General features: G+C 42.3%; 4 protein-coding genes across 4 annotated transcripts in view; 2 read left to right on the top strand and 2 right to left on the bottom strand.

Annotated features, from left to right (window-relative positions):
• Positions 1–9,544: 9,544 nt before the first annotated feature.
• KREMEN1 (kringle containing transmembrane protein 1) lies at positions 9,545–34,997 on the bottom strand (the record flags this gene model as incomplete). The annotated part of the gene is made up of 9 exons (XM_080628345.1): positions 9,545–9,707; positions 10,681–10,765; positions 11,816–11,974; positions 13,373–13,705; positions 14,162–14,315; positions 14,751–14,875; positions 22,072–22,163; positions 25,854–26,016; positions 34,919–34,997. 9 exons carry the CDS (start codon positions 34,995–34,997, stop codon positions 9,545–9,547), a joined length of 1,353 nt encoding a protein of 450 aa, XP_080484471.1.
• Positions 34,998–47,282: 12,285 nt separating this feature from the next.
• On the bottom strand, positions 47,283–52,661 carry SUSD2 (sushi domain containing 2; the record flags this gene model as incomplete). Its single annotated transcript, XM_080628801.1, is given in 12 exon segments — positions 47,283–47,395; positions 47,872–47,944; positions 47,946–48,026; positions 48,028–48,068; positions 48,072–48,107; positions 48,109–48,140; positions 49,228–49,339; positions 49,613–49,624; positions 49,628–49,761; positions 51,724–51,750; positions 51,753–51,875; positions 52,277–52,661. Coding segments are annotated over 12 exon segments (1,059 nt in total). The 3' UTR covers positions 47,283–47,392.
• Positions 52,662–53,677: 1,016 nt separating this feature from the next.
• On the top strand, positions 53,678–57,964 carry RPS4X (ribosomal protein S4 X-linked). Its single transcript, XM_080628471.1, has 7 exons — positions 53,678–53,709; positions 53,914–53,991; positions 54,501–54,681; positions 55,133–55,230; positions 56,285–56,456; positions 57,076–57,233; positions 57,802–57,964. Exons 1-7 carry the CDS (start codon positions 53,707–53,709, stop codon positions 57,901–57,903), a joined length of 792 nt encoding a protein of 263 aa, XP_080484597.1. The 5' UTR covers positions 53,678–53,706; the 3' UTR covers positions 57,904–57,964.
• Positions 57,965–58,105: 141 nt separating this feature from the next.
• Positions 58,106–64,941, top strand: part of LOC308226605 (uncharacterized protein) — an 8,048-nt gene continuing 1,212 nt past the window's right edge. The window contains exons 1-3 of the mRNA XM_080628473.1: positions 58,106–58,581; positions 59,627–60,171; positions 60,581–64,941. The exon at positions 60,581–64,941 is cut by the window's right edge and continues 1,212 nt beyond it. Coding sequence (XP_080484599.1) covers positions 59,627–59,995 — 369 coding nt within the window. The 5' untranslated portion in view covers positions 58,106–58,581 and the 3' untranslated portion in view covers positions 59,996–60,171; positions 60,581–64,941. The remainder of the gene's footprint in view (positions 58,582–59,626; positions 60,172–60,580) is intronic.

The following is a 64,941-nucleotide window of genomic DNA, read 5'->3' as shown; positions in this document are numbered from 1 at the left end:
ATGAAATCTTTTAAAAGAAGTAAACATCTAAGAAATAACAAATAGATTAATCTGTTTACTTACTTTCTGTACTGAATAAGTTAGGAAAAAATTATTCTATTTAAAGGCATTCACATTAAGTCTTTTTAAATGAACAAACACCAAAATCTAGCTGTTCAGAAAACTAATAGAAGGCAATAGCTGGGTATAAGGTCAAGAGAAAAATTCCAGTAAACACAGTTTCTGTGTATAAAGCTTATAGAAAAAATTACTCGTTCTCTGAATGACTGAAGTGGTATGTGTTGGGAGAATAAACTCGAAAGGTTTGGAGGCTTTGGTTGTTTTTCAAGTCTTACTTTTCTCCTTCCTCCACTCAAAAGAAATGCATTGTAGAAGCTACGGTGTATTACCTTGGTTATTCTGCTTCCCGTTTTGTGAGGCACTGCCAAAGGCCACCTAAGATGCACTGTACTGTATAACTACGGAGCGTGTTGTGGTAAAATGTGATTATAAAAAGAAATTTGAATATTCAGGCTCATGGTGGTTTTGGATGTACTGGTCTCATTCACTTGCTGTAGAAATCTGCCAGTACAACGGTCTCGGCAGGCCTTAGCACAGAGGTATCCTATGCCTAGATCCTGTGGTTGGTTTTATAGTCAACATTTAGTTAATTCCCTGCTACCTGTATGTCTGTACAAATGGTTTTGTAACAAAATGCCTTTCTACTACTTACATGAACAGTTTTCATTGTGTTTGGCTCATGAGGCACTATTTAAAATGTTTTTAATTAAAGTTATAGCACTTAAAATTTTTGTATAAAATTTGCTGTAAAGATTTGTAATATGGTCAAAGGGCTCTTTCTCCTTCCATTACCATTTTAAAAATGTTTTAAAAGCTAGGAAACATCTTGTATATATTCTATGTATGTATAGCAGCACATTTCATTTATGGAAATATGTTCTCAGAATATTTATTTACTAATATATTTATCTTAAGCCATGTCTTATGTTGAGAGTGTGTGACAATATTGTAATAATCATTGAAAAATCACTAACATGAGGCCCTGTAAATACATGATAATTGCACACAAAGATTTTACAGTACTTGCCGACCAAAAATGATATAAGAAACTCTGTAGTTACCTGAGTTTTGTAAGAAAGTGTCCAAATGTCTGTATAAAAAAAAAAAAAAAGGCAAAACTACACAAAAATACAGTTTTATTGCATATACATATGGAAGTTGTCCTTATTGTTTTGAGGGAAAGGACATGGATAGCTGTGCTCCCCAAAGTGTAGTCCTATGTATACTGATATGAACTCTTAATATAAACAGCTTTTTATTTTTAAGTAACAGGTAAGTGAATCTGTATTTACATGCACACAGATCCTAACAGATAATCACAATAAAAGATTCAGAAGTGGCTTTTTTTCTGGAGGCAACCCATAATGATCTGTCTCAGCACCATTCAGTTTTGGCAAATGCCACAGTTGAGTATCAACCAGAAATGAGCTTTTTTGTTGCCAGGTATTGGTGCAGTGTCAGTCTAGTCCTTGACAGTTTCATCTGCCTTTCTGACACTGTCCCCAGGTAGTCTCACAAACCCATGTGTTACATGAGGGCTGGCTGTTGCTTCACTCCAGGGGGCTGATGTTGCTATTGAGGAGGGGGGAAGTTAGAGATATTCATTGCAGGGAAACATAGATTATAGAAAGGAAGGCAAAGACAATGTAGGGCACAGAAGGACAAGTTAGGAAAGCCGTGCACCAGAGTATGCTGTGGAAGAGATGGGTGAAGAAGCTCTGCCAGGGGAGACAGGGAAGGAAATGCAGTGGAGACCGCTTGTGTTCTTCACTAACAGAACAGCCCTTGGGCCCTTATACAGCGAGCCCGTTGAGGGCAAGCCGCTGAAGCCTCCAGGCACATGAGTGACATCTGCTGGAAAGCATCCTCCTTTGTGTTTGGAACTTGCCTGTTGCTTGTAGCAGGGGTACTTAGTTCTGGTTTCAAGTAAAAATAATCTAACAGAATACTACTGTTTCGAGACCTGAGCCAGCATTGTGCAGGTGGGCACAACTGGATGAATCATAGCTTGAATAATCAAACTAAATCCAAGTCCTTACCCTGGTCCCGCCGAAATGATAGTCAGTGCTGTGCTACTCTTGTTTTGCCGACAGAGGGCATAATTTGACCAAGATGTTCGTGCAGACGGCAAAAAAGAGGGGCTTAGATGTGTGTGGCTACCAACCTGCATGTGTGTATAAAATACATGGATGTATTTGTGTAATGTGTGTATTTTTTGTAATGTGTGTATTTATGTAATAGGTGTTTATATGTTATTGTATAAACAGTTTTCTCCATACAATTATTTCCCATGAAGTGATACACACAGAAGAGAAAATCTTCTGTTTTCCAGTTTCTCGCTTTAAGATTTTTACCTGGTAATTCGACTTTCCCCTTATTTCATCCATGTTCAAGTGCACTGCAATTCAGTCATCTCAGAATTCAGCCAAGAAATGAGCCTTACTTCTCTCCAATCCTCTCCTTCATATGTGAGAACTCCATGTTTGGGGATGACAGCCTGTTGAACTGAAGAGTATCATGTTGCATGGGACACTTTCTAGCATGATAATCAATTCTTCTCATCTTGGATAATATGGGAATGGGAAGGCCTGGTCTGTATGAGAAGACAGGCACAATAATGGAAGAGCAACAGGCAGGAGGGAGTTAAGCAGCACCAGCAAGTGCTTCCTAATCAAATTACATGCCCTTTTTTTGCTTAATGAACAGAATCTTGGCAATTGCCAATAATTACAGATATGCATTTTGTTTGAAAATTAGTTCATTAAACAATTGTTCTTAAAAATCACATAAAACCTGCTATATGTGTTTGGCTGATAGGCTTGTGTTGACAGGTCACATCTGAGCTTCGTTCCTCTTCCTTCCCTGCACCTTTCCCAGTTTGACATTGCTGACTAGTGTTTTGTTTTGTCATTTCTTGTTCTGAAGAAAATCTTGAGGCGATAGTGCTTTTAACAACAGGATGTACCCCCTATTGTGCTGTCCCACACAATCATCAGTAAGCCCATGCTTGGTCTCTTTGAGAAAGACAGCTGTGGGCTGTTGGCTGAACTTGAATGTGGTGCTTAGTTTTGTGCGTGTGTGTTTGTGGTATCCTGTCTCTTATTTGTTGTGGGGTTTTTTTAATGACTAAATGTAGACATGCTTCTATCGAAAAATTAGTATTTTTGTATTTGGCAAGGGGGTTCTTTGAGTTCAGTATTTAAGGAACAAATGCATGTACCATCTCCATATGGTAAAAAAAGAAGCAGCAGGAGCAAGCTATTCTTAATGAGATTGTACATTATAGTAACACTTGGTGTTTTGGTAACACTATCTCATTTTTGCTGTAGCAGTATTGGGTGCATCTGTTGAATGCTGTGACAGCTGCTGGGTAACACTGACTGTTACTTGGGTTGTATAAGAAAAGTGTCCTTAAAAGGATGACAGCTGTGTTCATACTGTGTGGAGTCTATCCTAAGTGTTTGGCCAAGGACAAAACAGCAAACCTGAAACCAGGTATTTCACCTTACAGCAGAAGTGCCATGCTCCTGTGACTTGGAACAGTTCACAGAAAAGTGTCTCTTTCAAAACAAAGAATACATCTCCCTCATGGGGAATGAAACTGTTGCTTAGGAAACAACAGAGAGGGCAGCAGTCCCCAGAATAAGAAGCAGTGTGAGAGGAGTCTCATAATCTGAATAGCAAGAAAGGAGAGCAGAATAACCTCCCCTGTAACAGTGGTGTTTCTACAAGAAAATGAGAGCTTGAGCCCTGACATGAGAAGCTGGAGAGTTTTGATATCTGACACTGGTGTTCAGATGTTTACATAAAATATAGCTGAAGATTTCTTCAAGAAAGTGTAGCATTATTTTGGTCAGAAGGAGGAATTCATGAAAGAAAAATGTATCTTGCAAGAAAGCGGAAAGACCATTATATGCTGCTGCAATCTGTAGAGAAAACACTGGAAGAATTAATATTCTAATAGTTTGAAAACATGTAAATCGAAAACTTCAATTTGACGCTACCTCAGAAATTGCTTCTCAGAGTGGTACTGTATTTTCTGTATGGAACCATTTTCAGCTCAGTTACTCCCTGCTGCTGTGATGTGCTGGGGAACTGCAGCGGTTTCTGCCTCTATTCACTGCTGGCTGTGCTTCAGCAGCACAAGCTGAACCCTCCTGCAGAAATTCACTGGGTTTTGTGGGAGTTTTTTTAATTATATCATGACTGCTTACAGCCGTTTGCTGGACACAGGACGAGCATGTGTAAATACGCAGAGTTCAGTGGTAAGTTGCTGCAAGTTGTATTCATTCTGTTTTCCTGTCAGTCTCATTTGGTTCATGTGACAGACAACCTTTGGACTTAGAGTAAATTGTCTTGAGACTGAAATTCAGAATGCCACACTGTATCCCAAAGCACAGGTCCTCAGTGAAGTCGATGAAGTACCAGTTGTGTGAAATGCGTGTGTGCTGGGGGGATGTTACAAATAAAATGGTATGGTCAGAAGACAGTTATATTTTTCACTATCACAATCTCACACTAGCAGATTGATAAGGTTATTCATAAACATCTAGAATACTATTCAGTTGAAACTATCACTGGAGTATATTTCATTGCAAGATTGTGAAATATCATTGGTATCAAGAACTAGTTGGACAAGTTTTTGTCAGGAGTTGTTTTTGTAGTTCACCCTTCCTTTAGGCAAAGTGGTGCACTAGAAAATTCTGCCAGCAGTCTTCCCGCTGCCTGAGAAGGCTTATTAAGCAGAAGATGAAACTGGAAAAGCTAGTCACACTCATGCTGTGGCAGCCAAGTGTTTGGCCTGTAGTGATACAGGCTGCAGATTCAGGACTGTTTCCAGAGCTATCAGTAAAAATATCCCATTTATACTATTGCCAAGGGAGCTTAGAATACAGCGACTATTAATTCTGTGGTATCACTGGGTTGTCTGCGTGAGCAATCTGATAAACCTCTTCAACATTGCACTGGCTGTAGAAAGTCTGGCAGAAACAGGCCCTAAAAAAAGACTGTTATTGCTCGATTGAAAAAGCAGATGACATGTTTGACATTCAGATGGTCCTGAGAGTATACGCATGTGAATTTGCAGAACAATTACAAGCTAGAAATGAGATTCGAAGAAGGAAAGTGTGTTTTAAAGCACTTGTTTCATCAGCATCTATTCTGCCACAAAACTGTCTGGGTTACCTTCTTCTCAGTGTTCTTGTATCATATACACCAATGAATTATCTTTGATTTTTTTTCTATGGTTACAGTGTATAGAAAATTTACTTTCCCACAGTGTAAGCTAGCATTTTCTCTTCCTATGTTAGCAAGATACAAGCATAATATGCTGTATTAAATAATGCATTTCCTATACATATATAAATATATATTACTATGATAACATATCACATGTTTTTAAATAACATAGTCTCTATTTCCCCCCAACATAACAGTATTAAGACAAAAGTACACACAGAAATCAGCTAGTCAACAAAGTAAACTAGTTTCAAATGTAGATTTTGAGTGGGGGACACCACTTGTCTAGCTCTCCCCTTCCACCTGAGGGCCACAGACACTGCAGACTATTGTAACTGAGATGCGGTGTGAAGCAAGAAGACAGGCTCACAAACTGCTGCGATGGCAGTGCCATCAAGAGTACTTACTGCTCTGCTTCTGGGGTAGACAACTGCCTTTTTCCTATGGCTTACTGTCCACTTAGCTGTGCTAGTTCACCTCTGTGCACCCACTCAGTAAAGCAGCTCAGAGAACTCATCTCTGTTAAAAGGAACTTGCAGAAGAAAAAGCAATAGTAATTTTTAACCTGATTGGTTTACTGCACCACCACGCAGCCAGCTGAGTGAAGAGGGAATGCCTGTGTATGAAGAGGCAGCCCCTCCTGATGGTTTTGTTGTCAAACCAGTTGCTTTTGAAATTATGGCCAATGTCACGTTTGCAGCCTGTCTGGCCTGTGGAGGGAATTGCTAGGAAGGAGGTCAGAAGGCCATTCAGATACAATTCCAAACAAATTTTTCCACAGTCATTTCAGTTTGTGGAAGGTAACACTATGAACACGAACCACCCGAGGTGTCCCTGCCCTCCAGCTGTCAGCACTCAGCTGCTAGTGCCACAGGACCATTCCTGTGTGCTGAATCCTGTGGGATTATAACAGCTGTGCATATCAGACTTTTCTTCTTTCCCTCCCCAAAGCCTTCTAGCAAACATCAAAAGGTGCTGTTAATGGCTGCCACAAAGGGAGTGGAGCATCTCCCTTATGAAGAAAAGCTGAGGGAGCTGGGTCTCTTTAGTTTGGAAAAGAGGAGACTGAGGGGTGACCTCATTAACGTTTATAAATATATAAAGGGTGAGTGTCACGAGGATGGAGCCAGGCTCTTCTAGGTGACAACCAATGGTAAGACAAGGGGTAGTGGGCTCAAACTGGAACACAAGAGGTTCCACTTAAATTTGAGAAGAAACTTCTTCTCAGTGAGGGTGACGGAACACTGGAACAGGCTGCCCAGGGGGGTTGTGGAGTCTCCTTCTCTGGAGACATTCAAAACCCGCCTGGACGCCTTCCTGTGTGACCTAATCTAGGTGTTCCTGCTCCGGCAGGAGGATTGGACTAGATCTTTTGAAGTCCCTTCCAATTCCTAATATTTTGTGAAACATTGGCCATTTACCACCATCTACTGAAGTGTTTGCACAAGGAGCACAAGCCACCATACAACATCTTCTAAAAATCCACAGCAGAGACCCTACCTGCTCCTCGTGATCTCATGCCTGCAGAGGAAGAAGTGCTATTTAAGGGACCCCTGTATTAAAAGTATCTAGACTCAGACAATCTGAAAGACTGAGGGGATCGGGGAGACACAATTTCTTCTACGCTGTTATTAGTGTGTTTACCTGCACACTGTCCAATACCTTAAGCTTAGTCACATTCGTTGTTGCCATGGCTAGTTAATCTGCTGTAACTGCTGGTTTTATGCGTCTTTTGTACAGAAATTGGGTAAACATTCCCTAAGACAGGCCCATGAAATACAATTTTATTATTTAAAAAATAGTTGAGGACTAAGGGACCAAAGCAAAATCTTGGTTTCTAAATTCTCTGATTTTGCATTAGAAGCATTTGTCTTTTTTGTTGTTGTTTGTAATGGGCTTTCTCTAATTTTATAGGGAAATTACATTATTTACTGAAGACCAGTCTAAACAGTTCTGTATTTTTTCATTCTGCAGTAGGCAGAAATCAGACATGGGGCACTGATTTATTTTTTTTTCCCCAGTTTATTAGCATTAGCTGCTTTATGAATATCCCTTTGACTGTTTGACTATTTAACTGCTCAAGAACATTTAATAAGGCAAGCAAACAGCTTGATCACAGTGTACTCATAACTTCTCTCTTAAGGATCTAGCTTTACAGCGTGACTCTCTCCTCCTGGTTTTCCATTACTGAACCATATTAAGCATGCTTAGGAAGCAAACTAATTTGTTTTGCTAGGAATCTGTGAGGTGAACACCTTCCCTACACAGTATGATGCAAAACTTGACAGTTAAAAGGGCAATTTAGAATTTTTTGTTTGGTCTGAAAGAGGTAATGTTTTTTGGCCCAATCTGATGACACGAAAGAGGTAACAAGTGTATTTTACAACTTGTCCTGTCTTGATTTTAGGCAATATGGTAATTGTATTTTCCTACATTCTTTCCAGCAGCTCATGCAATAAAGTACTAGATGTTCCCATGATATTCCATGTTTTTTATATAAACAATTCCATAAATGCTGTCTCAGTAAGGTCTTGTTTTTATTAAGCTTTTGTTGTGGTATTGTTCAGCTGTCTCTGGCACTCATCTGTGGTACATAAATGGAACTGCAATTAATTAAATTCAGGTAAAAGACTAGATCTACAATGGCAAGTAAGGCACAGTATTTCATTGTTTATTCTTACATGCCTGTTTTTTCAAAGAAATCTCTAGACCTCATGAAGAGTAGGCATTTACACGTTAAAAACAGAAGGGCAGATACTACAATGAATTTAAACTTGGTTACAAGTTTATTAGTTCTCTTTTGCAGATGCCTTTAATAGCTGTTCTGTGACTGCAGGTCTGATATACACTGACTGTTGGTGTATATTTAAACTGATATCTATTCCATTTGTCTTAACCAGAATTACTGTATTTTAATGGCTCTCACTGATTTTCCTCTTAGTTCACAGAGCTGCTCATTCAGTTTTCCAGTCAATTTATCTGATTTCTGCATTACCAGCTTTTCCCAAATATCTTGCTGGTCTGACTGGCTGAGGCTGAAAGGTAAGTTTGAGCATTGTGGGCAGACAGATACTCTACCATAGAGGAAAAAGAGTTAATGCCGTCTGTTGCAATCAATGAGAAATTTCACAGATCAGATCCCCATTGATGTATTAGTTCTTTGACAATTAAGAGTATTAATCTTAAAAATGCAGTTCAGTTTTAATTTTGCAGGCATGGAGACACTTTTTCTTCTCACAAGTAAGTATCAAGGCAACTTGTATGTGTTCAGATGCGCAGCCTGGCATAGGTGAGTTGTTGATAGCGGGCTACAACTTTGTAAATAGTTTAGGCTGCCAAGATCAGTATCTTTAACTTCAGAGTAAGAATTTGTCTTAAGTCAGCCTCACTGTTTAAAAATTCAGTGGATTTACAATTTCTTTGGACAATCCTTTAAGAAGTCCCAGGCTTACATCCAGGACTTCAGTCTGGAGTATGATAGTGTTTTAAAAGATCACTGTGAATATGAACAAAATCATCATAATCATCAGTGAATGATGGGTCAAACATAGTCATTTAAAAGTCTCCATTGCTCGTCCAGATCCTGACCTGGTAAGCACTTCTCCATCAAAACTCACATTTGCAGCTGAGATTCCATAGTGTTTATCTCCTGAATTTGATTTTATTTGTACATCTCTGCTTCTAGAAACAGAAACCGTAGAAACAGCAGAGCACTGGGCAACCAGGCTGATCTCAAAGTCTTTGACTCCCATTCTACTGTATAGAACCAGTTAGACACATTTATATTCAAGCTAGTGAATTCTGGTTGCTGTGGCAGCTCAACAGGTTATCAGTACCTATCTCAGTCTTCAACCTTGAGATAAAAGGGACTAAAGTAGCCTGATACAATACAGTTATACAGGAAAGCAGGACACAATAAGTCCTCAACCTGCAGATACTCCTTCAGTTACTTTTCACAGGAGTACAGGGCGGTTTGTGTTTCACAGGTTTTTACACAGATTTTAAGTGCACTGGTCTCAAGGCAGTAATTGACAGCACCACAGATTCAATGAACACCAGATAGTTCAAAACTATTGCTGCAATTAATTGCTCCTGTTGCCCTTAGTGTACCCAAGAGAGCAGAAGACAGGCAAAGTCACTCGAAAGCCTTTGGAAAATGCAAAGTATGAGATTCAGAGGAAAAAAAAAAAATTATTCCCAAGTCACCTGGATTTTAAGAAGGTTGATTCTTCTAAAATAAGACACTTCAGTTTCCCACTAGTGGGTTGCAATCATCTTGTTGACTTCGAAGCTTTTTCTTGAAGATGGATATTGACGTGGATGGCTGGTAAAATATACTCCAGATCTCTCCAGCAGAGGTAACCTCATTGGAATCTTCTGTTCCAGATGCAGATGGTATCCGATGGGATCTAGGAAACAAGTGTTAATTCACTGCGAGTGCTAAGGTGCTTGAGGTGCTGCTGGTTTTAGTCAGTTTCCACTAAATCTGTGACACCTTTTCTTTCTACCTGTGGCACAGTTACATAGGGTTTTGGAGTGTTTGTTTGTTTGTTTATTGGTGAAAAGTTAGGCATTCTGTTGCTAGAATAGCTGCTACCCTAACAAAAGCAACAATATTAAGAAGCCTGTATATATTCTATTACTAACTGCCATTAATATATATATATTTCCGTGTATATTTAAGCCTGTTTGTGGTATGTAAATACAATATTCAACATTTATGATTCATTGATAACTCACCCATCATTTTATTCAATGACTGTCCATCTAGAGGACACAAAAATTACTTGGTATAAGTGTAGAGAAATACAGTAATAATGTGATGTTGGTTTTATTAATAGGCAAAAAAAAAAAACAAACCAAAAACAAACCAACAAACTGGTTGTCACATCATAATACAGATTTTAATTTCTGTGATTCTTTTTTGAACCATTTTCAGTATTTCAGTAAAAGACAATATTAACTAGCCCATATCTTAACTCTTTTCCCCAGTTTCCTGCGCTGTGATGGGGTTTTAATTTTTTCCCCACAAAGTATTATCATAATTTGAACTCTTCCCTGCAATGCCAGGTGACTGATTACATTTTCCTCCTTGCTCTATAACATCCCTCAGTATGAGAAGCCTTTTTATTCCTTAAAATACAAATCTTGTCAAAACAAGACCAAAATAAATATTCCAGCAGCAAATGCTATCCTAACAGATTAGAAAGTTCCAAAAATGTGCTTATTTAGTACCTTTTATGAGGATACAAATATGTAATATATAACTTAGATTTGAATATGGCCAATCTGACAATATCATAAGGCAGAGAAATGAAGTGCGCCAGGTTTGGTACAGAGCTGAGATGTCAGTTCTCAAGGCCAGTTTCGCTCCAGACTCACCTCATGGTAATGTGGAGGAATATCTTTGCTATTACGGCTGTAATACTCAGGATGAGCAGTGCCGTGAGACTATATATTGTCCACTCTGTAAAAGAGGAGAGGGAGAGGAGAAGTTCTCAGTTCATTCATTTATTTAGTTTTTAATGTAAGAATATTGCACAAAAGAAACCCATAGCCTTCTAATGCATTACTCAAAACTGTAATTTAGATGTGTCTTATACCTTTAAGTATTTTCTGTAAAAGCTGGCAGAAACTTTGTAACTCTCAGTCAGAACTGGTTTTTCCCCATGCATGACTGATCCCTAAGGATTGAAAGCTGGGAAAATCAAAGCATATACCAGTAAAATTATTTAACTAGTGTCTAGGAAAGGAATCAAAACTCAGAGAAAAATTTAAAAGCAGACTAAAGAACATACTAGAATATATGCTACCAGTAGTGACTCTGTGTTTGCAAGGAGATGGCCTAGTTTTATAACAGCTATTAGAGTGTCCACAGTGTGATCATGGCCCAGCTTCAACAATAGATAAACATAGATATACCCAGGGTAGTTGAAAGACAGGAGAGGCCAAAAGTGATATTCAGCAAGAATGCATTTCCACTCTTCAATTATTTACAACTCAACAATTTCCTGAATGGTGTCTTGAAAGTGAACTCTAGACACTCAGTGGCATTTTCCCTACACCCATTAACTTGCTTCATCCTTGTAGAGCCCTCTTTGTATTATTGCTGTAGTTTTTGTGAATTGGTGTGACTGGGACACATCCTGCATTGAGACCCTTCCAGACTACAAAAGCTTACTCTTTTTTCAGTGCCTTTTGCCACCTCTATGGTGTGCACTGGTCACTGAAGCTGATTCTAGTAAGGAGACTGCTTTGACTCACATATTATTATGTGCTTTCATTCTCAAGGAGTCAGCATCTTCACAGTATTTCTAACTGATTTAGGACAAGAAGTGAGTTTTGAAAAGTCATGAGAGCAGCACAGTTAGTGGTAATTAGACTAAATGAAAATTTATCTATTGGTAAAAGGCATAGTGGGTCACATAATGTGGTGCAGGAGGCAAAGAAAATAGTGACTCTAGATTATGCCTTGGCAACATGTTTTTCCTGTTTCCACATTTTCTTGTAATATTACCAGGCATGGAGCTACTGGGATGACTTGGGCTGGTTGTGAGGACATAAAGTATCTTTGATGACCGGGCTGCACTGATGCTGAGATTTGCTTGTTCATTTATCTTCTCTGAAAAGGTCTGATTCACTAGAATCTTGTTTTGATGCACATTGTCCTTCACAGCTGAAAACACAAGAGTATGATTACTATAATATCTTAAAAGGTATAACTGGACTTTATTTTGTGCTTGTAAGCAGCTCTGGTTTACTTATAGATCTCCAATAATTGAATTATGCCTGATGCCAGAAAAAGCCTGTACTTTAACAAGTTCGGGTTCTTCAAATTTTTCTGGAAGCTGCTCTTCACCATCACAGTAGGTACAACTGAAGGACTACAATGTTTTCTTCTGAGTGTAACAGACTGTTGGGAAGAGCCAAGATTAACAAAGATGAAGGCAGACTACTGTCTTTTGTTTTGTTTCAGCTTTGTCATTTTCCAATCTGTTTTCATAGAATCATAGAATAGTTAGGGTTGGAAAGGACCTTGAGATCATCTAGTTCCAACCCCCCTGCCATGGGCAGGGACACCCCACACTAAACCATGTCACCCAAGGCCTCATCCAACCTGGCCTTGAACACCGCCAAGGATGGAGCATTCACAACCTCCCTGGGCAACCCATTCCAGTGCCTCACCACCCTCTCAGTAAAGAATTTCTTCCTTATATCCAATCTAAACTTCCCCTATTTAAGTTTTAACTCATTACCCCTTGTCCTGTCACTACAGTCCCTGATGAATAGTCCCTCCCCAGCATCCTTGTAGGCCCCCTTCCAATACTGGAGGGCTGCTATGAGGTCTCCACGCAGCCTTCTCTTCTCCAGGCTGAACAGCCCCAACTTTCTCAGCCTGTCTCCATACGGGAGGTGCTCCAGTCCCCTGATCATCCTCGTGGCCCTCCTCTGGACTTGTTCCAACAGTTCCATGTCCTTTTTATGTTGAGGACACCAGAACTGTACACAATACTCCAAGGGAGGTCTCACGAGAGCAGAGTAGAGGGGCAGGATCACCTCCTTCGACCTGCTGGTCACGCTCCTTCTGATGCAGCCCAGGATACGGTTGCTTTCTGGGCTGCGAGCACACACTGCAGCCGGCTCATGTTCATTTTTTCACTGACCAACACCCCCAAGTCCTTCTCTGCAGGGCTGCTCTGAATCTCTTCTCTGTCCAACCTGTAGCTGTGCCTGGGATTGCTCCGACCCAAGTGTAGGACCTTGCACTTGGCATGGTTAAACTTCACCAGGTTGGCATCAACCTTCATAAGGTTGGTTTTGACAGGTATGTTTAAGACTTAATTTTTAAAAATTATATTTTGCTATTTTATGACATATCTGGCTGGAGTGTTCCAAACAGTGAGATGTTAGTGGAGCTTTTACCCACTGAGCAGTGGCAACAAGACAGAAGAAACACCCATAGATGTGGGAGTTAAAATACTTGTTCTTTTTTTGCCAATTCAGAAATCTTTTATGTGGATTAAATGCTTTAACAGCTCATTGAAAGGTAGAAACAGCAAAGTTGGTCTCTTACCTCTGTATCTGATAGCAAATCCCTGGGCTTGATTAATTTCATCTGAGAAAAAGTACAAAATGACAAAATCCAAAGAGATGTTAAATGTCTGGGGAGGCCGGTTCTTGCCATTAAAACGAGCTAGAACATGATAGGTATAGCCATCCAGCAGTTCCACCATATCTGTAGCATCTTTGATTTCAAAAAGGGCAAAGCTGAAGTGGATTTGAGATGCTCCTGGAACTTGTATGGTCCAGTAACAGACTTTGCCTGTGCCGTATGTGTCAGGAAAATCTGGGGAATAGATGACAGCTGTAGCAGAAGTATAATTCCCTCCACAGGCACCAATAAGGGCTGTGAAAAGAAGAGGAGGAGGAGTTGTGTTAACTGGTTTATAGCAAGTTTTGTCTGGTTTAATAAAAAAGCCCAAGTTAGTATAGATTGAGATTTTATTTGAGGGGCCTCACTTGGTCATGTATCTACCCTCTGGTAAGATCAGTTCTGAAGGAGTCTTTCTGTGACATACTGTTTGTGATAGCTGAGTTAGTACCATTTGTGGGGAAGTAAGAGACAACCTCTACAGCATGAGTCAGTTGCCTGACCAGACATAATTTCTTGGAAGAACGATTTCACATTATTAATGGATGTGAATTTTATGCCAAAATGGAAAGCAGCTTTATTTTATACTGAATTTAGGTGTTTTGCTGTTTTGTGTGCAACTGTTCTCACTGCATTTAAACCCTTTTCCCTAATTTGCTGAACATTTGAGGCCTCTCCTTTGGGAAAAACTGTGCCTGTTTCAATACTTACTGTCAAAAAGAATGACTCTGCCATCCCCACCACAAGGCTGAGTGTGGTCTCCAAAGCAAACACTGTTGCATTCCGTACTGGCTGCCTCCCCGTATCTCCAGTAGTCAGGATTATTTCCACAGAAACAAGCATAACCTGACTCCATGCCTGCAAACTTTGAAAACAAAGAAGCATAAGGAAGGAAAGGATAATATTTAAAGGAGTGACAGCAGGAGGTTGTATGAGCAAGAAAGCTGGCAGCAGAGTATGTATGTTTTGGGGAAGTATGATTAGTCAAAGGGCCCACCACAAACTGGTTTTGTTTGAGCTGTCAGGATGCTACTTGAGAAAGATCAAACGGAGGGCAATTAGGGCATCCTATCACTCATAACTGCAGGAAGCAAGCATATTTTGTCCTGGTATCCTGGCATTATTCACTGGTCATTTGCCCAAACTGCTCTGGATGCAGAGAGAGGGCTAGGCCCCTGGAACAGAGGGAGACCTTAGACCTCCTAAAGGTTAAAAAAAAAAAAATGTGATGAAGAGCTCTAGGCATATTGCTATCTTCTGTCTTCGAAAATATCTTGTAAATGTATTTCAAAGAAATCACCTTGAATTGCTGACTTCGACAGGAACTGATGCATGTTTGGATAGTAAGTTTATTGGAGGTCTCACTGGTGCCAGTCAAAGGTGGTGGCTCTCCATGGTCCTTGTAACACCCTAGATTCCCCGGCACTGGCAAGGATAACAGACAACAGTCATTTTAAAGGTGTGCCTGGCAACACCCAAGACACAGACCACTTTATGCACTACCTGGCTACTAGGCAGCTCTCTATATGTCCTTGTCTTCATTTTGCAGTATGTGAAATGTTACTCTATTCTAGATCCTTGTTATATTTTCCAAACATGTCCAGGGATAAATGACAGGTAGTGAAATAGCATCGTATCTTCTTAGCAATACACCTGCAATACTCTGTAGTTGGTTTCTGTAAGCCACAGTAATACAGACAAGGTAAATACCTGTTTCATTTCTCCTGATAGAGACAATTACAAAAAAACCCCGGCATTATTACATGAGTTCAGAGGTTTGGAGGTTTTAAAGTACTCCCACTCATGTTCTAACAATGTAAAATCAATACTGTGATTTCAGTCTGATTTTCAAAACAATGACATTCTGGAAGTTTTCTAAACAGGATATTTGAGAAAGGAAACCTAAGCTCTTTTAGGATGGAGTTTATCAAGTTTTATGGGAGGGACTATATACTTGCATAGGAGAATTTCTTAATATTTAAAACTCAAATTCTGGTATGAATTTAAAATATATTTTTGGTATGTAAAAAGAGATTGAAAATGAGCAATACTACTTTTTTAAGAAACATCTAGTTATACTGTATGAATCAACATTTCAAGGCTCACTGGTCAGTATGGCAGATCAGAAAGTTTTCCTCCTTCAATGCATAATTTGTCCTCTGGTTTTGTTTTGTTCTTGCACTTTTCTTCAAAGCACTGGAATTTAGACATGACTACTAGAGAGAGAAGATGGGGTACAATATAGTGCTGTGCTAATGGCATAAAATTATCCCTTGCCTACTTGTCGTATCTGCTTACGTACTTGGAATTAATCTGTTAACCAGCTCATTGGTCAGATAGTTTTTATTTCTGTGCCAGATTGACAAGGATTACTTTTTGTTCACTTCCACTACTCTGTATAACATGTGATGCGGTAAGAGACTGTGTAAGAGTTCGACTTTCTCAGTCATTTGTTGTCCCAGTACTCAGTAAATTCTGAACTCTCACTACTGTCCCACAGCACTGGTTCAGGTTTTTGATTTACCAACAGGGTTTTGGGTTGGTTTGGGGATTTTGTTTTGGTTTTGTTTGGTTTTTTTGGGGGTGAGGGGTAGGGGGATGCAGCCTCCGATGCCTGTTAGCATGTGGTTCAGTTGCTTTGAGGCTCCTTTTGAGTTAGTCATCTCTTGTACAGGTGGCCCTTTTCTCTATCAGATAACCCACATGTTAGTAAACTGCTTCTGTATTATTATACTATCACATAAATACCATAGGAATGCAATGATGCTTTTTGTACTGAGAGGTCTTTATAGTAGTCCTGAAAGTATCTCTTCACTGGATTCTGGAAGGCCCATTTCTGGGATTTCTGATTCATGTCCATGTGCAGCAGCTGTTGAAATAATGTTTTGAGTTCAGAATTTCTATTTGTCTGATCTTAACAAAGATGGGTTTGTCCTTATTCTTTTGGAATATGATATGCTAAGCTTGTAAACTGATGTCAGTTTACTCTTAAAATCGGAATCATTCTGACATCTGGAACAGTTAACAGGTCTGTCTGAGTTCCTGCTCCCATACTTAGGCTATGTTGCCTATGGCCGCTTCCTTATTTTGAAGAAGAGGGTTAGCATATCTCTTAGTGACCAGCAAATATACTGGTGTGTATATAATGAAATTGGGTGAAAAAAATCACATTGTATATTTTCATAATGTAAACTGAATTCATAATATATATTTTTTTTAAGAATTAGATGTTGTTGCTTGAAATATTTTTCATAAAATAATTTTCTGAGAATGACACAATTTAAATTATAAATGCTTGCACGGAATTATGGCTTTGATACACCCTGCAGCAACATGCATATGAGTACTGCAACTTCAAGTTACAGCCTGATTTAACATACCTTTGGAAATCCCCATTTACAGCCTCACCCCAGCTGAGTACATCTGGGCAGATAACTCTGAGAGCTCAGTTTTTCTGTACAGTGCATGATTTCACTACCCTGAGAAAGCTTCATTTTCCTTGGAGACTTGGGATTTCCTAAAAATGCTTTTTTTTTTTTTTTTTTAATGTAACTTTATTGGTAGGACCCTTCAACCTTTTCTCCAGAGGATTAGTACTTCAGTATGTTCCATGCTAAGCAACCAGACTGAGCAATTTAAAAGATGCTTATATTGTGTAACTAAATCAAGCCTACTATTTGGGTACAGCTTAATTAGTCTCCCTGGTGTCCCAACAGTATTTTAACTTTCTCTTCTCTAGCAAAAAAATTAGTGTCCTGTGATTTGGAATAAACAGGAGAAGTATCAATCTAACCCAACAGTGAATAGTAATTTTCATGTCAGTGCCCAGCTCTTCGGTAACTTTGACATCAAATCAACAAATGACATGAGCTGAAGGATATATGCTCACCTAAAAGAACTTCATAGTCCCACATCAAATATATAAATAAACACTCCTCTGAACTGGGGCAACACACACAAAAGTTTACTCCTGTACATGCATATATGATTTTGATATGCCATCTCTTCCTATGGCTACTGATGGCTGGTCCTAAACCTGAGACACCACTTAATTGCTACTGAAGGGTAATCAAAGTACACAGTATAAGTGTAATAGCAGAGGGGAGATAATCTGTAATCCGAGTTTGAGAAAATCTAATTGGCAAACTGTTTTTATATCAGATCCACAGTGGTGACAAATTACTGCTTTTCAACAATATTTTTAGTATATTAGAATAATATGCTCTTCTTTCATACCATATTGAACTGGATCAGGATGTATGTATAGGAAGCTGTCCAACATAAATCTAAACAAAGACGGTGTACATTTATGTACATGGAGCAGCTCTGCGGAAAAGGCCCTAGAGGTGCTGACAGACACTGAGCCAGCAGAGGGCCAGGCAGCAAAGGCCAACAAGTTGATATTAAAATGAGCACAGCTAGAGATCAAGGGAAGTGAACTGTTCCTCTACTCAGCACTTGTTAGGGCCACATCAAGATTACTTTGTCCATTTTCAGGCCCAACAGTGCACGAAAAACATGTAATTGTTTGAAGCGAATTCAGCAGAGAGCCAAGATGCTCAGAGGGCCGGAGCACTTGCCCTGTGAGAAGAGGCTGAGGTACTGGGGCTTGTTCGGCCTGCAGAAGAGGAGGCTCCAGGCACTCCCTAGCAGCTCTGCAATGCCTATATGGAGGTTGTCACAACAGTGGAGCCAGAGTCTTCACACTGATGCGTTTTGGACAAGAGGTAATGAGCTTAAGTTGAAACACGAGATGTTCAGACTGGATGCAAGGAAAATCATTTCACCATGCTGGCAGTTAAGCATGGGAACAAGGGCCCAGCAAGGGAGTGTCTTCTGCATCCGTGGAGGTTCTCATGGCCTGACGTGATAAACTTGGTCCAATCTGACAAACTGAATAACTTGGTCTGATCTCAGAGCTGGCCCTACTTTGCACAAGGAGGCTGGAGTAGATGATGGCCTGAGGTCCCTTCCAACCTGGGGTATCCTACAACCCTATGTATATGTGTGTGTGTCTATATATATAAGTATATATATGTAAAGCAATGAAGAATCAAAAGTGCTTCTAGATAGGTAATGACTGTTTAGTTACTCTGAGCTTTAAAAATTTTCAACATAATCTTTTGCCTTAATTTGTTCTAGCTACTAAGGAAACTTTGCGAAACTGAAATAGTCAATATTCTGCAATTACTGTTCATGCTGATCAGTGATGTCTCACCATTACGCTGTCTTCACCCGTTTGTTCTCTTGTGCTTAAAATGTCACCTCTTTTATGCAAGCATGCTATTTTTTTTTTAAGCAGCATATGACATAATGAGGCCTTTGCAAATACCAGAGCTTCTGCATATTACACATTAAGGCAGACGTATTAAATCATGGAATTCATCCTTTTGAGCTCAAACCCATATTCCAGCTATGCTCATCCATGTGTCTTTCAAAAACCTCGTAGCTTTTTGCAATGGTAGGTAGGTCTGGTCTGCACCAGTATACTGTCTCAAATTGTGCAAACTACTCCCTTTATTTTTGTGTTAAAATCTAGACAAGTCAATCTTGGAGTGATCAATACAGCTCTGTATAATTTACCTGGCTCTGCTATTTAATACTTCATCAATATTTCAGTCAACTTTACTAGATGACATATATGCACACAGGAAATCTGTTTATGGTAAGAGACTCATGTGGGCCACAAACATGGAGATACAATTAAGTAAGACTGCAAGCCTTTTACATTTTGGGAGCGTAAGTTACTTCCTTTGAATTTCAACCTAACCTCATTAACAAAGAAAGAGATAAAAAAAAAACCAAACAGGAATAGCTGCAACATTGCAAACAAACCATCTAAAGCATTTGGTTCTGAATTCTTCATGTGAGATGCACATGTTCTCTCAGGACTCAGTGCTGCCTTTTTGCCTTTTGTTTATGTCCATTCCAGGCTGCTTAGCAGACAAGCCATTAAGAGAAAGAGAGGAAGAAAAGGGAAGACTAAGCTCCTACTGAGGTAACTACCACTGTCTTCTGTAATTATGCCCATCCATCCTCATCTAACATTGCTAAATTCTGTATAGCATGTTTACACATGCAGAATGCCAGAACACATTTCTGAATTAAGTGTTACGTATTAGTGAATGAGACACAGGATATAATCATGTGAAATCATCATCATAATGAAAAATTCTTAACTGTAGATCCTTAATTATTGTAACAGTGAATCATTGCATGCAAATCTCTCTAGGCAATCAAGATGTTTCATATTGTTGGCATTGTAGTGGTGTATGTGGTTATAGTTTATAAGTAAATTATGCTCCAGATACTTTTCTTTTCTGGTAGTAAATATAATTATGGAAAATCAGCTTATGTAAGACAATTTTTACTTCTAAAAAATAGCATTTCTTTACACAATTACTTTCTGCTCACAGAACTCAGTTTTGTATCATGCACTTCACAAGTTGTTTTTGATGGTCCTATGATTTAGCATCATGCTTACTGAAAACAGAAAATCTGGTAAAGCATAAAAGGTTTGTGTTTTGTTTTGTTTTGTTTTTTTTACTTAGCTTCATAAACCATGAGGTTTGTATTAAGACTTGGATGGGCTTGCAATGTACAGTTTGTTCTAAATTGCTGCAATTCCTTTTTCTAGTATCCAGTTTCAGTGCAATGCTTGAAGCAGCTGCTACTGGCCAAAGGGACATTTTTTAAATGTAAGTCTGGATTATCTGTGCAAGTAACTGTCCAACTTTAAATCCTCTGCTCCCCACCACAGAGAAAATGAGTGAAGCTGCTTTTAAAAGGATCCTTTGTGTAGAACAAATGGAGGGGAGAGAATTTGCCTTTCAGCTTTTTTACTGGTGCCATATCCAGAGAATTTGTTAACATCTGTGGTCTTTAAAGAAAATGCAAATTCTTCCATTTTAGACCAAGATAAATTTCTTAATTAGGAGGGTCATGTTTCCTAAATAGGACCTGGTATATCAGAAAAATAAGAGTAAGATGTCCTCTGGACAACGAGAATTAGAGTGTTAAATGATTTTGTGTTATTTAAATTAGACTCCTTAATCTGTATTTAAGTCTAGGTAAGTCACCTGACTTAAGGTCACACATATGTTTGCCTCACTTGGGGAAGTGAATCACTCACATTCATAAAAAAAGAAAACTGTGGACAAAGTAAGAAAAATCTTTTTAGATCCATTTTTCTTTGTTTGGTTTTGTTTACTTCAACTAAGAAATATACTTCTTCCAATTGAAAGTATCCCTACATAAGGACAACTGCTGATGCTTAACAGCATACACGTTATCCATTAGAGAGTACTTGCACAGAAGTTAGGAAAGCAACTAAAGGCATAAACTATTAGACTTAATAAAATGTGTAGTTATGGTTGCTTGTTAACATGCAAATCTGGAATATATTTTTAATATTTAGGCATATTTTAAAGAATGTGATTCTTAAAGAGTTTATCCTGGAGCATTCAGGAAATTCTGGAACATATTGTCATGAATCATAGAATCACAAAATGGCTTAGGTTGGAGAGACCCTAAAGCTCAAGCAGTTCCAACCCCCTGCCACAGGCAGGGACACCTTCCACTAGCAGAAGTTGCTCCAAGCCCTGTCCAACCTGGCCTTGAACACTGCCAGGGATGGGGCAGCCCCAGCTTCTCTGGGCACCCTGTGCCAGCGCCTCAGCACCCTCACAGAAAAGAACTTCTGTCTAAGAGCTCACCTCAGTCTCCCCTCTGGCAGGTTAAAGACATTCCCCCTTGTGCTGTCCTTACAGGCCCTTGTCCAAAGCCCTTCTCTAGGTTTCCTGTAGCTCCTTTAGGCACTGGAACCTGCTCTAAGGTCTCCCCAGACCCTTCTCTTCTCCAGGCTGAACAAGCCCAGCTCTCTCAGCCTGTCTCCATGAAAGAAGTTCACCAGCTCTCGGAGCATCATGACAAAACCTCCACATTTTGGACAAGTAAATAATGTAATGCATTAAAAATATTAAATACCAGAAGGAAGCTTCAGGTGAATAGCTTGTGAATGACTTGTTAAAATACTCAAGTCCAGTTGCAGTTTCACATCAATGCTAAGTATATGCACTAGCAAGCAACAGAATTCTAGACCAGAGCTCCCATATACCAAACAAACAGTGATCTTTTCACTATGTCCTCTCACACTGCATTTATTTCTTCCAAGCAATTCTGTGTATGATGTGTTATACGCATTAAACTAACGCCATCGTTTTACAAGCTAACTGCAAATGATGGACACATGTAACCTGTAAAAAAAATTAATTCATAATTTCCTATTCATTTTTGTCCTTTAGATTTTAATAAATGAATGACATTTTTATGGATTAAAAATACTAGCAGTACTTCTTAAGTTTTGAGTAATTTTCTGTCTGGTATTATTTGAAAATAATATAATCCAGTAATTCTGATATGAGATCAAAAAGATAGCAAGGGAGGAACACTTCAGTAAGTTTGCCCAGAGACCCATTTAAAATATTGCTTAGTCTGCAAATGAAAATAAGCTGACTGGCCTTATCCTAGTTTCTGTTTGAAAATCAGTACCCACTGTGGTATAAGTGCCAATATCTGTTAAACAGAGATGCAGGCCTAAAAAAATTTCATAGTGCTCTTACTTCGGCAGGATGGAATTTCACAGTATTTCCAGTATATTCCATCCTCATGCTCTGCAATGTAGCACCATGGGCTGACATCTCCATCAGGGTTCCTGAAAGAGAAGAATAGTGTGTGAGTGAAAAGTCATCAAGTATTTTCAAAAAACCCACATAAAAATCAATTTTAGTAAGCTTTGGTGTCATCACTATTCTTGCTCTAACAATTAATATTTAACTGGTTGGACTGACTTACCAAGAAAAATGCAAAAGTGATCAGGAAGTTCAGATCACTGTTTATTATAGGACACAACAAGCATAACATGCTAGTAGCACCTAAAACTTAGCTTATTTTTTCTTTAACTATAAAGGGTGCACAGCTATTTCTGGCCAGTACTGAGGAAGATCATGTGTACAGGTTCTTTAGATTCCTAAACCTGATTTCTGCCTTGGTACAAACCAGTCCAGACTCCAACTTTCTGTATGTATGATGACAAAACTATTTATCCAATCAAGTCTTCTGGGAAAGCCTCAGGTCTTGTCTTTTCAGTAAAGCTGAGTAAATTCATTCCAGTGATCTAATATATTGATGGATAATTCCTTATGCATCCACAATTATTCTTTGCTTATTTGATTATTTTGTGCAGCATCATTTACAAGTGCATACCTAATTAGTCATTAGGTTATTTAAAGTTTCTTTGTATGTACAATTTGAAAAACTATTTGTATTAAAAAGATCCATTTAAGAAATTAACTTGTTATTTTGGACAGTCAGGTTGAAATAAGACCTTTTCTTGTTAACTAGGGCCATCTATAATCTTTTTATCATTTACTTTGGCATGAATTCTATGAAGAGACCCCCCTACACTGAAGTGTCAGTTCAGCTTCATCTTGTCATTTGGGCACATTAACAAGTCTTTGTGGGAGATCCAATCTGTGAACTGCTGGGAACAGTTTTTTGTCAAATAACCGAATGCTGAAGACAACTGGCAAGTTAAGTTCAATTTAGCTGATTAAAATGCTGCTGTTAGGCTTTCAACAGACTAGTGGACGAAGAAGACTAGTGTGTTAGGAATTTAGGTGTAATGGCAGAGCTTCCAGTGGCTAAAGAAAGTAGAAAACTAGTATTAAGGAAAGCTTGTACTTGGAAATAACACAATTTTCTTTGGTTTCACACTTACAGGAAATTTTGCATTCACATTTGCATGACAGAAATCAGATGTCTGTAACTGAACCATGGTAATGGCACTCCACATATAAATGCCTTAAAATGCAAGGAAATCGCAGAGAAATGTGATGAATGTCTTTAGAAATCTTTGCCTTGAACCTCAAAAGTGCACACAATCAGAAAACAATCGAGTGTCTTTCAAAATCTCCAAAAACTTCAGTCGGCATAATTCTGTTATGGCTAAAATTAAGTTTAGTGGAACATTATGAGGCATTTTTATTTAACATGGTGTCTTGCAGTAAACAAAGTATTCCAAGTAAGGACCACCTATGCAGAGATAACATGCTTCTGATTAGTGCTTTAAGTGTAAAATTAGATTATTGAAATGTTGTCCTTAAAATTGAGCCTCAAAGGATCATAGTATGCCCTAAAAAAGCCTTGTGAGAAGGGAAAATCACCTTGTCCATTGTCACAAACGCAAGTGAGTGGCGAGAAACAGCTAAAACAGCAGTATCTTCACCCATGAAGCCCTGACAAGATTTGCATGCTAAAGATATGCTCTGACACTCTTAAAACAGTGACTTTGCAAGCGTTTTTTTTTTTCCTTTTCCAACAGAATGTGAAGTTAAAAAGCATTTATTCATTAGGATCATCATTTCATACACCTGTGAGAATACTCCTGGACCAAGCGATATAACAAAGAAGGAAATGGCTAACCCTCCAGTCAAACTTCATCTCAGAGGGGATAATCTAACACCCAGTAGATTGAGGTTAAAAAGCTGTATCTGGTAATCAAATAATTTCTCAGGCTTACATACCAGATTATAGGCTTCTTGCTCCTCATTTGCTGAGTAAAGTGAAACTCTAGTAAGGATAAGTTGAATACCTGGATAAACATCTAGGATATTGCCACACAGTAACAATCAAAATTACCTTCTTGATTGTGCTGTTTGTATCAGAGTTAATTCAGTGGCCACTCGCCTTTCTATAGCTCCATATTAGTATGTGTACTGAGAGACACATCTCCCTACATGTCATGAAAAATATTATGCACTTGGTGGTGTTGGGCTGAGTGAAGCTGTGAAGTTGGTGTAAAATGTTTTTGATGGGAACAGTCTTTTCAGTGCTCACATGCCCATCAGCTACTAGACTGCTTGATGGGTTTATTTGGTTTCCAGGCCATTTTCTCGAGAGAATGGCCAACTTCTATAGTGTTTCTTTAGTAGGTGGTGTAGTTTTTGCTCCTCCAAGATGCTGAACTGATTCAAAAAAGCATCAATTCTGAAGTTGGCAATAATGCTTTCTCCTTCTATGGCTGAAAACAGAGTCCACTGGTGCAACACATTGAACAGTGTTATTTTAAAGCACTGATGTAGCCACTGGAAAAGATCCCAAGTCTTTTTCTTCCCTGCCCTTCACCAATGCTCCCCATCAGAAATACCCTGCTCAGTCACCAAATACTCTGGAAACACAACTGACTCCTTTCATCAGTATGCTCATCTGTGTGCTGCATGTCACAAGACCTCTTCTCTGTGCTTTTTTACTTATTCTCCATTAACTGTCTGGTTCTGTCTCTGTCATATTTTCTTGTCTGTCTGTGATTAAATATGGTAAAGTTTGAAGGTGGCAACTGTATAGGCTCTACCCTAGAAAGCCTATAGCCTGCCAAGTAGAAGTATCTTCCAGAAGAATTGAGGTGCGGTTTGAACCTTCTCACGGAGCAGACATTGCTATGGCCCAGTTCTTAATTGCATGGGTTGAACATCTCTGTCCCCATTACACAGTGAGAGACACCACTCAATTTTATAAGCATCCTAGATGAGCTGATGATTATCACTGTTTAAGAAATATATCTATCAGGTTATTCCCTTCCTATTTCCATAGCAAGTATAGACGGGTATAAAAACTTAGCTGATCAGTCCTACAAAGATAAAACTGTGTGTAACTTCCTGATGCACAACATCAGGGAGTTAAATGTTGCAGGCTGAAAAGAGTCTGCAGAGCCTAAACACCTCTGAACTTAGCTTCTTATTTGGCTCCTAAATTCTGGAGTTCTTATTTAAGTTTTGCTTCAAATTCTATCCACAGAACTTCTATCCCTCTTTAGAAGGCAAGGAAATGAAAGAGGATCTGCCATGGTTTAAGCTGGTGGTGTAACCACTGACAGTTGAGCTTCTGAATTCAAGTAACAACTCTAAGTCACTGAAAAGCTTATGCTGAGAACTTAGCAAAAAACTCAGAAATGGAACAGAGAACAGAACTAGGCTTGTGGGTGAGGATAAAAACCATAATGTTGCAGAGTCTGCCACAGACATTCATAGTGCTTCTATGCTTGTGACCTGGATAATTTTTTTTTTATCTCCACCTTTTCATTTAAGTAACCTCTAGTCTTTCTCCATGATGCCAAATATAGGTTGGATATATGGTATGGACTTTGTGTGAGAGCTGGGTTGGTAAAGTTATTCTACTAATGGTGCTTGAAGATTCAGGGTACTGATTACAGGATAAACCAAAAGTTATTAGACATCCACGGTTCTGACATTCTTCACTGCATGACAGGAAGTTTCCTAATTTTTTGTCAACTGTTTAAAGTAATACTGGGTAATCAGGCAATGTCAGTAGCAGAGATACTTCTTACCTGCAGTAGTTATGCGCTCCAAGCCCTCCCTCCCCATTGGGATATTTCAGAGTATTATAAGGATGCTCAAAGGTTTCATTCCAAAAAAGACAAGGTTTCCCTGCATATTGTGAGGTCTGGTTCTGAGTGCCACGATAGTCAGCCCCATTTGCTGTATAACATTCTGGGAAGAAATTGAAATGGAGAAAGAGAATGAATGTATGTAGGTTTAGTCTTCAGTTGTTCTTCCCTCACCCTCCACCCCCATCCCAAAACACCATGTTTCCTTTCACTAACATATTTCCTGCATTGTTTAGGCAACTAAAGGTGCTGTCTGGGATGTAAGTTTTCTCTCAAACATCTATTGAAGAGATTATGATTTCATTACTTTACTAAACAATGTATAAGACAGGTCTGAAGAGTGGTTAATACAATTAACATGCACTTTCTGAATAAGCTTACTGTATTTTTTACTGTTTTCCCTGTGTTTTATTCACCAGGTCAAACCTGTAACTTGTTAATTTTCCAGAAATTAAATTAGATGATGCTGTCAGTCTGCCACATATCAGCACACTACTCAAAATCCCATGCCAGTGTAACTAAAGTTGAGAATATCTACAGTTTTATAAAGTGAAAAAATTTGTAGACATGGATCTTGCAAACATTTACATCCCAATTTAGAAAAATTCTTAAGTGTTTTTTCCTCTGGTCTGAATTTCTTTAGAAAAGGACCTCCTTCGGCAGAGTACAATCATGATACTGTCGTTTGCTACTAATGCATTTACGTTTTCAGATCAAATTTATAGGTCAGTATTCTTCTTCCTCGCCCATATTTTCTCCCATTTATCTTTGTTTTCCTAATACTCAGCAAGTTAGAAATCAAAGCAGAGAATGGTTTCTCTAGTCATTAAACATACCATCCCCTTCTCAATAGAACTACAAATCTCATGCTGCCTGGCTTTGCTATGTCTTATTATTGACATCTTCTGATCAAATAAATATTCATATGCATGAACAATTTTAGCTTTACTAAAAATGCAAAATTTGTTATTAAATTGTGCACTGTGAGGGTGACAGAGCAGGGAACAGTTTTCCCAGAAAGGCAAGCATTGGAATCTCTATGTTCAAATGCCATCTAGACATGGTCCTGGGTCGCCTGCTTTAGGTGACTGTGCTTGAGCAGAAGTCATCTAAATGATGAGCTCCAGAGATCACCTCCAACCTCAACTGTTCTGTGATCACCTTCCAGAAATAATCATTAAAATGTATCATAAGTAGGTCTATCCTTGTTTATACTTAACACTTGGTAACATCTATCATCAATGCATTTATTTAAAAGTAGTATTAAAAAACAACAGACCATGACAGAATTAAAACCGCTGCATGACACTGCTGTAAGCATTACAAGCAGTAAAATGAGTACTGAGCAGCATTACTGCGTAAAGTCAGAAACACTTCCTCCTAACTGCAGAACCTTGTTTTACCTACTGGTATTCTCTGCAGAGACCATACAACCACTGCAGAGATGTTCTACTGCCCCAGGGAAAGGGAGTGTGCTCTTAAGTGGAGGCTGCTGATCTCAGTGTCCCTTACAAGGTATCTTACAAACAAGGCTAGAAAGATCTGTATGGCTGCAGTAGAAAGAGGTAAAAAAAAACCAACCCACTCTCAGCTTAATCCTGATATTAGCAGTACACCTTTTTTGTATTAGAAATACTGTGAGAGATGGGAAAACATATTATTAAAACAATGCCTTTGAAGTACCTTTAGTCTGGGCCCACAAATACCAGAATGGTGCAATTATAATGATTATTTCACTGTTTTATTACACAGCAGATGAAAGCTGATGGTTTTGTGCCTTCACTGCACATTTTCATGCCTAGGCAAGTTAGGATTCTATTAAACGGAATTTTGTTGCTGAAGGCACAGAGGTGTCTGCACTGCCATTAACGTATACTGCTGTCATATATGGACAGAAAGCTGTCTAATTTAACAAAACCAAGTTTCACGTCAATACTCTTCCCTACTGTAATTTACCTGACTGCCTTAGTCATGCAGGCGAGCTACATACATTTACCTGAAAATGCAAATCTGAGTTTCCAGTATTGAGGCCACCACAGATATTTGGATAAACATAGGAAAAAAAACCCCACCCCACTTTAAAATCATCACAGTGTTGCAGCTTTCTTAAGTACCTCTTTTTACTTTGCAGTTAATTTTTTCTATGTCAGCTGAAAAATACAAGTTGATGAATTTGGCATAGAAGAGAGGAAAACATTATCAAACGGGACAAACAAAACAACATACATTATAAAGAAGCAATTATGAGAAGTGATAAGCATATCCATAAAAGACATCTACTTCAGCTTAGTGCTATTGTTTTTTTTGCTTCTTATTTCTAATGAACAGCAATATGTACTAACATCTACTTAAAAATGCAAGGAATGCTACAATACCTGAAGGTAATCTGGCACAAAGACTAAACTGAAGTTAACATCAGTCCATTTTAGGATCTGCTGAGACTGGCCCATGCTCTAACTTGCAGCAGCAACTGACTTTCATTTTCATGTCAGCCGATTTTTTTTTTTTTCTTTTTTTTTTGATAGATTTCTTCAAACTTCCTTGCACTACACTAGGACTTTGAGGACACTGCACAAAAGAAAGAGTCAGAGCTCTTCATTCCTCTTAGCTGTAGTTTTTTGTTTGCAAGACAACAGGTAGCTGTAACAGTACCTCCGGTACTTTTTGTACTTTTTCTTTTATACTACCAAGAGATTTGGGAACAATGTGCTATCTGAGCTGTAGTGGTTAGCATCTAGATGTGGAAGGAAGAGGCAGTAAGATACAACGTAAAACAAATGATTATCCCAGAAAAACTGAAATGGAAACTTAAGTTTTGGAATTTAGCAGCTGTTATCATATAAAATACATACCTTTTTGTGTTACAGAAAATTTGCTAGGAAATTTTCATTTTTTTAATTATTAATAATAATTTTGCCATAGCATGGAAGTGCATTCTTTTCAAGTAGCTACTGGCATTTAAAAATCAGGTCCTTTGTTCTACACTCTTTTACCTTAAACAATCAGCTTTGAGATCTGCTGAGATACCCTTTGTACAGTTTTCTATAAAATTCCTAGTAACATGAAAACAGATCTCTCAGCATATTCAGTATCTTGGCAGTCAACATCTGAATTCTATTTATCACATAGTGATTTTGCCATATTTTGTCGCACAACAGCCACGACACTATCTTAGTGATTTCACTATGAAATTAATATTCCCAGTGTGCTAAAGGTGCAAAGTGAATGTTTTGTCTGCAGACAGACCACTGTCCTTTCCACTTCTAATCCACAGGCTGCACTTTGAAGACAAAAGTCCTAAGAAATTTTAGAGGCGATCAGAACCTCCATCTTTCTTTTCATCTTGCACCATTGGTGCAATAATCCTGTGAAAAAAATGAGCTTAAAACAAAGGTCAGCCAGATTTGTCTGCACAAAACTGATTCAGAAGAGTTCATCTAACTAAAACAGTCAGAAAAGAGTGGAGTGAACACTACCGGTAAAACTCAGGCTTACTCAAATTACCTGATTTCTCTTTGGTAGATTATGATCATGTAGAAAGGAGAGAAAAAAACCAATCAACCAACCACCCAACAACAATCACATTTCCTTTACTGTTCTGGCACCCATTGGATCTGACTGTCTTACATTGGCTGATACTTCCATGTTACTTTAGGCTATGAAGCCCTTCGGTGGGAATCTAACTAACATCAGCACAGTGACTCAAGGAAATCAGTATCAGTTCTATGAATTTCTGTTTTGTAAGACTGTGGTACTACGACAGAGCTTGCACTATATCCAAGTCCTCTCCCAGCGGCAAAGACAGCAAGGGAAGAACAGGCACTTTGTGGAGGCCAAAACTGTCAGCTTTCTAGAAGGCATGAGAAAGCCGCTATGCTTGATAGATTAGTCACGTGGTTTCTGTTCATGTACCCAAAGCTGAGTTTAGACTACCCTATCAAGTGTAAACCTGGATTAAATCACCAGGGATTTAGGCACGACATGAGGGAAGCTGTGACCATTCAACTCTTGAAGTGTTCAACCTCCTCGTATTTCTAACATCTTAGTCAGCTGGGTTTCAAATATAGCCTGAAGTAGAGGCTTGTGTCAAATCCATTATTAAAATCAATGTCTGTGATGATTTTGTTGTATTAACTGTCTAATGACCCTGCTGCTTCTATTGTTTTGTTGGGATATCTGCAAACAGGATTAGTCAGAGACAGAACCACTGCAGTGGTTCTAGTCATGAAAAGTTGGAAGGTTCCAACAGGTCCTGTTCTGAATAATGCTTATGAGCCTTAGTGAGAAAACATGGACAGCAGTGTGTTGCAGGGGCTGCTTCTGTTTTCAACATATCAGGTGCTATGGTTGACAGAAAAACAACTCTTTTTAAATAAATATTGAGACTAGAAAAGTATGTATTGAGTGGCAACTACTAGAAAGAAAAAGCAAAAAATATGCCTGGGGATGGTTGTCCATTATGAGTGAATGTTCAGTGTGTGATACAGGTTCACAATTGGGTTTATTAGAGCCAGATCAACATTTGGAAGATCAAACAGCAGCTGTAGTAGAAATTTTTTCCATCTGTCTCAGTTCCTTCTTCAATGTAGGGACCTTACAATGATCACTTATGCCTTTGTTACTTTGGGACTGTATGGCTGCCTGCACTCCACATGTGCCACTTTAGGCGCCACTTTAGGATCACTTGAAAAATTAAGGTAGTGCAGCATGTAACAGTCTGACTTTTTTTACTGAATGAAGCACTGATGATAAAACATTGACATTTCAGAGTCTCCAGTGATTTTCTAAGACGTTTGCTTTAAGTTCTGGAAGCTACTCAGAGTGCTGACTAGTGAGATTAACCAGACAGATTAAAGGTTGACAACAACTGTCAAACAGAAACTAACCTATCTGGGCCAGAAATTATCCTGCCAGCTACTGGCCAACAAGAAGCAGATAAATGAAAGGTAAATGAAAGTGGCTCTTTAAATCTTGGGTTTCATTACAGTGGTGTGATAGCCAGAACATTAAATGTTCTGTAAGGCAACAAAGAAAGATGCCTTGAATTTACATGTTATAGCTGCCTACTAAACAAGTTCTCACTTGTTTTCCTTACAGCCTTTCAGAAGAGTAAGAAAAATGCTTAAGCAGAATGTAAGAACATGGAACCAAAGGTGCCAGGTCTGCTAATGACTACATATCAGCTGCTCAATGCACACAAGGCAGGGTAAGAAGACTTTTAAGTCATTTCCATTCTACCTAAACTGTTCTAGTTCATGCTAGAGCTTGCAATTTAAGCACTCCTCCTTAAATGAAAGCACTGTATGTAGGTGCAGATGGCAACAGTTACAGGCACTAACCAGATGCTGTAGTCTCTAATTTGATTGAAAGGCTATAATTAGACAGCAAAAACACTTCAATGAGAGAGTAATGCACAGAGGAAAGGACAGAAACCACTTAACTGATGCCAAGATACCCCACCAGTACAGAGGCAGGGGCCCATGGATGGAGGGGCAGAACACCAAATTACCTTCTTCAGATGTGAACGTTTTTGTTTCCCTATGGATGCGAATAGGGATTCTATTATCATAGGTTGCTACAGTTCTTCATGTGGGAACACTGATTAAAACCAGAAGAAGCTTCAGGAGATCAAAGAGACAAATACTGCTTCTGTGGTCATTATTAAAAATATTTTTAGCAGTGCAATGGTTTTCTTTGAAGATGCAGTTTTATCGACTGAACCAAAAGTTCATTTGCCTACTGTCATATGACTGGTCAAAAAAAAATTAATCTCATTCCATACTGTGTTATGATGCAAAATAAATGCTCTTGTGAAACATAAGGCTGCTTTAGACCTATGCATGGGGAAAATTAGTGTAGTGGTTTTGCACTTCAATATATTACTATTCTAATTAATATGAATATAACAAAAGCCCTTACTAAAACTATCAGGCCTATACTGTAGCAACACAACGCAACAGTTGACACAAGCTCAAGAAAAAAGGAAAGATATTCAGGAAAGAATAATCTTTGTTTAAAATTACAGTTTTCAAAATCATTAGAAAATAACTCTCCATTTGGTAAATCAGCCAGTTAAACTCTGATGTGCTGCTGTGACAGTGCTTGGTTAGCTGATCATTTATTCTTTGCAATGTAGGAGCATGCTGTACGTAGTTTAAAAATCATCTCCCTCTCATTTCTACATATCCACAAACACACACAGAGATACACATACAATTTTTAAAGTCCTCAAACAGAATTGCTTTTGCTGGTCAGAATTAGCAGCTTATATAGCATTGGCCTGAACCGGGAGTAGCCACAGTGAACACTCACCTGACATTTGATCAAACCTTGACTTACGCATCTGTCAGTCCTGTAAGAATATACATTCCTCGGAACATACAGATGTGGTGCTCCATACTTGTGCTCCCTGGCAGTGTATGAGTTGTTATATATGTGAACTTGCTATTCTTGTAAAACTTTGATTACTAACCTTCAATCCAACTACTTTTTCATCACTTCTCCTTTTTTGTTTGTTTTTGTGGTTTTGGGGTTTGCTTTTTTTTTTTCTCTCTTTATGGAATATGTTTGAAGCAGGTGAATTAAGACATAGCATGAGAGGCAGTTACCCTTAATTCTAATGCTTAAAAGTATGTATTTTGTAACTTTTTTCTCTTTAGTTGTAGAATACAAACATGCTATATCAACAACAGCTTTGCAGCTGCTGCCTAGTCCTCAGCCACAAGATGCAAACACGCTTGTCTTGTGATTCTTTATCACTGGAAGTAAGAATGCATGATGTGTCCCCATAAGAATTTCTGTTCCTTAATACACTCATTTGTTTACTTTTCTTTGTGAAGTTTTAAAACTGTTGTTCCATTGTCAAGCATGGCAGACCGAATCCCTTTGGAAATTGTATCAGGATGGGCCATAGCCACTGTGTGGATGGAGGGAGTGGTCAACTGCAGAACAATTACATTGTGATATGACAAAGAATGCAAATTTTGCAGCTAGCAGTATGTAATCCCTGCCTCCCTCCTGCTTTTTTGGCTCCATCCTGCCTAAATCCATTCACATAACTCTGGATTTTGAGTTATGCACTACGCATGTACAAGCATGATATGCTGAAGTGTCTGACTATTTCATTTTCTGTCTGGTTAGAAATGCTTTTTTGATTATTTCCATGACAATTGCTTCCATCTCTTTGACTCTGTAATACAAAACTCACCAAATTTAGACAGTCTTTTAATGTTAGGCAATCTATTCTCCTGTCTCTTATTTCTGATTCACTCGAGAAATGTGGTATGACTGAAGTTTGCAAATGTCAGAGTTTGGATCAATTGAAACTGTTAGACATCACACATTGAAGCAGAAACATTCTGTGAAAAGCAGCACGGTCCTATGTGCAATAATGATTGTTAACTCCACTAATTTCTGACAATTTGAGTAATTTTTCATAAGGCAATTCCAAAAGTTAAAGGTTCTCTCCTTAGTAAATGATGGTGTGACACAGTCTGTATTCCGACTGCATTTTACAATAATATTAAGATGTGCATTTTATTAAGCTGAGGAATAGGGATTAAAAATATACTATATGACAAACTGCCTTACAGAAGAAATATCCGTGTTTGTCATTTCAGAATTCTGCTAGCTGAAATTACAACCTGATCCAGCTGATCCCATTTTAGTCCTGTGGACTGACAAGAAGATGATCCTGGGGTATGGTTTGTGCATGTTAGCAGCTCTGCAGATTTGTACTTGCCATATAAATTACAGGTCCTTGCTGAAGTGTAGATTTGCACTGTTTCAGGTTCTTTAGCACAAGACACAGAGGGGGCAGTGCTTTGTCCACAGTTCTGCTCAGAAACCTTAAAAGAAGTCATTCTTCAACTTCAGCAAAGGAAGAAGTACCTACTGTGTGCACCAAACATGTCCTAATGGTACTGGGAACAGACCATTCTAGGCATGCTCTAGATATGTCCCTATCTAGGCAGCTCTCTACACTCTTATCTGAAAATACAATCATGTTTTACTCACTTCAGGTAACTTCTGAGAAGTTGTAAATTTTACCTTCCGAGTTCTCTGATAAAATGCTTCCTTCCCTCTCTCCCTCCCCACCCCCAATAAAGTTTATGTAAGTATTTTCCAAATCTAATTAAATGTATCTACAAAAACTTGATGAGCAAGTACCTGTTCATGGTGAAAGTAGAGCAAATTCTACGTTATAAAGAGTAACGATTAGAATACGCAAAATGTATCCAGGTGTACCACGCATCTGATGGCTCTGACACTGTGATGAACTGGAACAGCCACTTCAGAACTCATTAAGCAGTATATCAGAGTGTAAAGCAACGTTTCTTAGAGTGGAACTGGGATACTTGAAATCATCACTAACAACTGAGATGAGGACAAAAGGCTGCAGAGACTTCCTAAGCGAAGAATCACACTAACAGGTAGCAAAGCTTAAGGCTTCCCAGATTCCTTGGTCGAACAAGAACCGCAACGGTCAGAGGAGTCCGTTCTTGACAGGCGCTGGTGTAGCCACCCCCGAGTTCTTGTTCCGCAGCCCCGGTTCTGCCCTGCTGCCACTGTCACTTCATTTCTCAGTGAGTGTACCCACGCCCCACAGTCCCTGTTCCCTGCAGATGCCTCCGTTCTGCAGACGTAGCTACGAAACCACTTTTACAGAGATACGTGCTGCTCTTCCTCCTCTTACCTCACGCCTCCACAGTTTCCCGAGCTCCCAGCCCAGCAAGCACAGGGAGATCCTCAGATACCCCGCACGCTGCAAGCTCCGCGCGAAAATCCCCCCTGCGCGTCTGTGCGAGCAGCTTCGAGCCGTGTCCCGTAGTGGCGAGCAGGAAGGGACGTCGTCGCGACCTCGAAGAGGTACTGGTGGGCAGCAGAGCCCTTTGCGGGGTTCAGGGGGAGCCCGCCCCGCTCCACCGCCATCACCCCTGCACGAGGGGACGGCGGAACGGCCCCACACGCGCCCCCCTCCCGGCTCCCCGCGACGCGTCACTCACCGGAGAGAACGGGCTCCCGGCAGCAGCTCAGCGCCAGCCCTGACAAGGCCAGGACGGCGGCGAGGGCGGGGGGCTCCATGGGCAGCGGCCGCCGGGCCGCACCGCACTCGCAGAAGGCAGCCCCACTTCTCCGGGGGCAGAGGTGGTCGGGGGCGGCCAGGAAGAACGCGAAGTGCGGGAAGCGGCGGCCCTACAGCATGTGTCCTGAAACTGCGCCCCGGCGAGGTTCCGAGTGGCAGATGAGGGATCCTATTACCAGCCATGTGACAGGAAAGGATAGAGACCAAGATCCCAACCTGCCGTAGCCTGGGGCTGGGGTACCGCTGCCTCTGCGTTCGACACCGACGGGTTTAGGCTGCCGGCGCTCGCTCCACTGCCAGCGCAGGGGCTCCGCAGAGCCCTCCGCTTAGGCAGGGCCGCCCCGCCGCCCGTGAGGAACCGGCCGGCGACCCTTCTCCCCCACTCCGCCCCAGGAGCAACCCACGTCTCCCTCTCGTCACCCCGCTGTGCCCTCACACCGGACGCACGCCGCGGTCATGGGAGAGGCCAAGCAGGAGGCCGCCAGCCTCATAGCCCGGGCTCTGCCTGCGGCCCGCCGCTGCCCCGGCCCCATGCTCGCCCTCCAGGCTGGGGGTCCCAGGGAGTTGACTGCCAGCAGACGGGAGCGCGCAGGTGCAACCCGCCTCATCCCTTGCAGCCGGGCCGGGGGTGAAAAGGGAAACAAGAAGGACGCTGTGAACTCCGTACTGGTGTCGTGCAGCTCTCGCCCGCTTACAGCCGCTCTGCGCGATCCCGGGTTGGCTGCGGGTGCACGCCAAAGGGCCGCACCCGAGCAGCGGCTGCCTGAGGGACACGGCCGCGAGCGGTGTGGAACTGGCACGCACGCGGCGATTTAGGGCGTCGTTCTACAACTGGAAAAGCACCCCCCGCGCAGCGGGAACGACTGGGCAGCGGAACACGGCACCCGGTCGAGGGCAGCGCTGCAGAGACCCGCCCCAAAGCGCGCGCTGCGTCCCAGCGCAGGGCGGAGCCGGCGTGCGCTGGCATAACCCCGTGGCGGGGTCTCGCGCGGGTGCGCGTAGGCGCGCAGAGCCAGGGACTTGGGCGTCCACGTACGCACGGACACGAGACGTTCGCGCGCTGCGGACACGCGCCAAACGCTCCCCAGAGACAGCACAGCGTGGGCGCGGAGGGAGCGGTGAGTGCGCGCGCGGCGAGGCGGCGCCTGTCCCCTTCCTCGTCCGCGTTCACAGCAAAACCGCAAAACAGAGTAAAGAGGCAGAACGTTTTAAAGCTGTTGCCGAAACTTCGTCAAAGGCTTCAAATACAGTTTGTAGCTTTTGACTGTTGTATCAGTGCACACTGCGGTGCATCTTGCTTTTAGCATGCTGAAACTTCCCGTCATATAAAGCTGTAAGGTTAATTTTGAGGAGAAAAACCTGCTTAAATGTCTTCTGGCCTTTGCGATATATAGAAAAAACAAGAAAAGGATTACATACTAGCATGGCTTTACCTGTGTATTTTAATATTACAGTGTAATAGTGTGCCACATTCTTATTTCTTTGAGCTGAATTCCTAGTGAATGTAGAATTTTTAAGCTGATGAAATACTGACAAACATCATCAGTGTTCTCTTAGCTTGGTGTTTTTGGTTGGTTTTTTTTAAATGGTAAGTGTAGAAATACTTAGTTCCTGGTCACATATATAAGTATGTTCAGTTGTTCGGCTTACAAATTCTGCTGAAGTTCCTGATCCTGAACTCTAGTTGCAAAGAGTGCTGTGAGCAGTCACCACTGAATGTATGCGTATGTGTGTCTATGTATGTATGTGGCCATGTGTAAACTAGGGAACTGGAGATTGTTGTGATGTGGGATTTACCAAGACCGACCAGAAGGAACAGCTTGCGGGGGGTGGAGAGTGGGTGTTTGTTTTTACTACTGCTTTGTTTATGTGAGCTAATCTGAGTAATTCTGATTCATAGAAATCAACTGCATTCTCCGATTAACATAAATTTTTCAGGAGGATGAGAGTTCTAATTAATTTCATATATTCCCTTCCCAGTCTGAGCTGTTAACATCAAGTGCTACTAGCACTCCTTTGCAAGTCATGGTGTGTGCATGCAACACTTCCTTTTGGTACATGCTGTCTAATGGCATATGAAACATCGCTATGTAGTGATTTAATGACCCACAAAATTCTCCTCTCAACGGACTGGGACCCCACTGTGTTTCCTGTTCACCTGATTTCTGCTTGTGGTTTGTGGTCTCTGTTTACAAACAGCAACAATGGCAACAGGAATGGCAGCTAATAAGTAATAATTTTATACTTAATAATACATGGTCTGAGACATTTCTTTCAATTTGTCTTGTTCCCATTATAATGTAAAACCTGCACTGTTGTTTTACTCACTTAGTATTCTGTACATTTGATACATAGTTTATCTTTGTTTTTTGAAACCGCCATGATTTTCCATTAGTTTATTAATTAAAGACCTTAGAAAACCAGGCCAGATGACCTGCAAAAGTTAGTAATTCTTTTACCATCGAAGAGTTGCACAACACAGAACTGACTTCACAAACCCTTTGGGATGCAGGCAAAAGCAAATGGTGAATCCTTTTTTGTAAAAGGGTTCTGTACAAGGTAGTAGTTCAGAAATCACATTTTAATGAAGATAATGAAACATAATAAAGCTGGAAATTAACACACACCCCTCCCCAGCAGTATGCATGTTGCAGTTATACAAGGAAAACATTGCAAGTTTGGAAAACATTTCCAGTGCGGGTAGCAGATTTTTTTTGTTTTGAAGATTGACTCTGACTGGACAGTTGAATAAAGATGGATTTAAAAAACCAAACATTAAAGATAACCTGAAAGGAAAGGTTTCATTGTCCAAGTACTTCCTCTCCCTTCCTCCCAAGTGAATCATTTTAAAATTAGGTCAGAACTAAAACACAAATGCCTCTTTAAGCCAGTATTCAGAGACTTGCCCAGATGTAAGAATGCAGTGTTTTAATATCTTCAGTATCTCTCCCTTCCTACTAAAAATCACCCAACAATCTGCAAATTCAACCCAACTTGCCAGTAGTCATCTGATTGTGCATCCACTTTCACATCTATCTACATCAGCCTTACATGGCCCCAGGGAAGACAATTTTTTCTCAGTTAATAGCTAGCATACTAGCCTAGCTATTTTTCCAGCTTTCATTTTACCAGCTTTCAACTAATAGAAGAAAAGTGCAGAGAAATCATTAATTCTTTAGATTTTTGTCAGGACTGTGTTTCTGCTGGCAGAAATGTGACAATTAGAAGGAACTAATGCCCGTAACTCTGAGACTGATGCTTCCAGAAGCATTATCGTTTGCTCATGATTGACAGCAGGCTGAGCCTGCTGTGATACAATCCCAGGAAGTTGGTTAGCATTTCACATATAACTAGTGTTGAATTGTATCGAAAGCAGAAATCAAATGATAGCATGCTGTATAAAAACATTGTCTGTGTTTGGAAAGTTTATGTTGCTGTGGACAGCTTAATCCCCTGCTATGCTTTTTCTGTATTTCATTAAAACCCCTCTGGAGCTTCATTGTTTCTTGTCCAGATAACGAGTGGAAACCCTGAAACAAGTTTCTGGTTGCATTTGTGTCTTTGGAATAAAAGACAAAATTTTTTAAGAAAACCTAAAAGGCTAAAGATGACTGTTATCGTAATGTCATTGCTTAGATCAAAGTGAGGATATTTGGTTACATGGAATAGTAATGTACCAATTTTTAAAGTACCAGTTCTGTGTAATTCCAGTGCATACATCCCCCAAGGAACAAGATTTACATACCAAAAGTAGTGTCTGTAGGATATGTGCAGCGCTCCCTTACTTGAGCAACATTTGATGAAATTAGAGAACGCTGAAGGTTTGCTGTTATCCCTGTGCAACAGTCAATTTCTGTTTTCTAGTACAGTGGTCTAAATTACAGGAGCAAAAGGAGAAACTGGGCAAATGTCACTTTTGAAAACATGATAGAGTCTAAGTTGGGTTTTGAGTACAAGAGAGACAGGGGAAGTGGGGAATTTGGTGAATTCTGTAACCAACATTGCCTTCCCCCCCACACACCCTTTTTTCCTCTAAGAGAAACATATCTCCAAAATATTAATAGATGCATTCATGACTACGTGGAACCCTCACAACTAACTGAGAGGGAAAAGCATAAGCCAGTTTACTGAGCACCTTTGTATTTTGATTTCCTGCAATTTGTTTTCTAAATACTGTGATTCTGCACACACACCCCACCCCCTCGAATAATTACTGCTCTTGGAATCATGTGATGGTCTGAGAAACTTACCTTTCACTTTGAGGATACAAATGTTGCTAGAGAGAGTCTGAAAATACAGCCCCTACTTGGTTTTCTGTTTGTTAAAGGAGAAAGACATCTAAAAGCATGTAGCATTCAATTATTAGGATTTCTGTATATTTCTATTGGTCTTGCTGCTCTTTAAGATACTTCACTCTACCTTACTATGCAAGTCTGGTCCTATCTGTGAACACTGAGAACAGTTCCTTTTCTAGATGATTGTCAGAGTTGGATGCAGAGGCAGAAGTTTTCAAAGACCTACAGGATATAGGACTACTTCTTCCCCTTCTTATATGAAACATGAGACTTGTCATAGTTATATTTACCCTGAGATCCAGAGGAGTACCCAGTAGATGACAGATGTTAATGGTTCAATAATTGTCTGATAAACTTTCCCTAGTTAAAAATTATCTGTTCAGAATATATTACTGCTAAACAAAGGACTGCATCTTCTATTGCTACCCAAATACACAGCCCGCTGAGTGCTACGGACTTTCATTAAACTCTCTCAATTATTTTTTTTCATAAATGATAAGCTTTTTGTAGCATATGAAAAATACCTACAGGTTTGCAAAATATACAAGAGTTTAGAAGGGCTGATGGCTTTATTCTATTTTTTTAAATTATTTTTTAATGTACAATTCTGAGTTTAGAGCAGCAGGTCTGTAAGCTCCCCCAAATGGGAGATATCTATGGTAGTGCGCTAACAAGTTGGGTTTTTATGTGGGAATCTGGGGTGTGTGAAATCTGGCAAATACAGGAGGTGTTCTTTGTCTGTGCATTTTTATGTATGCAAAAGCCATTAATTGCTGCAGTTATCTACCCTGTGTGGAGTGTCCGTTTTGTTTTGTACAGGGGAGGAAGAAAAAGCTTTTGGGATATGAATGTTCTCTGTGAAGTGTAGGAAACAATGTTTATGTGATTTAAAGGGAAGGAGAAAAATTTAGTCGTTTCTGGCCCTCTGATAGTTAATTGATGCTTGAACTCAGAATCAATGGACTGTATTTTCGGTGATGGACATAGCTCTCATACGGGGTTCTGGTTTAAGAGTCTCTGAAATCACAAACCTGTTAGAAGGGCACAGGGCCAAAAACATAGCACTGGTTAACAGACTGAACTATATACATAATGTATGAAATCATAACTTTTTAAAACAAAGTACTAAAACCTCCAGGAAGTCATTTATTAGCCAAGTAACATTTTGTAGAGGTTTATTTAAAAATTTTAATAGTTTTTGTAGTGAGTTTATTTCTGTGTGGTGGAAAGGTTGCAAGAATGGGCAGCAAACTGATATAGTTTTAAAATTTTGTTCACCTCTTTGGCACAAGAGACATATAAGTATTGTCTAGGCAAATTCATGCATGCTTTAAAGTGAGAATATGTTCAAAGATATGTGGAAAGTTACATTATCGTGCAATGCATTCCTTGGATGATATATCGAATTTACCTATTGGTATCATAAGCACACCAGTTCTGAAACGGAACACTTTAATGCTGAGCCTTATCACTCAGCAAATAAATGATTTTGACCAAAAAGTCATATTCTTTCTCAGTCAATGAATCTCATGTTTGCATGTCCTGATAATACAGTTCCAACTTTGCTTCATAGTCTTCCAGCAGGTCATAGGAATTATCCAGAATTGTTGTTTTTCATAACAGATAGTAGCAGGAAAATACCAGGATAGATTTCTTTGTCATTGAGAAAAGCTATTAAAAAGGTCGTAACACTTGCTGTTTCTCTAGCAGGTTCGTCTGTTTTTTCAGCTCAATTGAGGCCTACCTTTCCTTCCTACATAAGAAAGTCAGATGTGTCAGAACTGCAAGACTGACTATTCTACATACACAGCCAAGCAGCATTAGTTGTCTGATCTCTGAAAAACAGCAAAGAAAGAAAAAAAACAACCAAACAAACCTGAGCGAGAAACCCCCCATCAGGAACATGCCGATACATTTCTTCATCCCTGAATGCAGTCACGTGACAATTTTTTAAATTGTACGTATGCTGTTAATTTTACTGTTCTTTGTATTTGTGGAACAAACTGGTAGAGTAGAAATACATAATTCCTACATTTGACAGTTACAGCAGGTGGCTGCAGAAGCTGTTTTAACACAAAGGAAGGATGGCTAGTGGTTAATTTGTATTCCATGTTGTGAATGTGGGCCTGTAGCTAGTGGTGTTCCCCAGGGGTCAGTACTGGGTCCAGTCTTGTTCAACTTATCAACAACCCCGGTGAAGAGCCAGAGTGTACCCACAGCAAGTTTGCTGGTGATACAAAGCTGGGAGGAGTAGCTGATAGACCAGTCTGTGCTGCCATTCAGTGAGGCCTGGACAGGCTGGAGAGTTGGGCAGAGAGGAACCCAGTGAAGTTCAACAAAGGCAAGTGCAAGATCCTGCACTTGGGGAGTAACAACCCTGTGCACCTGCATGGGCTAGGGGCTGACCTGCTGGAAAGCAGCTCTGCCAAGAAGGACCTGGGAGTCCTGGTGGACAGCAAGTTAACCGTGAGCCAGCAGCTGTGTGTCCTTGTGGCCAGGAAGCCAAACGGTATCCTAGGGTGCATCAGGGAGAATGTAGCCAGCAGGTCAAGGAAGGCAATTCTCCCTCTCTACTCTGCCCTTGTGAGGCTTCATCTGGAGCACTGTGTCCAGTTCTGGGCTCCCCAGTTCAAGAAAGATAAGGAACTACTGGAGAGGGTCCAGTGAAGGGTTATGATGATGATTAGGGAACTGGAGCTTTTCTCTTATGAGGAAAGGCTGAGAGAGTTGGACCTGTTTAGCCTGCAGAAGAGATGACTGAGAGGCAATCTTTTTTGATCCTATCCCCATACAGTTTGATAGCTTTAAAAATGGCCCCTATTCTGGAATTAAAATTTTGAAACTGCCTCTGCTGCTTAATGGTCTATGTAAAAAAGAGCAGAAGTGACTGTTCTGATGTGGGTACAGTATGAACATGCTAAAAAATGTCATTTTACTTCTGCGATTGCATAGTGAGGACATGTGAAAGACAGAGAGAAACCAGATAGGAATCAGATTTGGAGTAACAGATCTCTTCTTGTTTTCTTATTCTACTAAAGACATGAACAGTACCAGTTCTGTTACTGTCTTACTGATGTAGGATGGTGCTAGCAAGATGCTGTATGGCTGTGGTGAACAATGGAAGGTAAATGGAGGCAAGTAAATTTTTCATGACATGTGAGAGGATTGGTAAAAGTTTAGGAGGTGCAGCATCTGGAATGAACTGTCTGGGAGAAACAATGCTTCCTGAATTTTGTATCCTTTAAGGAAATACCTGCTCTGGGGTAGCACCACTGAAGAATTTTAAGGCCTTGTGTGAGCAATCTTTGTCCCCAGCTCAGTGTCACAGAGTCAAACAGAAGTGTAGTTCCGCGGCTCTAAGACACTGTAGTATTCTACAGTCAAAGTAGATTCAAGGCTCTGCCCTTTTTGTGTGCCTAGTAATAGCACTATATGTATGTATCAGGGAGCATGCAGCCTAATAAGAAATAGGCCAGCAGTGGTGCATCTGAGCTTTAATGCATCTGGGCTGTGTTTTTGCCAGCCTTTCCTTCCATCGCTTTGTCATGCCTGCAGAAAGAATTAGCCAAAGGATGGCCTGGCACACCGTGATGGCACAGTGATGTGACAGACACTTCTGTGATCCTGGAATAGATAATTTGGTTTCTAATTTGGTTTATACCATAGTTTAAGAAAAGAAGTGGGATACATAAACTGTTTCATAGGCTTTGGTCCTTTGTCCAGTAACTTCTGTACAAAGCTCAAAATCTTATGTTTGGCTTACACACACCTTATATGCAGGTACCCTATCTCTGCTGAGTGGTGGGAACCCACCACCGACTGCATAGTTTGTTCCAGTGGTGATTTGTTTCTATTATGAAATCCTTGTATTTAATTTGTAATTGCAGGTTATATCTCTTGATTTTAATATGTTCTTCACCCAGTCTCCTGGAAATGATAGACAGACAACTGTTCCATAATAAGAAGACCTAATGTTTTTTTGTATCCTCCTCTGAAAAACAAGTGCAGAAAACTAATGAGATGTTAGACAACTTTCCGAAAAGAACTATATTTACACAGAGCTTGAGCCTGGAAAAATAAAACCTAAAAATGAGAGGAAAACAAACAAACAAAACCACAACCACAAACAAACAAAAAAAAAGAACCCAACCAACAAAAAAAACCAAACAGACTCCACCCCAAACAAATAAAAAAATTGAAACAAACAAACCACCAAAACAAAACAATACAAAAGACAAAGCCAGATTGCACTTAATACCAAAATATTGTCTGTCACAAGCAAACTGTATGTATATATATTGATAAGATTTTATAATTTTTAGCTTAATTTTATTTCTGATTTTACTAGATTCTCCATTTTGCTTTTGCTAGATGGTTTATTTTTCTTCCTTTGGTATTTTTTGAAGGCAGGTTGCTGTGGTACTGGCAAGACTTGTAGTGGCATTGTAATTAGAAGCACAACAAAATAATTATTAGCAGAGGATTTCCATGGAAACGTTAATTCTAGGAAGCAAAGCTCAAAAGCAACAATATGTAGGCCCAACAGGTAATTTGTATTTGAAATTTCAAATACAGAAATGGATTTTGCAAAGTAAGTGGTGCTCAATTTTCTTATTTTTGTCTCTCTTCCTATCCAGTTTTCACAGTTCTCATACCTTTATTTTAATTGTTCTAGCTTTGGAAAAATAAAAGCTTATAGCAACTAAAAAACCTCAGTGATCTGCGATATAGAGGTTGAATTTGGTGTGCCACAAAACTGCAGCAAAAGTAATGGGCACTACAGAGATGTACCCCTGGAAGCTGAGAATCACAGACAGCTGAGCCCTGTGTTCTTGACCAGCATGAAAGAAATAATTTGAAAAAGTGTGTCTTCATAGTTCATGCTGGAGTTAAAAATGGGACCACTAATCACAGTGTCTGGGTCTGTGATCACCCATTTGGGCGCCAAGAAATTTGGAATAGCTATCCATTAAGGTTGTCAGCATTTTCCTGGCATCGAGGAGGCCTTCTGCCCAAGGGCTTGATAAAGTGGGTGTTGACTGAAACAGCAGCATGTGCTGTGTAAAGAGGAAAACAGCGAAGAAAACTGACCTCAGTCACAACGGATTTTGACAACGTTAAGTCCTTTTCTGTACTTACGCTGCCATGCAAGGAAAAGTGGCACAGGATTTCAACTGTGTCTAAGTCCAGAGGTGGAAATGTGTTTAGTGGAAAGCAGGTACTAGCTGTCCATGCTATAAAAATACTAGAGGTTTAGACATAAGTGAGAGTAACTTTGGATTGTTTTGCCTGTCTTCTCTGGAGAGACTTGGACCTGTAAATAAAACAAACTTCTCAGACAGAGAGTGATATCCAGCAGAATTTCTAACAATGCAAAAGGAGGAACAAGGCTAGGTACGAATGCCATTATTAAGGCAGAGCAGTAAAAAAATTTTAGAACCTGCATATACAATTTGTATTTTATATTGTGTCAATCTGTAGTCAGTATTATCAGTATCCTGCAGCTGTAGACAGCGTTGCCATACTCCAGCTTCCTGAGGCTGATAAAAATCATCATTTTTGGCTCATAGTACAAATGAATTACAACCCCAAATATCAAATATTAAGGAAGGGCTTTGGTACAATCAGATCAATAAAATTCTTTCACACCTTGTTGTTCTTTGCCATTTTTCAGGAAACATGCTGGAAAACACTGTTTTTTGTTTGTTTATCCATAAAGCTGTGGCATGTCTCCATCATTCTGAGTTTAGTTAATGGTTGTGTATCTTCCCATTCCTTCCCTCCAATCTCTCAGGGTTGGCTTTGTGCCCCCCTTTCCCTAATGTAAGTGGCAGCATCCAGTTTGCTTCTTGAGACTAACTGGCTTGTATCCAGTATGTATGTGGTTGATGGCAGCAATGGAAAAATATTCTTAGCTTTCAGCGTGGCAAAATGTTTTGCCACTGACTTTTAAAGATATTGCCTTACTTTTTAAAGGTTTCATTCTTTTCAGACTTTTGTCAATCTATTGTGACTGTGAACTATGACGCATGCTAAATTATCTGCTAAATTTCTGAATCACTCATATTTTCAACAGTTAACTAAAGTAGTCCATACGTTCTGCCCTATCATATTAAACAGAAATAGTTTGAAATACCTCTAGTTTGTCTGTACAAAATAGCACCACTACTGAGACTGGCCCCTGTGAATACAATCAGCTGCATATTAATTACCAACAGTAGCTGGTCCAAGAAAGCGTGTCATAAACACTCATCTATTTAAAATTAAACAACATTCCCTGTTTAGTATGTGCAAGAATACAGTCTTTTTTTTTTTTTTTACACTAAAGCTCACAGTCTGCTGCCCACACTCACTGTGGTTCATCTCACAAATATCACCAAATGTGCAGAACTGCATTGGAAGTAAACAAGTGACTGACGCAGGCCTGCAGAGGCTGATGAAATGTGTCATCCTTGCTGATGTATTGTGCACTTTCCACATTTCTTTGGAAGATGCTCAGAATGGAGAATCTGTTGATATGAGTTATTTGATGAGTACTTTTGGGAACAATTAACTCAGCATTAAAAGTGCTTCAATATGTTATGTGGCCTTGCATCACTGGTGGTTTGAAACATTGCCATCTTGAGGACATATGCAGTGTATGTAGTATATGAATAAATCAAAGTTGAAACTGTTAGAAAATATTGTGCAGTTTCCTGTAAATCACGGAGACAGCCTAAATCCCAGGCTAATTGATAATAGTAGTCAGTTGCCCAAGACCATGTCCTGATGGCTTTTTGAATATTTCCAGGGAGGGAGACTCTACAGCCTCCTAGGCAACCTGTGAAAAAGTGTTTCCTGATGTTCAGAAGGAACCTCCTGTGTTTCAGTGTGTGCCCATTGCACTCTCAGCCTTTCCTTATACCAGAACCCTAATAATCTTCATGGCCCTTCTTGGGACTCTATCCAGCATGTCCATGTCTCTCTGGCACTGAGGAATGTGGCACTGGGCACAGTACTGCAGGTGTAGCCTCACCAGTGCTGAGCAGAGCAAAAGAGTCACCTCGCTTGTCCTGCTGGCACTACTTTGCCTAATGCAGCCTGAAACACCATGAACTTTGTTTGCCTCAAGGGCAAACACTACTGACTCCTGTTCAATTAGGTGCCCACAGGGCCCCTGGGTCCTTTTTGGCAGTTTCTCTTAAGGCACTCATTTAATGATGTGTGACTTCAGAAGTGACCCCTCAAGTGGCTCAGTCTAGATGGATATTTGCTTGTTAGTTGCAAAGAAAGTTAAAATTTTATCAGTTATGAAAGAATGAAGTATAACAAGATGTGGTTGGGGGCTAACAGTAAATGGTTGGGGTTGTGCCATCATTTATACTTGAAAAAATAGCTCAAATTATGTGTATACTGAAGGATTTCAATAATCTCTAGTTCTCTATGTCTGTGTGTGTATGCATAGATTATATATGTATATATATGCATAAAGCTGCTAAAAGAACATTGCATTTACATAAGAAAGTTACATGAAGAGAATACTGTAAATAAGGATTATTTTTATAGCCTTTGTATTTTTGTGTTATGGAATAATCTTTAGCTAGATACTATGCTTTCTTGTTTTTCTAAGACTTAGTTTGAAATTTTAGGTTGTCCACACAAGAAGCCTACAACTTCCTTTCAGCCAGCCCTAGAGAAAAGGAAGCATGCAGCCCTAAACCCTTAGAAAGTGTAGATACATGAAATTAAAAAAACCCCAACAAAACAGAAACCAACACTAAAACCCACCTGTTATTTAGAATTGAATATTAGTCTTCCTAGAAACCCAGGAATCTCATATCCAATGTCTTCTCAAGTAAGATAACTTACTTTTGTCAAGGGCCATCATCCTATATCCAGACTACCTTGTTTGTGGTAATTATTTTTTAATGCCAGTTTGTAACATTGAAGAGGAACCAGACCTGTTCTCAGGATGCAGCTCAGTGTGTGTCCAGACCATGCCCCTGTCACTTGGCAGATTCTTTCATTTGACCCAGTGAGTTCATAGCCCTCATTGCAGATGAGGTAGTTAGTTCCATTCTTTCTTCCATTGTTTGGATGATCTAGCCAGCCACTAGAGATCACTAATAAAAGAGACATATCTGGTTAAAGTATTTTGGATTTTGGTTAGCAAATCTCCATGACAATAATTCAAATGGCATTTTAGTGGCAACTCATGGAAAGAAAAAGGTTTTTAGGCTAACTGAAAGACAATACTTCCTGATTTATTTTCTTTTTTAAGTCCAAGTAAGACTGATGAAGCATAGAAAATGAAGATACGGGTTCTACACAGTGGTTTAGTAGTGGAAGAAATGGAAAGAAATATATTTTGTGCAAAGGTTTCCTGGTATAAGGACAATTTCCTCCAATAAGAGTGTTTATGGAAGCGTGAACCTACAATTGAACAAAGCTCCTCAAACAGTGCTAACTATTTAGATGCCTGGTAGAAAGAATAGAACTGTAGTGGGAATAGAATAGGACTAGATAGTAGGGTAGTGTAGGGGGATAGAATAGAACTGCTTTGTGGGAATGCTGTATCACCTGGCTCTCAGTTCTTTACCAGCAAATTGTGATTCTGATGATACAGTCTGGTGGAACTTCCCACTTGAAGGCTTCTCGTTGTCAGGACATCAGTCAGAGTCATATAGCAAGACTGTCTCTTTCACCAGAGGATTAGCAGGGTCTTTATAAGGCAAGAACATGGGTAGAAAGGAAATTGTGCTTTTCTGCATAGAATAAATTGTTCAGTAATAATAATTAAGTAATAATTAAGTAATAATTAGACACAAAGTGTCTAAGTAAAGAGAGAAGTTCCATTTTCAACAGCCCCTTGGGAGATGGAGAGAGATGCATATGTAACATTGCCTACAGACCTGTAGTGCCTTCTGCTGCTTATCTGAGTGCTGAGTTATGTAAACACAGAGCTGGAAGAGATCTATGAAGCCTTACAGCTTGCCTCCAGTTGGTGATTGTTTTCCTTTTCATATGCATCATTTAAACTTAGCACTAAAGTTAGTGTTTGATCAATTACTTAAAATTAGGTCCAAGTGATTATGTAGCTATGATTTCACATAAAGATAGTTTTAGATGCTTGCTGGCAAAATGGTGATAAAGAAGTACCTCAGAGGGAGCTAGCTAAACCAAACATTACAACCAACACAAATCCTAATCTTTTGTGTCCCTAAATTTATCATGTCTGTGCGGCACTGCTTTTAGTTTTCACTCTGCTAAATCGCAAATTTGCTGAAGTAGGAGCAGTGAGACTTTTCAGTATGATCTGAATCCTGGAGTACAGCTACACTGTGCTTGATACAGAGATTGGCTGATAGCCGGTGGGTATTTTGCTTCGTGTTTCTGGCCCATCTCCTAAACCTGATGTCAGGAGGAACACTGACCAATGTAATGCTGTAGGCTAGATACAGCAGCCTAATCACTTTCATTAAATAAAAGCAGCCGTTCTTTTACACACAGCCACACACACACACTCATTTTTTTAAAAGGACAATTATTAAATTGTGATTTAATGAAAATTTTTTTAAATTGCTAGTATGATATTTGATGGAAACATTGCTAATATTCTGGAAAAAGGTAGCTGACCCTGGCTATTGCTATACTTCTGTAACACTGTAGTCTGGTGATGCTGTGTTCAGCTGACCATAGTAGATAAAATTCTGAAAGTGTAGGCTGTGAAATAGGAGCTCTGACTCTTGATGGAACAAAGTGCAGAACGCTCCATCATGGTTCTGTCTTCTATTGACTAGGTACCCACTTGAGTAGAGGAGGGTATACTTCTCTTACTCCCTTCTCTTCCCCTAGTACAGGTTGCTTAGCACAGATTTCATTTGCTAGTCTGTAAATCACAAGCTGTTTTGAATTTATAAAGAAAATGTAATAATAAATCAGAGAAATTTCTTACCATTAGCTCCAAACTCAAACAACTGCTGGGGCCTTGCATGAACTGGCAGGGTGGCTTTATTCTTGAAGGTATACTCACCCTCTGTATTGCCATTCATTACCCCAAAGAGACCCTGTGTGTGTTTGGCAAACAATGATAAGACAAGGGGTAATGGGTATAAACTGGAACACAAGAGGTTCCACTTAAACTTGAGAAGAAACTTCTTCTCAGTGAGGGTGACAGAACATTGGAACAGGCTGCCCAGGGAGGTTGTGGAGTCTCCTTCTCTGGAGACATTCAAAACCCGCCTGGACACATTCCTGTGTAACCTTATCTAGGTGTTCCTGCTCTGGCAGGGGGATTGGACTAGATGATCTTTTGAGGTCCCTTCCAATCTCTAACATACTGTGGTAGTCAGTCAGCTGTGATTCATAAACTTCCCTGGGAGCAGAACTGTCAGGGTCAGAAATCCTCCACTTCCCCTTACTTCTACTCCAGACCCAGAAGAGAATATCACTGTGATGTTCTGATCAGCTGTAGAATAGAGAAAGAGACCTGTAACAATGAAAGGAAGAGGAAAAAAATAGCTAATCATCCATAATGAACAGATTGTTGTGCTTTAACCATTTTCCGTAAAACTTTACCTCCCTTCAACTCTGGGCTACATTCTGAGAAGGATTTAAGGGGAGGCCACACCTTCATACCTAAAACTGCAGTAAGATGGCTACCAGAGAGTAGCAGCAAAAAAAGGCCCACAGTTGATGTGAGCAGCAGTGCCTTCTGCCAGTGTCCTACAGCAGAAGCTTTAAGATAACAGATTATTGCATCAGAGAGTGGCTGTGAGCTGCAGGCACTGCTCTCAGTGGTTACAGGTTTCCTCTGCTTCTTGACTGTCTTGTCAAGGCCTCACTGATACGGCATCTTCTTCAAGCCCCATCACTGCCCTTCCATTTTTTTTTTCCTTTCCACATCCCTGCTTCTGCAGCTTCTTGTCAATGTAGCCTTCCCTCTGCTCTTCATTATATTTTTCAGCCATTTGAAGAATACTAATTGATACCCACAGAAAACTTCCTCTCCTGAATAGGAGACTTATTGTTAAAATTCTAGTCAAGTTCAGAGTATTTGTCAATTAGTCAAATTTATATAAAGATTAGTCAAATTATTGCACCCCTGGAGGAAAAATAGTCAACTTTTCATTGTCTTTTCGGCATTAGAGAAATAACATCTGATTAATCAAGAAAGCTCCTGATAGGTGAATGTGGAACTTAGTTACATTTTAGTATATATTTTATTTAATTTTTCTTGGTAGATTTCATTGCAGATTAGATTAGATTAAATTAAATTGCATTAGTAAGCTCAAAGCAGAAGGTGAAGGAGCTTTTACTTCTCTTCACCATCCATGGGATAAGAAGGAAAACCATTACTCTGCAAGTCACTAAAAGAAGACATAGAAGACATGGGCACCAAAGCCACCTGGAAAACACTTCACTGTTGCTGCTAGCATTGCATGCTATCCCTTCATAATCCTCTTGCATCCCGGAAAGTTCAGGCCAGTACCAGGTGTGGTAAAGGTCATAATTTATGTTACTGAGACATTCTGGGAGGGGAGAACGTGCCACAGTCCAGCTTACCGGCAAAGCAGGTGATCCCCTCTTCCTGGGGGTGCTTCAGTACAGCGAGGCTAACTGCCAGTAATGCTGATGTGAAACAGGAAAGGTTGCAGGTTCTGATGTGCTCCCTGCTACATCTCTCCATGGGAACACAGATGGCCATGGTGTGCTTCTCTGTAGCATCCTTGATACATGGCTATTTGGAAGGAGATGTGTAGCCCATAATTCTGGTGGCTGTATTCCTGCCCATACTGTAGCTGTCATAGGTCTCAAAGGCCAGAGGAACCCATGCACTGGGCTAGTGTAAACACAGGGCCAGGTAGGCAAGTTGGATGGAAAGGGCATTCTCCCCTGTTCCCTCAGTTTTATTTTTTGCACCAAGGCCCATGCCAGCTGTGCACTACCACTGACTGTCTTAGTCTGGTAGCAACTGAACTGGAGAAAGTCATGTAATAATAAAATAAATTACAACAAGCTGGGACATTGCTTGTCCTTTGCTTCACTCCTTACATCATCTCTGGAGTGACATGTAGCCTGCTTCGCAAAAGGACGCTGAAAAGGGAAGTGCAATGCATGCATCTAGGGATGTTTTACTATGGATGGATATAGAATCATAGAATGGTTTGGGTTAGAAAGGACCTTACAATCGTCCCAATTCCAACCCCCTGCCACAAGCAGGGACACTTTCCACTAGAGCAGGTTGCTCCAAGCTGTGTCCAGCCTGGCCTTGGACACTGCCAGGGATGTGACAACCACAGCTTCTCTGAGCAACCTGTGGCAGTGCCTCACCACCCTCACAGGGAAGAACTCCTTCCTTATGTCTAATCTGAACCTTCCCTGTTTAAGTTTAAACCCATTACTCCTTGTCCTATACATATTTAGATACATAGAGAGATTTGTAACTAACCTTTTGGGTCCCTCCAACTTCGCTCAGAAAGCTGATGACCTTCTGGTTCAACAGGACCTCCAGATTCAGATCCTCCAAGTATTGTACTTTGATCACATCGGAGTTGTTCTGGATGGCCCCTGTAGACAAGCCTGTCACCTGAGTCCCAGTTCCTTCCAAATAAAAAACCAACCCCGCAAAATACCCAATATGATATAAAGTAAATATGGAAAGTTACAGTGAAACAGAATAAAAAAACCTCAAACCAAACCCCAGACCAGATATTTCTTAAAAATAATTAAATATGATTATTTATATTTGAGGGAATTGCTAAGCGTATAAGTCACATACATAAAAATCCACAGTTTAAGTCTCTTACCAGTGTAGTGTATTGAAAGCAGAATGTTTTATGATAAAAAAGTCTGGAAATGCTAAATTCTTCATCCCAGTGTAATGTCTGAGCTCCTTCTTGTCCATTTAGTCCTGTGAGTAAGGACTGGGAAAATCAAAGATAATTTCAGAAAGAGCATGATAGAAAAAGGAACCAGAATGAACAAAAGTTTAAGAAATTGACCTTCAGAATGAGCTGCCGCCGGGCCCGACATCGTCGACTGGAGCCGGTGGACGAGGAAGTGCTCGGTTGGCTGATGCTGGAGCTTGGCCTTGATGGGGTGGAGAAGCTGCCGGAGCTGTGGCTCGGCCACCACGAGTTCGACCTCCTCGAGGACCTGCCGGCCGGCTGCTGAGGCTGGAGGGCGGCGGGGGCTGCGGCGTCGCCCCATCCTGGAGCCGCAGCCCAGTGCTGTCACAGCGAGGACCCCGGCTGCCGCACGGGGGGGGTGAGGGCCAGCTCTGCGGGAGGGGCGGGGGGCGCAGGGACTCCTCGGAGCCAGGTCGACGGCGGGAGGTGGCCGCCCTCGGAGCTGGAGGAGTGGTGGGGCCGCGCTGCCCGTCCCCATCTCGGAGCCACCTCTGTGGGCCGGGCAGGTGGAGGGCTCAAGCTGCTGTCCAGTAAAATCTGAAAGGACCTTTGTTTCCCCGGCTGTGCACCTTTCTCTCTCCAGCTCAGCGCTGGGACTGGAGCGGGACGACAAGAGGGGACCCTGTGGGAAGCCGCCCGGGGTATGAGAAGGGTCTGGCCGCCGCACCTCCTTTGCCTCCTCCGGGCTTCACGGTTGCGCCGGGTCTGCCATCTGCGCGGTGTCCCCATTGCATGACCCCCGAGGATGGAAACTCTGTCCCGCCTGCCCCTTGCTGCGGGAGCGATGCTGCGGAGACCCGCCGGGGGCCGCCCGGTACGGGGCCGGTACGCTCTGCTGTCTGTCGGGACGCGGTAGGCTGGCGGTGCCCCGAGACCCAGAGGGGACACGCCAGCCTCCCCGGGGAGCCCAGCTGGGAACCGCTGGCTCCGAGCTGCCTTCGAGAGCGAGTGCTGAGGCCTACGTTCGAATTCGGGAGTGTCGCAGAGGGTCCAGCTGCACCCAGGGAGGGGACGTGGGGACCCAAGGGGAGCAGTGGCCCGACACTCATGTTCCCCCCCCACTCCCGGGGCAGCCGGAGTACTTGGGGATTCCGACCTTCCCCCGCCCCGGAGTGGGGGGATGTGCTACCCTCGCATGCTCTGCTAAACCGCAGGGCCACAACGTCACCCTCCCCCTAACAACCTTCTCCGCGTGCCCCACGGGCACAGACACAGCCACCCGCCGCCCGGAGCGGGCTGCCGCCGTCGAGGCTGCTTGCAGCGGAGAAGGGCCGGAGAAAGCTCCACATCACTGGCGGGGCTACCTGTGACCCTGCCTCACCTCCCGTGGGCAGCTCGTCAGCAGGACACCGAGGGGAGCGCCGGGGCGGTCCCGCGCGGGGAGACCACGCACCCCATCTGCCCTGGCACCGAGCAGCACTAGACCTCCGGGCCGGCAGGGGGCGCACTGCGGTGCTGCTGCTGCGCTCGTGCATATTAGCAGCAGATCGGAAGTGGTAGGTCTTTTCCGGCGGAGCGCAGCCATGGTGAGGACGCTTCGCGGCCGCTCGTTGTCTCCATCCATTGCCATCCACCGCCCGCCGCGGGCTGCCTCCGCCTCCGCCGCGTCGAGGGACGTGGGAGGGAGCCCGATGTACGGGCCGGGGTGGGGGTGGGAGCTCGGGGGGCTGACGAAGGGCAGCTGGGGTGGCCGAGTCTGGTAGCGGCCCATAACGCGTCCCGTCCTGTAGGCTCGCGGTCCCAAGAAGCACCTGAAGCGTGTGGCTGCGCCTAAGCACTGGATGCTGGACAAGCTGACGGGTGTCTTCGTGAGTGCGGGTCGGAGTTGGGGCCGGGCCGGGTGGGGCGCGGGTCGCCCTCGGCATCGGTCTTTACCGCTCTCTGCGGGCCCAGACTGCTTCGCAGTTTCACCAAGGATATGCTCAGACGCGGTGTATGGAGGGTGGTGGTTAGCTGGGCAGTTGGGGAGCGCAGGGGAGACAGGAGTGCTTACTGTCAGGAGCTTGGCAAACAGCTTTTGTGTTTCTCCCTTTTGCGGGATATGGGGAAGTGGTGCGGTTGGCTGCTCTCTTTAACCTGCTTGTTTTGGTTTTCCTTCATTGGGGTGGGTTAGTAGATGGTTGTACTGTGTTGGGGCAGTGTTTTCTGAAGTTGGCCAGACATGGGCGCAAAGGTGCTGTGGATACCAAGGAAAGATGCCTGCAGCCTATCACTGCTTGTTTGGCAGTTAGGCTTCAAGCACAATATTCTTCCTCATGGAAGTAGTTGATGTCGCTGATGTGCTTGAGCAGCCAGCAGAGAGCTTCTGTTTGTGCAGGCACCCCGTCCATCGACAGGCCCTCACAAGCTGAGGGAGTGCCTTCCACTCATCATCTTCCTGCGGAACAGGCTGAAATATGCTCTGACAGGAGACGAGGTCAAGAAGATCTGCATGCAGAGGTTCATCAAAATAGATGGCAAAGTCCGCACGGACATCACCTACCCTGCAGGCTTCATGGGTGAGCAGGCAGGGCCAGGGAAAGTACCTCAGGCAGCTCTGCTGCACTGGTGTGGGATGGTTTGTTTGTCTGGCACAATATGGGGGGAAGGATGCATTCCTGATGGAATCAAAGAAAAGGTAAATATAAGCAGTTGTTATTTATTTTTGGGGTTGTGCACTGCAATTAATACTAACGTATGATATCTGTAGCCTGTAATTGCTTGCTTGCATATGTGTAAATCGCTGTTCAGACTTCAGCCTTTGGCAGTTTTTGCTTATTTGCACTGTATTACATGAAAAGATGTGGGATTCTGGTCAAAAGGAGATGGCAACCTCATCATTTATACCTGAAGCTTTGTTCAGCAGCTCCTAGCTTGTTTTAAATGTGAGCTTAGTGCTGAGTTACAATGTATTGTAAGTCATATTGTAGCTGGTAACAACTGCTATTTTATGTCGTTCTCTGAAATCAGATGTCATCAGCATTGAGAAGACGGGTGAGCATTTTCGCTTGGTGTACGATACCAAGGGCCGGTTTGCTGTTCACCGCATCACAACTGAAGAGGCCAAGGTGAGGGGCTTAAGCTTGGCATGAATGTTGGCCCAGTTGGGTTTGATTGGGATGGGGTTTCCTTTTTGGCGTGTCCTGAATGGGAGGTGCTGGCTCTCTTCCCTGAGAGCTGAGTTCGTATGCCACCCTTGGGAAAATCAGGGTCTTCAGGTTTAGAGTATGAAACCTTTGGCAGGGGGAAATATTTTGGTGACATGAGAGCAACTTTCAGGTGATTCCAGGTGCATTGTCTGGTGCTTAAAATGGTATCTGTTGGTATGGGCTAGGTTACTTTCACAGGGAACTTTGGGGTGGCAGTGGCTCTGGTGTGGTGGGCCTTAGCATAGGACTCTGCAATCTAAGTGTGATCTGAAACATGGCCTGTGGTGCAAAAGCCTTGAACTCCTTCCCAGGTCTGTTATGGAACTGTTTGCAAAACTGCCTTTTGGCCCTCAGTGTTGGAGGCAATTCCCACACGTATTTCATCAGCCCAAGTGTATTGATGTGCCTGAACTGCAGGTCTGTGCTGCTCTGCACATGTTCTTCCTAAGGGCAGGCAGGCTGTGTAAGCAGAGTGATGCTGGGGGAAAAGCTGGCCATGGGGACTCTGCCTACCCCCCTTCCTCCCGCTGATATGTTTTTACCTCTGGCTACCACTTTCTGTTGACACTTGAGTGCCACAGTGGCTGTGAAGGAATCGAGGTGAAAGGCAGAAGCGAAGCAGAGGTGCTCTGGATGAGGGACAAAGATATCTCTGATACTGAAAGAAGGCAGCTTCTGCCTTTGCTGCACGACCACAGGCTTCAGGGCAACCTGGGGGAACTGCCCTGATGGAGGCTTTCCTGGGGAACTGAAGCCATAGCCTTTGGTGAGACTGAGGAGGAGGCATTCCTTGACAGGGCTGGAGCACGAGGCACTTCTGCTGCAAGGCTTCTGTTGCAAACCTTGGAGCACCCACGTGTTTTGCCTTGGGTCTGAGGCCTGCTGTGGCTGGCGATTCTCTGAGGGACAGGAGTCCCCTAGTCCATGGTTCTGCTTGTCACCCCAGTTGAGCAGTGTTGGATTTTGTTCGCAGTACAAGCTGTGTAAGGTGAGGAAGATATTTGTGGGCACCAAAGGAATTCCTCATCTGGTCACTCACGATGCCCGCACCATCCGCTATCCGGACCCCCTCATCAAGGTGAATGATACGGTCCAGATTGACCTTGAGACAGGCAAGATCACAGATTTCATCAAGTTTGACACAGGTAGGTCTTGCATCTCATGTAAACCACTGTATTTTTCCCCACTCTGGAGAGCAGTGTGGAAGTTTAATATAAATGCCAGGCATCTTTACACTAAAGTAGAAAGGCAGTCGTGGCAGCCTTGGGAAAGGGGTGGTTTCCCTGGAGCATCTCCACCTGGAAGAGAGATTCCTACTGTGTGCTGGCAGTGAGAGTTACTTGGCATAGGGGCTTGGAGTGATTCCAAGAGCAAGGAGGCACCAGGTAGGAGCAGCAAGCTGGTGGAGAAGTTGCTTCAGCCTGGCTCTCATGGGGCAGTGAATGGAAATTTCTGGAAAGCTGTAGGGAGATTCCTGCTGTGGGAGGTTTCATTTGCGGAGCCATGAGTAGTGCCAGGACAAGTGGTATGGGAACGCTTCTTTGGTGCTGCTGCAGGTGGTGGGGAATATTTGGTATGGGCATCAAGGCCAAATTGCTGTTTGGCTTCTCAAGTGCTGCCAGGATTCCTATGGGATATAGGTGTCACCAGGTGCTCTGATGGCCACTCTGTCCCTGTCCTTTTCCAGCACTGCTCCTCAAAGAGCCCAAGTGGAAGGGCATTGCCACAGCACCTGGTACCAGCTCTTGGTTTTGTTCACCCCAGGTAACCTCTGTATGGTGACCGGTGGTGCCAATTTGGGCCGTATTGGGGTGATCACTAACCGGGAGAGACACCCTGGGTCGTTTGATGTGGTTCACGTGAAGGACGCCAATGGTAACAGCTTTGCCACCAGACTATCTAACATCTTCGTTATTGGCAAAGTAAGCCTGCTGTGGACACAAGGCGGGTGGGTTCTCTTGTTGTTGGGGGCTGCTGGCTGAAGCAGAGAGGCCTTGGGGTCTTCTGTAGGCAAGTGCCTTCCCATACTGTGACACTCCCTTTGGTTCTGCCTGCTCTTGGAAGGGGAAGTATCTGTAAATGCAGGAATGGGGACATTTACAAGAAGCAGCTCTGTGGGTTTTTAAACTTTGTGAGTTGGGAGCTGAGCAGTGCTCAGATCATCATGTGATGTGGACAGTCCCTCCAGCTGAGAGTGCCCTCTGCCCCCAGAGCCTCTGCTGTCCTGCCATCCCTGTACAGGTTGGAAGGGGATGGTGGTTCTGTTTTGGCTGAAGTGCATTCTTCATGGATGTGAGTGAAAGTGGCTGATGTAGGTCCATACACCTTTAGCACCTTCCTTAAGAGGCTTCTGCTGGGCCAATGCCAGAGGCATGTGTATGTGGCCCAGCATGGGCAGAGGCTTCTGCTGCTTTTTCCCTTGGGGGAGAGAACTCTGTTGTCCCTGTCCCAGTTTCTTGAGGTAAGCTGGCTTCTTTTCCTTTCCTGTAGGGCAACAAGCCGTGGATCTCCCTGCCCCGTGGAAAGGGCATCCGCCTGACCATTGCTGAAGAGAGAGACAAGAGACTGGCAGCCAAACAGAGCAGCAGCTGAACTCCAGTTGGGGCTGGCAGTGGTCCTTTCACTGTATGAATTAAAGTGCTTACCAACTGGCTGTGTGACTGGTGGGGGAGCATCGCAGGGCTTGCAGGAGCTGTGCTGTGCCAGTGTGGAGCCACACTCTTGCTCTCTGAAATGACGTGCTGAGCTGGGGAGACTTGTGACAATCAGAGCGACTGCCATAGCTCTTTTCCAGAAAGGCAAGGAGGAGCCGTGGAGAACCTCCAGGTTGATCTGTCCCTCGGAAGGTGTTAGCACAAACACTCATGGATGTCATTCCCAGGGGCCAGTGGTGCCAGACAGGCTTGAAGCCTTCTGGAATTGTCCTCAGCTGTGGGACTGAGGAGAGTGGGCATGCTCTGTGACCAGCACCAGGGCTGTGTGGTGCTGTGGCTGGTTGGTTGGGCTCCAAGGGTGGTGGCACTTAGCAGTCTCTGCTGGGTTGGTGGCTGCCTGCTGGGGAGGTTCCTCGCAGGCTGCTCTTCAGTGCCTTTCCTCCAGCGGTGGAGTTTGCAAGGGATCGCAGCGATGGCTGGACAAGGGAGGTGCCCAAGCTGCCAGTGGCAGCATTGCAGGCTTGACAGTTTTTAGGAGGGACTTGGTCGAGGCAGATGAATTAGCAGCTGGAGTCTCTGGGAAGTCCCCCAAGGTCAAGCACCAACTGTGGCTCAGGTATGGGTTGTGGGTTGGGCTAGTGTGAGAGAGTTGGTGTGGTCTCAGCTAAGGTTTGGGGCTACTGAATGAGTGGGTCCTGTGCTGGGGTCAAGCCAATTAGGGTGTGGGTTTATGTTAAGGTGTGGTCTAGGCCTCTGAGCAGCATGCTCAGGCAACCAAGAAAACAGCTCCCCAAGTGCAACACTCAGCCCCTGCTGGGCTGGGCTGAGCTAAACTGGGCTGAATTGTGCTAAACTGGGCCTAATTGGGCTCAACTTGTCCGAGCTGAGCTGGAGTGGGCTAGGCTGTAAACTGGGATGAAATGGGTTAAATTGGGCTGTGATAAGCTGGACTGGGTTAAACTGGGCTGGACTGAGCTGGCCTAAACTGTGCTACATTGGGCTGGGAAGGGCTAAAGTGGGCTGAACTGTAGTGGACTGGGCTGTGTTGGGCTAAATTGGGCTTAACTGTGCTAAACTGGTCTGGACAGAGGTGAATTGGGCTGAACTGGTCTAAACGGTGCTGGGCTGGGCTAAACTGGGCTCAACAGGGCTAAGGTGTGCTGGACTGGTCTGAATTGGGCTAAACCCTGCTGAACTGTGCTAAATTGGTCTGGGCAGGTCTGAATTGGGCTTAACTGGGCTGAAGTGGGCTAGGCTGGGCTGGGCTAAATTGGTCTGGACAGGACTAAACTGGGCTGAATTGGGCTAAAGTGGGCTGGGCTAAACTGGAACGGACTGTGCTAAAGTTGGCTGTGCTGGGCTAAAGTGGGCTAAATGGGCTGGGATGAGCTGGAATGGGCTGGACAGGGCTAAAGTGGGCTGGGCTGGGGTGAAGTGTCTGAAGTGAGATAAACTGGGCTGGACTGGTCCAAACTGTTCTGTGTTGGGCTGTATTGGTCTGAACTGGGCTAAACTGGACATAACTGTGCTAAACCCGCCATAACTGGGCTGAACTGCGCTAAACTGGCCTGAACTGAGATAAGGCAGTCTGAACTGGGCTAAACTGGTCTGAATTGTGCTAAACGGTGCTGTGCTTGGCTGAGCTAACCGAGTTTTCCCAGATGGCAGGAGAATATTCTTTGAAACTCACATTTGCCAGAACAGAATTCCCTTGTTCAGCAATTCCAAAATTAAAGAGCCCCCGGAGGAGGGAACGGGACGGGAGCGGAGCCTCCGCCCGCACCACGCTCGCCAGCGCCATCTTGGAACGAAAAATGGAAGCCGCGCAGGCGCGGTGCGACTGTTACCACGGCAACGCGGCCGCCAGGATGAGTGAGGGCATGAGTCGGCAGGCGGGAGAGGCTAGGCTCAATGTGGAGGAATGGCACCTCACCAATATGGCCATGGAGACGGAGGGTCAGCGTCGTCCAATCGCTGGCCGCCTCTCCCTTAGCTACAGCGAGCAGCTGAGGGGACGCTTTCCCGCCTAGAGACCGGCGGCCAATCAGCGGTGTTCCTCGGTGTGAGGGAGCGATGGCGGCAGCCGGGAAGGAAGGAGGAGAAGGTCGCCGCGGCTGAAATGCGGCTTTATCTTCAGTATATGCTCGGTTATGAAGCTTAGCGGGGTTAGGTCGGCGCGGGAACGTCCAGGAGCTGCTGGGCGAAGGTTTGTTCCGGCTTTGGTGGGCGGGAAGATGGCGGTGACGAGGGAAGAAAGTGGTTTAAATGGGAGAGATGATGGAGAGGGGAGGGAAAATGGATGTTAGGGGGGAGAGATGGTGGGGAAGGGGGGGATAATGGCGGTTAAATGGGATAGATGATGAGAAAGGGAGGAATAGTGGGATACGGGATAGAAGAAGGGGGGGGGGGGAATGGTGAGGGAGTTAAGACAAAATGACAGTGGTGGGGAAAAGCAGACGGCGGATGGGGGGGGACAAGATGGCGGATGGGGTGGGTCAGCACACGGTGGGTGAGGACATGTTCTCCATCCCCACGTCTCAAACTCCATCCCTCTAATACGGAATGTCTTGTGGTGGACACCAGGTGGTGATGTTGGACATTCTCTGTACCTGCAGGACCAGGCTGCTGTTGTGGGCTCCATCGTGTGGCCCCAGCTGCTGCACCTCTGTGAGGATGGAGATGATGAGGATCAGGATGAAGATAGATTAACCCTCACCCTGCTGAAACCTCTGGTCATCGAAGGCATGCACCAGATCCCCGCGCCACAGCGGCAGCCCCATGGTATGTGGTGCTCAGCAGTGAACCTCTAGCATTCCTGTCGTCATTGCCATCATCCTGGATCCATCCAGGAGGCGCAGGAAAATCTCAGTGGGTGATGGGCAGCAGCACCCTGGGGTGGAGCCCAGCAGCAGCTGCCCCACAGTGCCAGTGAGGTCCAGGGGCTGCAGCAGCACCTGAGGCAGCAGCACCTGAGGCAGCAGCTCCCGGTGCTGATCCCAGCGGCATTCCTGATATTCCTGGCCCACTATGCCCAGCAGCAGGTACTCCCTGGGGGACAGGCGGCCCACCCAACACAGCGAGCCCCATAGGGACCCCGAAGTACCCATAGGGCCCCCACAACCCATAAGTAACCCAACACCAGTTGACTCTTTGATGTGCTTTCATTTTTATTTACTTTTATTTGCATTTCATTCAGGTTTATTCACTTTTATTCATTTTTATTAATTTTTTAAATCACTTTATTGACTTTTTATTGACTTTTTTTCTTCAGTTTTCTTTCAGTTTTAATTCAGTCTTTTTCCAATTTGATTTAGTCACTTTTAGTATTTGTTTTTCCTTTTTTTTTTTTTTTTTTTTTTCCCCAGTTACCCCATAGCGACCCAGAGCAACCTGTGGACATCCCACAGACCCCAGTAGATCCCCTATAGCGACCCCCCAGCCTCACAGACTCCCTATAGACATCCCATAGGGTTCCAGAGTGACCCAAAGACACCCCACAGCAACTGTTAGCGAACCGTGGACATGCCACAGTGACCTACAGAGACCCACGGGCACCACATAGTGACCTATAGACACCCAGAGCAACCCGTAGACAGCCCATGGCCACCCGCACATGGCACCATGACAGCCCTTATGACTTACGGTGTTGTGACGTCACCAGGACTGGGATGACATCATCATCAACCACCATGGCACCCCACAGGGCCCCCACTACCCACCTGCCCCCATATGTACCCCAGGTTTTTAATTTGCTTTCATTCCTTTTTATGAAATTTCGTTCACTTTTATTCGAGATTCATTCAGGCTTATTCACTTTTATTCCTTTTTATTTACTTCTTATAATCACTTTATTCACTTTGCTTTGCTTTTCACTGACGTTACGCTGTTTTAGTCAGCTTTATTTGCTTTGCATTCATTTTTGTTCTTCAGATTTATTTACTTTGTAGTCCTTTCTAGTAACTTTTTTTTTGTTGTTAGTTTTTTTTTTTTAGATGCCCCATAGCGACCCAGAGAAACTCATGGACACTCCATAGAGCCCCGTACGCCCTACAGACATCCCATAGGGATGTGTGGCAACCGACAGACACCCGATAGCAACCCATGGACTCTCCGCAGAGACCCATATAGACCTTGTAGTGACTCATAGATGCCCATAAGAACCCCCAGTGATACATGGAGACCCCAGAGTGACCCCCCACACTGCCCCATGGCAACCCACAGCACCCCGTGGACACCCTCCACTTCCCTGTGATGTCCTATAGACCCACAATTGACGCCCCATGAATTTTTTTATTCTCTTTTGTTTTTTTTTTCACTTTTATTCACTTTCCATTGAATTTCTTCAGTTTAGTTCACTTTGTATGTGGTTTTTAGTCAGTTTTTGCTCACTTATATTCAAGTTGTATTCAGGTTGATTACCTTTTTATTCTCTTTTTCATGACATTATGATTGGGCTGGGCTGGGTATGGTGCCAAGGCAGGGAGAATAAAGTCCTGGGGGTGTTGTCTGTGCTGTGGATGGGGCTGTGGGAGGTGCGGGGTTAATAAAGTCCGGGGGGTGCTGTCTGTGCTGTGCTGGGGGATATGGGAGGTATGGGGTTAATAAAGCCTCAGAAAAAAAAATAGATTAAAAAAATATTTAAAATAATGATCTAAGTAAACAAAATAATGAATTAAGATAAGTAGTCAATGAACCTAATTAATCAGTTAAGCAAAATAATTATGTTAATTATCTAAAATTTTTTTTCAACTTACACATTTTTCATTTTTTAGGTTTTTACCGGCATGTACGCACGACCAGGATAAATTTTTTTCCTGAAAAAACTGATTAGCTCAAAAAATTATGTTAGTTGTTTAATCAATTATGTAAACAAATAAACTAATAACTTGATTAAGGTCATTAATTCACCTAATTAATTCATTAAATAAGCTATTCATTATGCTAATTAGCTAATTTTTTTTCCCCCAGCTTTTTAAATTTTTTTTTTTTCGTTTTTGCTCATGCACCCCCACCCCCCTGGCCCAAACCCCTCCCACAAACATGTCTGCCCTGTCCTGCCCCGCCCACCCAGCCCAAAGACCTTCCCCCCAAAAAAACTGATTAGATTAAAAAACTATTTAAAATAATCAACTAAATAAACAAAATAATAAGTAGGCAATGAACCTAGTTAATTTATTAAGCAAAATAATTATGATAATTATTTAAAAATATTTTATGATTTTTAAAATGATTTTATTTTTAGATTTTTCAGGCATAAACACAGGGCCAGGGAAAAATTTTTTTTCCTTGAAAAAAACAAATTAGCTAAAAAAATTCTATTAGTTATTTAATCAGTTAAGTAAATTAGACTAATAAATTGATAAAGCTCATTAATCAATTAACCTAATTAATACATTAAATAAGCTACTCATTATGCTAATTACCTAAATTTTTTTTTCACCTTTCTAAATTCTTTACATTTTTGTTTCTTGATCACACACACAAACAGACCTCCCAGCCCCCAGACCAAACCCCTCCCACAAACACCTCTGCCCTGCCCACCGAGCCGAAACACCTCCCCCCAAACCACTAGATTAAAAAAATATTTAAAATAATCAACTAAGTAAACAATAGTCAATTAATCTAATTAGTCAATTAATTAAGCAAAATAATTATGCTAATAATCTAAAAATTTTTTTAAAACTTTTTAGATTTTTTACCTGTCAGGTTTTTGCCAGCATACACACAGGACCAGGAATTTATTTTTTTTTTCCTGAAAATAACTAATTGGTTTAAAAAATTGTTATTTAATCAGTTAAGTAAACAAACTAATTGATTAAACTCATTTATCAGTTCACCTAATTAATCCATTAAATAAGCTATTCATTATGTTAATTAGCTAAAATATTTTTTTACAGCTTTTTTAATTATTTTTTTGCTACCAAACACAGAACCAGGATTTATTTATTTTTTTAATATAAAAAAATATAGACATCACCATCAAAGTCAGGGTCAGAGGTCATACCTTATGTTCTGGGTTAGGGTCAGGGTCATGATCAGGATGATCTGATCTGGGGGAGCGGTTTGGGGTGGGTGGGGATTGTGTTGGTGTGTCCTGGGCTGTGGGTGGGCCTACAGTAGGGTTACTAATGGGGACGAAGGGGTGTGGTCTCAGCCAGGGGCAGGTTGGCCTGGGTTGGGGGTGTGACAGTGAGGTGTGGCTTGGTCAGGGGCGTGGCCATAGCTCTGGACAGAGTTAGTAAAGCACCGTGGGTGTGTCCAGGGTGAGGGCGTGGCCCCAGGAGGGCGGGGTCATGGTCAGTGGAAGATCCTTTGCAAGGAGTGTGGGTGTGGCCTGCGTGGAGATGCTAGAGGGTAAGGGTGGCTCCTGTGCTGGGGTCAGGCCAATGAAGGATGGGGGCATGGCCTTATGTTAAGGTGTAGTCTAGGCTGTGGGTGGGTGCTGGGGTGGAGGCAGAATTGGGGGGCAGGGGCAGGGCTAGTTGGGGGTGGGGGCTGTGCTGGGGGCGTGGCCCAGGCTGTAGACTGTAGCAGGGTGGAGCCAAAGGGCCCTGCAGGGGGTGTCATAGGTAAAGGGTCAGCTGCCAAAGGCTAAGGTCATGGTTTGAAAGGTAGGGGCTCATAGGCCAAATGCCATATGTGGAAAGGTCATGGGCTGTCAGGGCTCACAGATCAGTCATCAAAGCAAAAGGACATGGATTAAAGGTCAGAGGTCAAGAACCAGAGGGCAGAGGTGAAGGGTCAGGGCAAAAGGGCAAGGGTCAGAGCTTTGAAAGTGAAAATGTCAAGGACAGGCATCAGGGACTCAAAGGTCAAGGGTCAGAACCGCAAGCCACAGGTCATAGTTGGGGTCAACATTCAGGAGTTCTCAGGTCAAACACCCATAGGTGCCAGGTCAGAGGTCTGAGTCAAGAGCCAGAGGTCATGCATGAGGGGGTCAAAGGGCAAGTGCATGGGGTGAAAAGTGGAAAGTCAA

The sequence above is a fragment of the Psittacula echo genome (assembly GCF_963264785.1).
Source record: "Psittacula echo genome assembly, chromosome: 13".
Taxonomy (NCBI): Eukaryota; Metazoa; Chordata; class Aves; order Psittaciformes; family Psittacidae; genus Psittacula; species Psittacula echo.
This window is presented reverse-complemented; position numbering and strand designations above follow the sequence as displayed.

What these genes read in the sequence shown, in the direction of transcription:
- RPS4X (XM_080628471.1), top strand. An exon ending in ACAAGCTGACGGGTGTCTTC is followed by an intron (nt 53,992 to 54,500) that starts GTGAGTGCGGGT and finishes CTGTTTGTGCAG; the next exon opens with GCACCCCGTCCATCGACAGG. An exon ending in TTTCATCAAGTTTGACACAG is followed by an intron (nt 56,457 to 57,075) that starts GTAGGTCTTGCA and finishes TGTTCACCCCAG; the next exon opens with GTAACCTCTGTATGGTGACC.